This window comes from Berghia stephanieae, chromosome 5, assembly GCF_034508935.2.
Source record: "Berghia stephanieae isolate SIO BIC M18660-M18661 chromosome 5, UCSD_Bste_1.3, whole genome shotgun sequence".
Classification (NCBI taxonomy): domain Eukaryota; kingdom Metazoa; phylum Mollusca; class Gastropoda; order Nudibranchia; family Aeolidiidae; genus Berghia; species Berghia stephanieae.
The window spans coordinates 56,187,177-56,254,676 of NC_088364.1; the positions used below are offsets into that span (position 1 = coordinate 56,187,177).

General features: G+C 35.7%; 2 protein-coding genes across 4 annotated transcripts in view; both read left to right on the forward strand.

Moving 5' to 3' along the window:
• The first annotated feature begins 3,424 nt into the window (after window positions 1-3,424).
• LOC144973261 (polycomb protein suz12-like) lies at window positions 3,425-39,344 on the forward strand. 2 transcript variants are annotated; one of them, XM_078915505.1, is made up of 15 exons: window positions 3,425-3,599; window positions 6,014-6,060; window positions 7,779-7,843; window positions 9,805-9,879; window positions 11,411-11,463; window positions 12,240-12,307; window positions 13,403-13,634; window positions 20,200-20,402; window positions 21,728-21,917; window positions 22,497-22,753; window positions 25,952-26,109; window positions 26,731-26,820; window positions 28,904-29,009; window positions 31,134-31,213; window positions 36,934-39,344. In XM_078915505.1, exons 1-15 carry the CDS (start codon window positions 3,494-3,496, stop codon window positions 37,151-37,153), a joined length of 1,950 nt encoding a protein of 649 aa, XP_078771631.1. In that variant the 5' UTR covers window positions 3,425-3,493; the 3' UTR covers window positions 37,154-39,344. The 2 variants fall into 2 exon arrangements, with proteins under 2 accessions (XP_078771631.1, XP_078771632.1); XM_078915506.1 differs by having other exon boundaries at window positions 21,728-21,911; window positions 36,934-39,336.
• An 8,935-nt stretch (window positions 39,345-48,279) lies between these two features.
• The window catches only part of LOC144973258 (PDZ and LIM domain protein 3-like), a 32,891-nt gene continuing 13,670 nt past the window's right edge, over window positions 48,280-67,500 (forward strand). The window contains exons 1-2 of one of the 2 annotated variants that reach the window (XM_078915487.1): window positions 48,280-48,652; window positions 64,888-65,039. In XM_078915487.1, the coding sequence (XP_078771613.1) occupies window positions 48,524-48,652; window positions 64,888-65,039 (281 nt within the window). In that variant the 5' untranslated portion in view covers window positions 48,280-48,523. The remainder of the gene's footprint in view (window positions 48,653-64,887; window positions 65,040-67,500) is intronic. The other variant, XM_078915488.1, reaches the window with a different exon arrangement.

Sequence of the window (67,500 nt, forward strand, 5' to 3'; positions counted from 1 at the left end):
GATGATGAGAAGAAGGAGGATGAGGAGGAGGTAGTTGTGTTATTTGTGGCGGTGGTGGCTTTCTTATGTCATCTCCTCTACTGCGATCACCATCATGACCTCTCATCCTCTGTCAAAAAACCGTTACATTACATTACATACCGATCAGGCCAGGAGCTATTAAGTATAAAGGTCATCATGCAATCACATACAAATAAGAAAGAAAACGAAACCTCAATTAGCTAGCTTGTCATTCTATATTATATAATTCTGCCGTGTATAAACATTACATTTTAAAAACTATTATTGATTCCAGAAAGTATTTTTTAAAACTTGAGCTTTAAAAAATAACAACCAAAAAAAAAAAAAAAGAAACTTGAAATTTTATACAGCGCAATATCCACTAAACGTGCTCAAAGCGCTTTACACGGAGTCCCTGACCAACAGCAACACGTGATACTCAGAACGAGACATGACGCCTATTAGGCGATATTACAATTTTTTTGACGACAGAGACAACGTTGTTGACGGCCAGGTACTCATTTTACACCTGAGTACGTCGAGAGACTCAACTATGCGCCGAGCGAGGCTCGAACCCAGGGCCTTCACATCCGAAAGCGAGTGTCATACCACTAGACCACATAGCCGCAGTAAAGCTTTTTACTTCATACCTTTATTTCATATATTTAGACAACCACTAGCTTATCTGAAAAAAAAAAAAGAGTCTTTGATATATCAGGTTTTAAAACGTTTGGCATAACAAGTTGAGGGTCATTTTAAATCTCAATTTACAGATACAGTAGGAAGTTAAAGTTGAAAAAAAAAGCGTTTTATGAGTGGAGGACAGAGATTATCGTAATTTCATAAACATACAAGCCATCAGTGATAGCAACACCACTCAACTATCACAAAATTATAAGAGTTGGTTGGGGGGGGGGGGGGGGGGTTAAGGGACTTTTTGAAGCTGGCAACGAGTTACGATTATTTCGACAAGAGTTAACCGCACCCCCCCCCCCCACCAAAAAAACAAAAAACAAAAACAAACAACAAAACAAAACAATAAAAAAAACTCAACAAATAACAAAAACAAAGCATATAGATAGATGACGTGAAAGTCAAAAGATTCAAGATCCAAAATCTTGAAAAATTCTAGATGCGCTAGAAAGATACCCAAAAAAGAATGAAGAAAAGGGACTATTAAAACCTGAGCAATACTATCTTTTAACTTAGTCTGCTAAGAAAATACACCGACACAACAAAAAATGCACCTAACAATTATGCTAACACAATAGACTACATAACAATAATAAATAATATAGAACAGGTAGACGATTTACAAGAGTGGGTGGCCGGGGGGGGGGGGGACTCCAAAAATAGGAGACCATGCAGATGATGTCACCTATGGCTAATGACCACAGTCACGCTATAGCGTAGACAAGTTTCTAATTCTAGGTAGACAGAAAGTAACACGTTGGGAGGGGGCTACAAGAGTGGGAACATATGACCGCCCCACTCGGCCAATCATTGGCACATAACACATGTGTTATAAAGAATAGACGAGGAAGGTTGAGTTGACGCATTCTGTTATTTCATATATCTTTACACTCACTCGTGCAAACATAGACTAGCAAGAATGCTGAAAATATTAAAAACGATGAAGCTTTTATATTGAAAGCGTTCGAAAACAAGTTGAAGATGAAAAGCGCACAATAATCTCTGCCTACATGTACATACAAGAGGACATTTATCAACTATTACAGAAATAAATTTAGAACGAATCAGTAAACCCAGACCATTTCAACACTCCCATAAAAAAAGAAGTGCGACCGAATGTAACAGATTGAACACGAGAATCATCAAGTGAAGACGCATTGGGGGAGGGGGGGGGGGGGGGGGGGGGGGGATTCTCAAGTTAGACCTTCATCATTGACGAGCAATCGCTAAGGACTTTGAGCTGCAACGAGTTACGATTATTTCGACAAGAGTTAACCGCACCCCCCCCCCCCCCAACCAAAAAAACAAAAAACAAAAACAAACAACAAAACAAAACAATAAAAAAACTCAACAAATAACAAAAACAAAGCATATAGATAGATGACGTGAAAGTCAAAAGATTCAAGATCCAAAATCTTGAAAAATTCTAGATGCGCTAGAAAGATACCCAAAAAAGAATGAAGAAAAGGGACTAGTTAAAACCTGAGCAATACTATCCTTATTATCTTAGTCTGCTAAGAAAAATACACCGACACAACAAGAAAATGCACCCTAACAATTATGCTAACACAATAGACTACATAACAATAATGAAATATATTATAGAAACAGGTAGACGATTTACAAGAGTGGGATGGCCGGGGGGGGGGGGGGGGGGAGCTCCCAAAAATAGGAGACCATGCAGATGACTGTCACCCTATGGGCTAATGACCACAGTCACGCATATAGCGTAGACAAGTTATCTAATTCTAGGTTTAGAACAGAAAGTAACACGATTGGGAGGGGGCTGACAAGAGGGGAACATATGACACGGCACCTCCTCGGCCAATCATTGGGACATAACACATGTGTTATAAAGAATTAGACGAGGCAGGTTGAGTTGACGCATTTCTGTTATTTCATATACTCTTTACACTCACTCGTGCAAAACATAGACTAGGCAAGCAATGCTAGTAAAATATTAAAAACGATGAAGCTTCTTAATTGAAAGCCGTTCGAAAACCCAAAGGTTGAAGATGAAAAGCGCACAATAATCTCTGGCCTACATGTACATACAAGAGACAGTATCAACCTATTACAGAAATAAATTTAGGAACGAATCAGTAAACCCCAGACCATTCAACACTCCCATAACTAAAAAAGAAGTGCGACCGAATGTAAATAGATTGAACACCGAGAGATCATCAAGTGAAGACGGCATTGGGGGAGGGGGGGGGGGATTTCTCAAGTATAGACCTTCATCACTTGACGAGCAAATCGCAGAACTTTCAACAAATCATTTGAGACGCATGAAATCCGGGGCATTAACAAAGGGTTACTCGTAGCACTACCAAAACCAGGGAAGCCCAAAGATCCAATCAATTATCTGATTCGCATATGGTGCCTCACCTATAGACACAACAAATGGGCAGAGTTTTGTCACCCATTTTGTCACTGACCATGCACAATATCGCTTCAGAGGCAGTACCGCTGAGCCATCGACATCACAGTTTGTCACTCGGCCTGGATTATCCCACATGTAATTTTTCGACAGACCAATAACTGAAAAAGCTCACATGAAGGCCCATACAGACGGTTAAAAAAAAGGAGAAGAAAATAAAAGATAACAATAAAATAATAATTTAAATATACACACAGGTAAGCAAACAAAATTTAATATTTACAACTGGTAGCCTAGTGAACGACATTTTCGACAGCGATAGCTTGAACATCAACTTCGGACTTCATTCACTTCATTCGATTGTCGATTCTCTGTTGTGTTCGCGCGGATATTCACAACAGAGATTGACCGACTTGAACAATGGGACCAAAACGAAAATTACCCGAAACAAATGGGGTAACGAAAGATCAAAAACGAGAAAATAATCAAGAAGCAGATCATGAATTGTTCCTTCAAGCTTTTGAGAGTAAGTTTTTCCATTTATAATGTGTAAAACATACCAACACAGCTTGGAGAGGCATGGCCTATTATCGATAGCGGAGAATATTTCGAGAGTCGACTTTCAATCTCTTTCTTCTTTGATTGTCTGCACTTAGAAATGAATACCAAATTCTGTTATTTTTGACGTATAAATTATTATTTCACTTCCTATAGCAAAAAAGGAATATGATGAGTTGCTATGCTAAGTCTTGGTAACGTCAACAAAGTCAATTATGCCAAGGACCAAGACTAAGACGAAGACCAAGCCAAGGACCTATTGAATTTGAACTTGAACTTACTGACATTTTGACAAATGGTCAATTGCCAAGGAGTGATGTTATCAATATTAAATACTCGGGAGGCCTTCCGAAAGCTCCTACATCCCCAGTATTTTTGTTTTATAGTATGTTCTAGTTGGTTTGGGAGAGGGGAGACTAATAAAAAAAAAAAAAAGGTTCCCCCCTCCCAAACCCCCTACTCTAGTACTAGAACATTATATATATATAATATATATATAAAAAAAAAAGAATTCTGTGGATGTAGGAGCTTTCGGAAGGCCTCTGAGGGAGGCCTTCCGAAAGCTCCTACATCCCCAGTCATTTTCTCTTTGACTTTGGCTGTCGTTATTGCCAGACAGCCTAACGTCAATTTGGCACTCCAGTCGTGAGCTGATATAAATGGTCTAGTGACCCGATTTTTTTAACTTTTGATTTTGAGTGATGGGTCTCAGTCTCAGAAAAAGTTCCATAGATTTTTTTGTTTATGGGTGAATTTTAATGATTTATCAAATTTATGTCTTATTTTCTTCAGGAGGAATTACCCTGTTGTTTGGTGTTGTTTACCTATGTAGGCACTTTGTAAAATTTTCAAACTCAAAATATCTTAATTTGACCCAGTCAGGGGGGTGGGACTTGAAAGAACGTAAAATTTGATACCTTATTTGTTTCTCTCCGACTAACGGTTCCAGAGTTTTTTATATTTTTCTGTTGAAATTTTTTGTCAATTTTACAGAGAGAATCTGTGATATCACTGCTGCCTCAAAACCAGCATCTCGCGGCGATCGGGAAAGTTTGAGTTTTGCAGTCAACATGGCCCATTTATTGTTTTCAGTAATTTTGTTTCAATTAAAAAATAAATGCAAGTGTTGGGTATAATTTTAAAGGTCAGAAAATAAGCTTTATTTTCATATAAATCATTTTCAGGTATGGAAAGTATGGGAAAAATTAAGGTTAAATGAAAATGGAAAAAAATATGAGGTTCTTGTCCTAAAAAGTGGGGTTGATGGCGGGTAAAATAAAATAATGAGCGAGTGTATCAATTTTGATGAAGTTTGGCAGAGATATTCTTCAAATTTAAAAAGTTCTTGTAATTCAAAAATTGATAATTTTTTATTTTATTAGCTTTCTGAGAAATACAATCAGTAATTAAGAATGAAATACACCGTTAGAAAGCTTGTTTTGTGCCCTTTAAAATGATACTTAAATTAGTCACATAGGTGACCAAAACAGTAAAGGGCCAAAAATAAAGTTCCAAAAAACGAGTTTCACCTTACAGTGAGCCTATCGGCGGCCACTGGACTGGAATTATCAAAGTGCCTAGTTTATGTTTAAATCAATATCAATTAAGTATATCTTTTGATTGTGGATGAAATAGGTATAATTTAGCTTTTGATAATTAAAAAATTAGAAATTTGTAATAAAAATTTTAGTGACAGCATGTGATTTAAATTCAGGGCAAAGTTGTAGCAATTGCTTGCTGTCCTCTGGATAATACGTTAGTCTATCTCAAAATACTTTCCACCAAATCTAACAAACTCAGCTACCCATTCACTGCTGGGTGGACAGAGGGGTCCGAAAAAATCTCGACTGCACCTGGATCGATCTTGGTCCCTTTGCGTGTGAAGCGAGTGATCTACCAACCATTAAAAATTTCACTACCTATCTACCTGTTAACATTAATTATTGATCTTCCTTTGTTTCTATAATTTGTTCATGCTGACCTCAATATATGCATTTTAAGTTACACAGATGTCGGTGTGGATAGACAGCTCAGTGGGTTGAACCACGTTATTTTGTTCCTTTTTGTTGCACTGGTTAGAATCCGCTCACTCCCTCCTTTTTTTTTCTTCTTCTTCTTTATTTCTTTCTTTTTCTTTCTTTTTTTAACATCCCAAATGATGTTTGCATTCCTTTTTGTTGTTTTTATACTGAGCAGGAGTTTTTAAATTATTATTTTTTTTTATTTCTCCGATAATTGTTTAATTGTAGTTCATTATATATTTTGCTCTAATTATTTGTTCTGTTCTGTTTTTTTTTTCTTGTTTTTTTTCAATATTATTATTATTTTTGTTAATATTGATAATGCTATAGATTTTTATATTTATATTTTATCTTTCATCAGAGCCCACACAGATTTACCGTTATCTCAGGACAAGAAGTGTTGTTTTGGTAAGTGTCAATAACGTATCATCTTTCAGGCATTTCTGTTCCTGTTTTCAAGTGATTTTGTTTGATTTCCATTTTTGTTGAATTTCAGAAAATTAAGAAATAACGAAATAAATGTGCTTACAATATAGTGCATTTCTACAATTACACCGTGTTTAGCATATTTTGCAATGCTTTATTTATTCCCTTATTAAGCCATTACAGGCTAAATTTTAATTTTAATTTTAAGGCATTCTTTTAGCACTCTTTCAATATCCACTGCTGATCTAGGTATTCCTTCACTTCTGAGCCAACAGAAGAATATAATTCAGGTCAAATGTCAAATGTTTTATTTTTATTATCACTAGCCTAGTTCTGACTGTACTCAAACATTCACAAAATGAGACTTGGTCACTGATGTCAAAATCATTAATTTACAGAGTAAAAATGCTCCTTAATCTTTCTTCTTCTTCTTCTTCTTCTTCTTCTTCTTCTTCTTCTTCTTCTTCTTCTTCTTCTTCTTCTTCTTCTTCTTCTTCTTCTTCTTCTTCTTCTTCTTCTTATTTTATTATTATTATTATTATTATTATTACAGTGGTCTCCCTTTATAAGCATGATCCTCGGGAATCAAACAGATTGCATATAAAGGGATTCAGAATTTTTGTTGCTAAATCTGCGTTCAGTTCTCATATTACAGTATTTTAAAAAAAATCCTCTGAGTTTCAAAATAAAGGTATGCATGCTTGGAATTGCCATTGGCCCATTAAAATTCTTTTTGTTTGTAAAAGAATTTTTCGAATGTTTTTTTTTTTTAGGGTACACAAATCCTTTATCTGCCAAAATATGCTGTAACATTACGTCATAGGTTAGGAATGAAGGGTAAAGAAGCTTGTGATTGTTGCTTGTTTGTATCTGGATTCGATGCATCTATTTATGCCATCCTCTATTTCAAGGAACTGGTTCAGACTCTTGACTCTGTTCTCGGCAAGTAAGTCTGGTTTTAAATGCTTATTTAACCCCTGGTGTTATTGGTGCAGACTGCAGATATGTGACAAAAAATAGACTTGTCAACCGAGACATGCATGAAATCTAGAAAGTCGCAAAGGTTTGAACCTTGTCTTCATACCTTGTATCGTAGGAACACTCTACAAACAATAGTCATCAAAAAGACTGTCATGATCAATGATTAATTAATTATGACCACATCAGGTGACAGTCTGAACCCTGCTACCAGCACCATGTCAACGTCACTACAATTCGACAATGTTTCAATGAGTTTCAGAGCATGCCTACTGTTATCACTCATGATTTTAAGACAGGCGTGCATTTCTCGTTTCATCACTAAGGTGTTAATTGTTTTGTGCAATGATTGAACACAGACATACGCCACGTAAACTTCATTTGATGGATTCTGTTAACCGTCATTGCCAATTTTTTGTATCTACAAAATCATGGTATTTTCTTTTTCTTTCTTTTGATATTTTCTTATGTTTTATCATTTTAGAATAATGGTCAGAAAAGTGATCATGCTTATAAGCGGAGCCCTTTACGATTAGCGTGCCTATAAGTATAAGGGGTATATAGTAAAAATTCTGTTTCATGCATACTTTATAGACAGATTGTGCTTATAAACAGAGACTACTGTCTTGATATTACAGGGGTAGACAGGGATATAATGCTGAATTATAATTTTGATAACTATATAAATAATAAAATATTCTTTCTGCTGACATCTTTTTCAGCCTATTTTCCTACCCAGAACCTTGTCCTATATGAAACAGAGACGATCTGTGTCCAACAGTAAACGGTAATGAATTACATCTTTTCCGAGCAGTATAAAATTGCGTACAATTTTGTCCAAAATACATTTATATGGGTAAATTCACAAAGTTATGATGATTTGAAATTGTGCAAAATGTGGCATCAGATATCGACATTGTCTGGATTTCTGGATAGGGGAAATTAATTTTTTTGTAGCGGCATAACAGGTCTTGAACTGTCCAATGGCATCTTATCTTCAAGCTAACATGTTCCTGTCTTCAAAGTTGTGATAGTGCCTGGAAATTTATCTGGGTTTTTGTTTTTTGTTTTAAATTGAAATTGCCCTGTTCTGCTGTAAAAATGAAATAATGCAAAGGTTTTAGTTTTCAAATCTATGAAAACCATCGGCTCTCAGTTTCTCTTTCTTATCTTTTCTCTGACAATTGTTACAAACCCAGAAGGTTAAGATGTCTCATGGATTCTATTTTTGTGTTTTTAAAAAAATCAAGTGCATGACCAAACCCATTTTGCCTTCCATATTCTTGGAATATAAGAATAGTTTATTTAAAGAGTTGAAAATACATTCAGATTTATGATGATACTAACCGACAGTTGATTTGTGTTTTATTAGACCTGTAAATTCTCAGTCAATTAACTGAAATCAGTCAATTTGTCAAATTCAAATATTTAAAAAAAAGGAAAGAAAGAAAGAAGTGAAGAAAGAAAGAATTCACAAATCGTAGTCGAATGACCGTAAATTAATTAGGAGTGTTCCATAACGCTACGCATAGCTCATGGGAGCCGTTAATATTAACGATGGATTTATTGCCAAGGCTAAGCAGCGCTTTTTAGAATTGTCGTGACTGAACACATCCCAGTGTAATTTCACACAGCCTTCGTTAAATTATTTTTTCACTTTCCAACCTGTCGTGATCCCAACTGAGCCGCCGAGCGATAAATTTCACTGTTTCGTCTAAGCCAAAATTGACCACAATTACAAGCTGGGTTTTAAAAGTATAAAAAAAAAAAAATGCGAATGCCTGAAGTAACATCTCTAGTTGATGATGGAGACACCTTTAAATCGAAAGTTAGATTAGGATAGATTGCTAACAAGCACATTTCGATTGCCTCACATTGTAAACAAACTGGTTGACCGTTTCTTCACTGATTGAGTACCTGATTATAAGGAACAATGGTAAGTAGCCTAATTAATTCCCGTGCAAATCAGGACGTTTTCTGCCATTGTTTTGCTCAAGCCCAAGCGAGCTTGCTGTTTTGTGGCGATTTACCTTCATTTCGATTCTTTGAATTTTTCCGCTACGCCTGCCGAAGTTTCTTCTTGATAATTCACTTCTACTTAATAATTCAGTGTATTGGCCAGAAGTCATATTTATTTAAGTTTTTTTTTCTTTGTCATTTACTGATTGAAAATCAAGTTTGCTCATTGCTACTTATTCTAATGTTCTCACAATGGCTGAGCTGTTCGTGGATCGCAATTCAGACTTGTCGAGCATCGATAAAGTTAAAGATGTGAGTGTGAGGAATAAATTCAATTGGTCATGGCTAGAAGTTAATGGTGATTATTTTTCTATGTCAAAAAAAATTCCAGAGGCAGGAATATGACTTTGATGAAGTCATCTTTACCTATATGAATGACATGCTTATTTTGCATTCCTTCTACATCAAATTATGGCAGTCATACTTCCAGTAAGAAATAACACCCACTATTTTAATGTATTGTATTTATCACCCCTCCTCTCCAATGATGCCCTTATTTTTTTTTAAATAATTGAATCTTCAGTTTGTCGAAGAGTTTCAGTCAATTTTTATAGAGCTCATTTACAGGTCTATTTAATATCTCTTCTATTTTTAGTTTACTACTTTAATCTTTTTGTCTTAAATAAATTTAAAAAAACAACTTTATATTACAAACTGAATCATTTTCATTACCAATATTTTATTTTTAAGATTTAAAATTTTTCTTATTTAATTTTTCTTATTTTACAGCAAAACATTTCAAGTCGACTCTATTCTTCCAGGGCTTCAGTCTAAATGTGACAAAAATCAGGCATCTAAAAGCAAGTAAGATTGTCTTTTTAAGAGAGCTGTTTGATGTTATTGATTTGTAATTCATGTTTAGAAAAAGAAATACATTGTATTGATCTTGCCTAAAAAAAAAAAGATGATCAATTTTAATAATTAGAGAGGTTCTGGAATTGTTTGAATTGTTTTATCACAATGATAATTCCAGCATATTAAACTTTTATTATTATTTTAAAAAAATGAAAAGCTGCTGAAAGTAAATTTTTACCTTGAAAATAAACTTGAAAATTATATGGCATTTTCCTAATTAATTCTAAAGGCACTCATTCTTTGAATTGATCCTTTGCTTTGTCCTCTTCAGGGTAGAGGGGTACGATATGAAGAATGAACAGGTTTTCCTCAATAGGATGTCAAATCTATTTGTTCCATTTAATGAGAACAAGCGACAACTCAATTCAATTAAATAAACTATTTTGATTTCCTAGGTCATAAATTTTGTTTCAAGGTCTTAAATTTGACTCTGAAATTTTGCTGGTCACCCTGATCATCACTACCACCACCACCACATTATCATCACTATCACTACAACTGCAACCATCACCACAACATTTCACATCATCATCACTACCACTGCTATTAAAACAACCACCACCACCTATTACTACAACTACAATCACTACACTACAACTATCATCATCACTACCACTACAACCACCACCACTACATCATTATCACTACCACTAACACATCATTATCACTTCCAATTTCACAACCACCACCAACACCACATCATCATCACTACCACTACTACTACAACCACCACCACCACCACGTCATCATCACTACTACTACAACCACCATCTCACATTGTATCACTACCACTACTTCTACGTGCCATCTTCACTACCACCACCACTAAATTGTGCGGCTATGTGGTCTTGTGGTATGACACTCACTTTCAAATCAGAAGGTCCTGGGTTCGAGCCTTGCTCGACTCATAGTTTGAGTCCTTGGAAAAGGCTCTTTACTCACATTCTCTCACCGTACTCAGGTGTAAAATGAGTACCTGGACGTTAACAGCATTGTCTCTGTCCGAAAAAAATTGCAATATTGCCTACAGGCGTCATGTCCCGTCCTACATGTTAAATGTTGTTGTTGGTCAGGGACCCTTGTAAAGTGCTTTGAGCAGGTTTAGTGGATATATAAAAGCTCATTTTGAGAATCACAATCATTATTTTTTGGACTTTGGGGTGGATTTTTGGCATCGTGTTTAGATATCATAATATAGTTCTAATTTGTTATCTATTAAGATCTACACAATAGGTAATCACAATGCCAAATTCCATTAGATTGCTCTTTCGGCATTGAAATTCCTCTGAATGGTGTCTGAAATTCCTGTGAGCCAAATTTTAAGTTGACGTTTCTGTGACTTAGAGTCTCTCCCACCATCAAATCTGTACTCTATTGTTTAATTTATTATTAATAAATTTAAATCAAATGGAGCATAGATTTCATATGAATCGTGTATATTGCTTGTTACAGTCACCTAATTTCTTTTTATTTTACCCAGATTCCGCCATGAGACATTGAGGCTAACATTTTCAGGATTTCATATAGCAGAATGTAAGTTGTCTTTTTCTGTTGATTGTTGTAAATTTGCTTTTATACTGAATGAAAAGGGAAAAATTATATGTATATATTCTCTTTGCTCAAATATATTCATGCAGGTTAGGTACTTTTGCTTTTACCCAGTAGTGATACAGTAGCTAGATGGCACAGAGGCATATTTAGTGCAATCTTTCTTGGTGTCCCAGTGTTGTAGATGAAAGAATTTTTTAGCGCCCAGTCCATGCTCTGAACTGTTTATTGTGCGAAACCTTCACATAGGGTGAACTTCCAAATTGTGCCACTTTGTCGACCATGGTAATTGCCAACAATCTCAAAAAGTTTGTGAAAATTACCAACCCACCCTCCCTGTTGGATGTTATTATGAGTCATTTGGTCATTTGACTCTCAAGCAAATGAGGATCATTTTCAATTTGGTGTAGTCTGGCTGTTTTCTTATCCTCTATGGATACATTGTAAATAAGTATTAGCAGCATGAGACTTTCCTGAAGCAAATTAATTTGGATTACAGATGTGAAGCCTTACAAAAGGTGTTAGATTCTAACTTAGTAAAATTATAAAAATTGCTCTGATCAGCAGTGTAGTGAATCATTTTATTCTAACATTGCTAGTATAATTTTAGGATTGTTCTTTTTAATAGCGTCTTGGGTCCCTTTTATAGTTTCTTGAATAATATTTAAGCTATTTTAATTAATCAAAAGTGTCTCAAATTTTATGTATGAGTTTTTGTGCAGTTCACATTATTTTAAGAAAATTTATCATCTCCATTTCAGTTGCCACAGAGGCAGAATATGCGGATGTTGAAATTCAGCTGCTCAGAATATGCCAGAAAAAAAGGAAAGTAAGTAATCATTATTTCTTTCTACCTCAGTTTTGCTTTTGGAATTTACCAGGTATTTGAAAAGTTATTTTCATAAAATATGTTTCAAAGGCTTTGACGCATGGATTGAACTCTGACTCCCCTTGAGATAAAGTTATGAAGTGGCTCATGGGGTCTGAAACAATGCCAAAGGAAAAATTGCTCATGATTGAGTCAGAAAGCTCTTATACTATCTCATTTGTTTTCCTAAAATGCTAGAGTTGAGAAAAAGGTGAGAGTGGTAGAACGACTTTTAAAAAGATGGCCAATGAAGGTGTCAAAGGAGGGGATCAGGAATAAAGTAAGTTTCATGATGGCCGTCAAAAGGTGGGGATGATAGGACATGTCATAATAATGTCAAACAACCGCCTCCTATATATGGCACTAACTTTGGAACCCGATAGAGAAAGAGAGGGACCCAGAGAAACATAGAGGATTGTTTAGAAGGAAGGAAATAAAGGTTTTCATCCTGGAGGGAGGCCTTTACTGCTGCAGCTGATAGGACAACCGGAGATGTGTTCACGACCCAAATCACATCGATGAGGGACGGGAATAAGTAAAATAACAAAGGAGCAACTCTAAAATTACTGGTTCAATATGATTGTAGTGAAGCTTAAAATCCTAAATGCAACACCGTGTGTTTCTTTTCCTTCTGATTTATTTTTTACCCTTTTTCTGTTGGTCTACACTATCACCTAAATTATACTCCCTTTTTTAGGTTCCCATCAAATTTTTTAAATTTCCGAAACATTTTACAGTTGATGGTCATCGTATGCTACTGTGGTTCTTGTTTACAAGTACCAACTATTCCTCACTTACTGGGTGGGGTTCCCGACCTCCCATAGTGGGAGGGAAGTACTTGCTGTCTCTTCTATCCCCCTGTATCTGTTTTCAATTACTGTCTTTGTCTTGGAACGAGATTACTTAGTTTTGTCCTGGCTGGGGTCCTTGGCTCGGGGGGGGGGGGGGGGGGGGGGGGGATGGAAACAGTCAAATATATAGTTATAAGCGCCATAAAACCCAGATTTTTTGTGAGAAAAGGTTTTGAATTCCTTTTTCTTTTCTTTCCTTACATAGGATTCCCCAGTGCCAATAGTTCCGGTGTTCCTCAAGAAAATCAAAGTGCCGGTCAATCCCAAGGCTAGGGCTGTGTACAAGACAGAGTCTCTGGAGATTCCAAGCTCCACTTTTCTGTACCAGAATGGTCATGTGGTTAGGTCACATGTACTTACATTCCGAGTCAACTGTGCCACTCTAAGAGAATCTGATGCTACCACTGGTGGGGTGTGTGGGGAGATTTACTCACCGAGTAAGTTATTGTGCCAGTGTATGTTTGTGTTTGTCTACCCAGTTCTGCTATCATCTCTTTCAGTACTCGAGGAAGTTTGCACTGTAAGTGGGACATTTATTTACCATGTAATGCTGTTTAGGAGATGAGGTTTTAAGTGAGAAAACAATTTGAATTTGCATTAGTTGGCACCCTTCGCTTGGCTTAGAAAGTGAAAACTTGGAGGGGGGGGGGGAATCAGTTATAATTCAGTTATCTTTTACCCACAAAAATTTAAAAAATAATAATTGAGATGACAACAAACAACAATGGAGTCGCTGGTTGATTTTGTGCCCTTGAAAGGTCCGATTTTGAAATTTAGGACATTTCACTTAATTTGGCCTTAATAAGTCCTTTATTATAATCTGTTTTGAAAGCCTGGGATCGTTTTGTAGACCTTGTCATTAACACTGGCATTGATGTTAAATAAAGAAGCATCCGTCAGGATGTTCTGCAAAGCAGCATAGGGCAGGGTCTTGATAGTTGCTGTTGTGGCATGGTTTTAAATTGGTGAAATATCCTAATCCGACTGTCACATTGGTAACCTCAAGGTTCTAATTAATGACATTGTAGTCCTCAGGCATCGTGTCAAGTGGCAGGATGGCCTCTCAAAAAGGATTTCAAGCTCTGACATTGTGGCTTGCGTTGTGCAGGACACGGCGTCTAAACTGCACTATAAATCTGACCGTTTAGTTTCCCGCTGATAAAACCTCCAAATAACGACATCATTTTGGCGATTTTCGGCAGTTTTCATAGATATCTGATACTAAAAATACCGAGTATGAGTACTCAAAGTTTGTACTGTACTTGTAATTACCTCAGGATTATAAAAAGACTTTCCTATAAATTTCAAATTTTTTTGGTGTGATTCCCAAGGCACAAGTTTTATTACGAAATGAGGTAAGTTTCATTTAGTCTTCAGTTTTCATTATTTTGTAACGATTATTTTTCCGCGGAAGGTCAGGTAATAATGATATTACTTCTTTAGTCTTGTTCTTGAAACGTAATATTTCGCTGCGGTTTTATTGTTAAGTATATTTTTTTTCTATTTTTTTCAATGGTGAGTTAATTTGATTTTTAAATTGCATAATTTGAATTATCTTGCTAATGTTTAATTTTAACTGACATAGTGTGTTGGGCCTCAACTTAGCTCAACTGCTTGAGCATTAGACTTACGTGTAAATGATCCAAGTTCAATTTCAAAATATGTTAGAATTTTCCTGCTCCCCCTTTCTTTCACCAAATTGGGTGAAGTATTCGGTTTTTCTTGTTCCAAATTTTATGTACGATGTTATGTATGCATGGATATGAGAAGTAATACAGAGTGTTTTAAAACTCATTTTATTCATCAATTCACTATATCATTGCTTACATCGCTCAGTTAATTTTGAATTTTCTCTTACAGCATGGACCACACAATTGCAAGTCATAACCAAGCAGTGAATTCATTATGTAGGACATGTGGTATGATTTGTTTAACACAGAAATAGAAACGTGCCGCAAGAAACCATTTAAATGTTCAAATTATTCTAATGACATTGTTTTAGTCTATGGGACTGACACGGCATTGGCCAAGCAAGGAACACACTCATAATTTATGTGTAAAAAGTACACATTATATAGCATATTGAACACACGACTCATTAGCTTCTTTGTATTTGCTCATTGCCAAGATGCTAATAATAAATAAATCAACCTTGAAACGGGTTGCACTTGCATGTTTGATATCGACAGAGTAGAATATAACAACAAACTCCAAAACGCAGGAGAGACTTTCAAATCTCATGCACGAGCCACTCACCCTCAGGGATGGTCCTATTGCCTCTGAATTGGACAGAATACCGCATTACACCACGGGCTTACCACAGCAGGTCATTCATTGGCAACCACTGTCACAAATATTTACAAGGAAAAGTCTACACGCAACTCACACATACAATTATCCAACAAACAAAGGACTGCACCCACGACCCACTCATCATTGACGACGCTTGCAGTATTGGATTCATTTTCGACAATATAAACAAGGCCTATAGCAGACCTGCCAACCTTCTCACCAGCAAACCTGGGACCTGTGAGGCCACAAACTGGGATTTTACAGGCAAAACTGGGATTTTAATTTTCAAACCGAAAAAACTACCTTTTACAGCAAAATACATAATTTATACTCACCAAAATACGAAGAATCCTATGTACATATTTACAAGCTGCATCACAGATGCAGCATTATTTCTGCAGGGAATCAGAGGTAGCACTCCTGATCTTTTTCAAGAGTGTATCCTCCATGCCGACAGAGAAACACTTCCAGTCTTGAGCAAGCAGTTGAGTTTTCATCACCATCAATGATGAGAGAGTCTCTGTTGACATTGCTGACCTAAACTCAGTATGGTTTTTGTGAACCATTGAAAAATTCGCTCACTGTCTGCATTTGAGTGGGGGATTGAAAGTACAGCCTCAGCCAATTTACATAGTAATGGAAATTTCTGCTCCCTGTCCATGGTCTCTAGCTGGCTGATACCATGCCACTGTCTGTCCACTGTTTTCTCCTCTGTTACATCCTCATCAAACTTTGTTATCCTGAATTTTGCAAATTCGCACAACAATTGATCTGTGTGTTCTAGAGGCACGATTCCAAACTTATCATTTAGAAATGAAACACTAGCCTCAGGAATTTTTGATTTTTCTCTAATGTTTAGCAACTGAGCATGCTTCAAAACGTCGTCGTCTAAAGGAAATTTAGAGACAATGTATTTTAAAGAAGAGCTATAGATATTTCTGACATCTTTAACAAACTCATCTTCATCCGACTTATCTATATTCTTCTCTGCCTTAAGAGTACACAAATAAGCCCTAGCATCACTGCCAATTTTCAGTTCCTCCCTCGGTACTTGGTTTTTTTCGAAGCCAGTGCTCAATCTGAAAAATGTTTGACTCACTTTCAATTGCTGATGTCTTCACAAATCGAATTAATAGCTCTGTGAACAGGTCATGAAGACGTTGCATCATTACATGGATTTGAGGAGAGTCCTGTTGAAAAGCAAGGTTGCATGATGTGAACAGTGGCAAGGCATCCCGCAGAAAGAGGCAATAGAGACGAGAAGTTGGACTGGTGAAAAATCTATTAACTCTTCTGATCCTGTCATTTTTACTGCTTTTTTGTTGTGAATCGCTCAATGCATTAAATTCTGCAGTAAAGTAAAGTTTAAGCGGTTCCCATTGTTCAATTAGGCGAGTAACACAGGTATGCAGTGAGAGCCAACGGGTCACTCCGTGCTTTAAAATCTTATGCAGATTAACACCACAGTCGATCTGAAATCTCCTGAATTCCTTTTGTCTCTTGGTGCTTTTATCTAAGAAATAATATATGTCAATCAAAGTACCTTCAATGTCTTTCCGTAATTCTTTACTTCCAGCTTTGGCTGCAAGGTGAAGTAGATGGCATGCACAACCATTCACATATACTCCTGGTTGAAGATCCTTGATGAACTTCACAACACCTTTATGAACACCCATCATCACTGAAGCATTGTCACTGCAGAATGAAATAACATTCTTCCAAGGAATAGAGAATTTTGTTAGAACCTTATTAAGCATCAGAAAAATATTCTCCCAGTTGAATTCCCATTACATTCCACAACACTGAGCAATTGAGTCACGACAGCTCCTTTGACTCTGTCATAGAATCTCACAACAACAGGGTAGATCTGTGAAGACCCTCCATCATGGCTTCCATCTGTCGCAAGACTGAATGGCTGTGTCTGTAGAGTAGTGACGAGGTTGGCAGAGTAATGCTGAGCTAAAGATTTTGTCAGTGCAGTAGCTTTTGTCCGTGCACAAGTGAACGACTGGGCAATTTTGGAATCAGGGAACATAGTTTTAAACAATGGACCTGCGTGGTCAGAAATGGCTAACGGCATATTGTGTTCAATAAGAAAAAAAAACAAAAAGAAGCTCTGCACGTGTGACCTGCTTTTTAAACAAATCTTCCTCTGAGTTTCTTGAAAAGAATGATGAAATAGGAGCTGACTTTGTAGATGATGCAGCTTCTGTATGTTTCTTGGTTGAAACATGGTTGGTCACATCATTTCTTCCTCCATGTGAAATGAGAAAGTCCGTTTTGCATGCCGTGCAATGCGCATGATGTTCACTCTTTTTCGACGAAATGATCGATGGAAATTCCATAGTGAAATCACTCCTGAATTTACACATGTTCTTTGGTTTTTTAGCTGGAGGTGCCATGATAGTTAAATAGAAATTGAAGCCACAAAAAAAATAAAAAGAACTTAAATATAAATCCACAATCGAAAATGAGTAGTGATAATGCCGAAATGGAACTGAAGTGAAATGGCGATGTCAAGACAAGAAAATGAGACTCAATTCACTTCTGGCGCTATTTATATTCTGTTCCGAAGACAGTCGAGCAGTTCAAAATATAGTATCAAAATGGAATAATCGATATCGCGAGAATCAATATTCGCATAAGATTTATTAACAAAAATTGTACCGATACGGTATCGATTCCGTTATCAATAATCGATAAATTTGTAAATGCTCGTTGATTCGGAAAATAAAAAATTCGTTAAAAAAATATTATATCAAGTACCGATACCCATCCATAAATCGGGACTTTAAAACCATACACGGGACAGCGGGATTTGACCTTAAAAAACGGGATGATCCCGGTTTTACCGGGACCATTGGCAGGTCTGCTATAGTCATGTGTACAACTTTATTTCACACACAAAATCGATCAAAGCAGACACAATCCAATATATTCAAAGTGCAATAAAACATTACACGGATACATACAGAAAATATTTTCTAAACAAAATAATCCCAAAACACACCTCCTTGAGTACCACTGCATACCACACATCACTCAATATAAATTTGGACTTAGACTTCTTGGAGAACAAGGCACAGAGAGCTGTCACCAAACAACAGCACAATTGGAAAAAAGAGCATCTGGCATTATCAATGATATGAATAAAATGCGATTTGTCATCAACACAATGCAGTTAAAGACCAGCCCCAAACTACACTGACGAGTTTGAATGCTCGTAGCGGATATATTTTTGTTGAGGACAAATACGTTTTTTGTGAGGAGAAGTATTTACATCTTGTCTTTATAATACATAAAATTCAGACAAATCCATAGCGTTTTTTTTCCTCTAATTTTTTTAATGTTGCACCCACTATATTTTTTGTGTAATTTGTTACCGTTCATTGATAATTTATATTGAGAAATCTAGTAATACTATGAAAAGATAAAAAAACACAGTAAAAGTAGAAAATATAAACTTTTATACCAAGTAGTGATATTTCAACTCATTCAATATGGGTGTCTTACAGACAATAAAACAAAACATTGTTAAATTGAGTGAAACGACAATCCCCGTTAGGTAAATTCCTCTCGGTGATTGACCGCTCACCGTGACTGGGTCAGCAGGTGTCAGGAACTGGATACCGTCTCAACTAAACTGTTATTGTTATGTATGCTGTGAGGAGGCTGGGTTGCTCCTTCTGTCTTGTTGAAGCCTGCGTGATGAAGTTATAATCCAAGCCTCATAGGACGGGGATGTGTCAAGTGGCACTGGGTTGCTCAAAGTCGTATTCTTGTATTTTTAAAGACTAATTATTCCCGATATTGATATATCGCTATTTCGATACAACCCTCTTCTGGTAAATTTGATGTTGATATTTATATAGCAGCAACAAAAAAAGCAGATTTTTTAATGGGACTTTGGTGTCATGTTGATCAATATCTAAGTATTGTCAATATAGATAGTATGCGCTTGGCTAAGAAGCTCACAAAATTGCCATCTGGAAGTATAACGGACAACCACACAAAACTTTGTGTTACCTTGAACGTTTATAGTCTAGTTAATACAGTTTAGTGAGAATTACTCATAAACATGGATGGCAAAAAACAATAACAAAGACCCAAGTGACGTCAACTTCGTACTATCTATATCCGCTTGAGATGTGATGGTTAATTTAAATTTTTTTAATACCCCTTTCATTTTTTAATTTAAGAAAATAATGTTTTGTTTGGGGTAAAATATAAACTAAAGCATGATGGTTGAAGAGCTGCCAATTCTTGAGTTCCACCAGGACTTTTCCTCTTTTTAAGAAGTCTTAACAAAATCCTTGAAATCCTGGTTGTTTTTTTTTTTTGTGTGATTTAAAAAAAAATGTCCTTGGTTTATTGTCATGGATGATTGAGTGCGGATTGCACAATTAATATGCCTCACCAGAGAGCCTTATGAGGTTTTTTTTTTTTTAAATAACAATTTTCTATTTGATTTCATAGCAAAGACATTTCATTTCCTAATGTCTCATATTAGTGTATCAAGCCGGATGCAAGAATATTTTAAAGGAATGATACCACTATTTCAACATTCTGATTCACTGGTGTTATTGGTTGGTAGTTCGATTCCATTGATTGGAAATTCAACACTGGGTCAATTACCTACATGTACAACTTTCTTTCTTTGTATCATTTATACATATATGTATATATAAATATATAATTTTAAAATTTAAGGTGAGCCGCCAATTAAAAGACGTAGAAATGGGCGCATTTCCTCTTTGGAAGAGGAGACATTGACTCTCAGCAGAGAACTGGTTGTGTATGACAAAGCAAAGACATGTCTGCTGGTCCCTGGTGAATATGAACTAGGGGTGGAGGCAGCGGATGGTTCAGAAAAGAAAAAGCTGTTGAAAACATGGGAGTCTTTCTCTGGCAAAGTGAGTACTGGCTCATTCTTAGTCAAGTAAAAATTTCTGGTTTCTGGTAGATCAATCAAATGAATCAGGGGTGCGTGAAGTCCATTCATCTCAAGATAATTGTTTAGACCAATGGTATTGACGGAGGAGGAGTTAATTGTACTAACTAGCATTTAACAGATCTTATAGACTCAATTACCCTTAATTGTAACAGCTGGGTGGACAGAGATGGGATCTTTTGACCATGGTGGGCAGGAGGTCACTTTCTGCGTCTTCTATCCCCCTATACCTATTTTCTGAGTTGCTTTCTCCCTTTAACTTGGAATGGGATTATTTCATTTTGTCTTGACCCTTGTCAGAGTCCTCGGCTGAGGGGGAAACAGTCAAATGTATAGCGCTAGTTAATGAAGGTGATATTTTTATCCTTGTAAATCACCTCTCTGTTATGTACTGATCATTCTATTATTTAAAATATTTTTTTTTGTAATGAGCATATCTTGGTAAACATTTGAGTGTATTCCTCTTAGTGGGATCATGTGCTTGTGTCTGGATGAGACTTTTAGGTGATCTCAAACTAAGTGCAACGATGGTATCCTCTTTGAATCTACATCTGTTCCATATTTGAAACAATTTCCTATTTTCCTACTTTTTCTTGGATGCTTTAATTGTAAGTCTAAAATTCTTTGACTATCCCATTTTCTTCCTTTTTGCTAGTATTTATATGACCTAAGTGTGTCGCAAGTGTCGTAAAGACCTTAAAAACAATGAAAATAACAAGAGCACTCAGAAATAAAACTTTGAGTGATCCTTGATTATCCATTTGCTTCAGCTTGTTAGTACTATACTTTAACTACTAACTACTAAGTTATCCTGCCTCTAATCCCATCACACAGCTCAGGAGAAATATTTGATTCTAAGTTCTTATCTGGGTACCAAGGTATTACTAGTGTTAAGAAATAAAACGGTTTTTGTTTTTGTTTTATATTCTGTTTTTAAAAGCGAAAAATGTTGTCATCTTTTGTTCATGTATTATTTTGAATATTAGATCATATCCTGTCTGTCTGAGATCCTGTGCTTATGTCTTCTTGGTGGAACTATTCATGTAGTCTCAAAATATACACGTATTTGGATAAATTTAGGGTCCAAATCTGTTTAGATGTCTTATTTTATTAATTTTTTAAGGGCAAATTTACTCATATTCTTTCAAACTCTCCCACCTAAGTTAATAAGTAATCTAAATGTTATGAAAGCAGTATTGGTTTGCAATTGACAAATTGGTATGATATTATATTTTATATAATAAAGACATGTGAGTTTGTGAAAATGGTAATTATCTCTGTCCTCAGAATGTTGGTCCTTTAGAATTGTTTACAGACTATCCTACTTTGAAGTTTACCCTCGATTGGTTGGACAACAATCATTGTATCAAGAAGACTGACCCAGACGAATCGTATTTGAATAACTCATCATCTCGTATACCCCATCCACGCTGTGATCTCAAAAACACTTCTGATTTCCTTCTGGCTTTTGGTAAATGTAAGATTTTTAAATGACATGGAATGACATTGTCACATATTTGATTTAAATTATTAGCTTTTTTGGATTAAACAAAATCATATCAATCATTTTACTTTTAACCCTTTGAAACAACATCACAAAATTCTAAAACCTCTTGTATCTAAAAAAATGTTTTCATTTTTTCTTTTTAATTAAGAAAATTTTTTTGGGGTGACAAATATAGATTCTATCCCATTTAGATTTCTTTTCCTCCTGAAGAGAAAAATCATCAATTTATTTATTGCAATCACCAGTGGCACTGTATATGTGTTGGACTACCAAAAATAATTATTTTGATTTCTTAAAAGTTGGATATGAGAGAGGCTGAGTTTGAGTGCTGCCATTTTAATACTAAAGTAATTTTCTGATTGCCATCCAATGACTTAGTTTTTTTCCTTTGTTATCTATCAATAGCTATGAAGAGTCCAGATAATTTTCTATGTCATCAAATATGTGACTTGTCCCATTTAAGACAGATGAACCAATTGTATGTTAAAGTTAAAAAAGATTTGCCAAACATGTTATATATAGCTTACCGTTCAGTTCCTCTATCTTCAGGGGCCAAATCAGAATACCAACATCCAAGGACCAGAGACAAAGGCCAGCATCACCATCAACACCAACAGCAAGTAACCTCAACGCAGCGTAAACGCCTACGTGTGTTTTACCAATTTACTCACAACAACTCAACACAGCAGGAAACAGAGGCCAGAGATGATCTACGTTGCCCCTGGTGCTCCCTCTCCTGTATGCAATTGTACAGTCTGCTCAAACATCTACGATTATGTCACGGTCGATTTAACTTCATTTACATCGTAAGTGATCATTTTCCTGCTAAGGTTGGGATGGATGAGGCAACCTGCCAGGCTAAAAATTTGGTAGTTTAGAATGGCCTTAAAGTTTTTCAAATGCTGTTTGACTTATAAAAGCTAAATTGAGTCAGGATAGAAATATTATTCTCTCATTGTGAAAGTCACCGGGCACTGAAAATCGTGCTGAAACTGAACATGTAGCAAAAAGCCCCGGTTTCTGTGATCTAGCCTGAACGATGGTACCGCTTGCTGATTGCAAGAGATAAAGTTGTCACTGAGTAATTAATTACACCTGCAGGCGATTGAGTAAGGGGAGATCATCGACTAGGAAAATTATGCATAAAACATGCATTTAAAAATTACTCTGTGACTAAATGTTGTGACTAAAATATGAGTCGGTTTTTCTTCAGTTTACTTAAAGATCCATCTTTCTTCTTTTAAATTGCTTTTAAATGAAGAAATTTAATCCAAAAATGATTTATTACGTTATGAAATAAAAAGGCATTAAAAAGTACATTGAATAAAATATTAATTGTATTAAAATGTCACAGTACAAATTTGATTTTTTAATGATATGTGACAGTTCACATGTTCTATTTTATCATAGTGAAAACAGAATTTCCAGTTAAGCGACAGTTATTGAGTTATGGTCATTTGAAGTGAAATCGGCTCAAATCCTTGAAAGTGATGAGTTACTGTCAAAGTTAATCATTTGAATTATGTCTTTATATTGTTATGTGTAATCCGTAGCAGTCTTTTAAAACCATAAATATCATAAAGCCAATGTTTATCACAGGTTCTCTATCATTTAAAGGACACCAACAATTGCTTCTTAATCTTTAGATAGGACTCCGGTATATATCTCAAGTAATATCTGATCAAACAATACCAGCTATCAAATCCTGCTCTTTACTGCACCCACTTTAAATATTGGTACTTATATTTGTAAGCTTAACACTCTTTATCCACGTTAATAATAGTCGAATTCCACATTGATATTTCCAATCGTCCTGTTGACATTTTTCTATACTATATGCATTACTGGTAATGTGGAGATTATTTCTGGCCCAAACCCTCAAACCCTGCACCACCGATAGTGTCCGATCCAGAGGGTAACTAGTGATTTCTACCGTAATACTACAGAAACAAGGACTCATGGACTTAGTGGCTCTTAGTGACTTCTATTTGTCTATGTAAATCGAAAAGAAACTCGAATCTCTCGGGTGCTAAAGTAATATATGGAAAGAATGTCAAATGTAAAACGCTTCTCAAAGACAAGCATTGCATCATAATGACCGACACTAACACGGGAATGATTTTAAAAAGGAGTAAAAGATTATATTTAACGGTAATCTTTATGAAACTGTTCATCAGTAATATTGTTTATTTATAATCAAATAAACATTGAATTTTAAATACAGCCGAAACTGCAATATCTGACGACATTGCTGGTCGAAAGCATTGAGTCAGTCATGCCTCTATACTTTGCACAGTGTTAAGAGTATTAAAAAGCAACTCTCTTAACAAACTATTTTGGATTCAATGATCATTTACTATTGATATGAGCTAATACTACACTCTACTTGCACTGGTAGGTTCGTGAAGAATGGATATTATTCAACTTTACAAGCATGTAACTTGGCTTTGGTGATCAAGAAATTTGTTGCTCTATAATCTGTATTCTCTTGTCTTTCTTTTAAGCCAAAACCATTTTTGGTCTAGGGTGACATTATTTAAATACTTCACTTAACAAAACCTAAATTTTTAAGGTCTTCTTACAATTTTTGTCTAAACTTGTCTATGGTTTAACTATCAACGGCGAAAATGATTGTTATGAGTTTGGTGTCATAGTATTTGATTTTATCTCATTTTGTTCACACCTAAAACAATTCATTAACATAACATAATCTTAAAGTGTGCGTGATTAAAAACACCAATAAAATTGACACTTCGTTGAAAAAAATGGTCAGTCAGAAGTGCTCGTACAGGTAGCACAATGAGGTCAGTCAAGGGTCAGATAGTCGTCGAGGATGGAGATTAACAACTTTTGGATTATCAGCTAAATGTTCGTTCGTTCGGTGTTTGGTCAACACTTTGAGAATAAACAACCTTGGCAATAGGAACACAATTTTATATTGTCATTAAAAATAATTTTTTTTCGTGAGCTTTTATATAGCGCAATATCCACTAAACGTGCTCAAAGTGCTTTACAGAGGGTCCCTGATCAACAGCAACATGTAATGCCTGCTAGGCGATATTATAATTTTTTCTGACAGAGACAACGCTGTTAGAGGTCAGGTACTCATTTTACACCCGAGTATGGTGAGAGAATATGAGTAAAGAGCCTTTTCCAAGGACTCAACTATGCACTGAGCGAGGCTCGAACCCAGGATCTTCCGATCCGAAAGTGAGTGTTACACCACAAAACCACATAGCCTATTTCAGATTGTCATAGCACATTGTAGGTCATGTGACAACTAAAGAGTAAAAGATTTTAATTTGTTTTTAAAGCTTTTTAATGACTTTGGGGTCTCTACAGCTCATAGAGCACATTACTCACAAGCAAATATTGATATTGGTCATGTGTCCGATAAACATTTTTTTTTATTTCTGAAACTTCCTGTCCACCCATCAGTGTTAAGATATCTTTGTATTTGAAATCAGATCTTGCTGACAGTTCTTTGTGATGTTTGTCCTGTTCAAAATCTAACATGCAATTGTTGCTGTATGCTTAACGCTACTGAAACTGGGCATAACTGCTTCATGGATCTTTTGGCTGGATGGAAAGGTCACGTTTATACATCATGTATTACCATTATCTTGTATAAACATCTTGCTCTCACAGGAAAGATAGGATGTAAAAAGAGTAAAGTTAGACCAAGAAAAACATATTTGATAGTTTGAACAGCTGGGTGACAAAGAAAGAGGAGAGTAATATTTAATTTTTTGAGATTATCTGATCAGAGAGATGATTGGTGTACTATGATCATCTATATCTGGCACAGACTTGGTACTTGAAGAAGAAGAATTACCATTGTCTTTGCACTTTTCTGTTAGTAAAAGTTTCTCAGATTTTAAAAACGTTGACAAATTGGGAGTTGTTTTTAATTCATTGATATTTGAATTAATTTTTTTTTTTTTTTGGCCACAATTGAAAAAAAAATGTTGAAAAGACATGTTTATTTCCTTTCTTTTCTCTAGCCCCATCCCAAAGGAGCCCGTATTGACGTATCCATTAATGAAAGATATGATGGTTCTTATGTAGGCAATCCCCAAGACATACATTCCCATGTTGGATATGCTTTTAGTCGCAGCAGTCCTATCCGACGCACCCCTATCACACATGTTTTAGTTTACAGGTAATATGCAAGGAAATATGTTCTTTTAAATAATAAATTTTGTGGTCTCGAAACAAAGGGATACCGAGAAGATTGCTAACACTTTTGGCTCTGAATGCAATGCTTCTAAAAATTTTGAAAATTAGTTTTATTATTTTTTTAAGATGTCTCATCAAGTCGTACCACAATTAAGAAAAAAGTTTGCTTTAGTTTTCCTTGTGGTAATAAATTTCATGATGTCAGTTACACATCATAACAAGACTTTATGTAGTGCAATATCTACGAAACATGCTCAAAGTGCTTTACAAGGGGTCCCTATCCAACGGCAACACATGACATGGACGAGTTGGGAATATAGAATGAGCTTGTATATTTTGAATACAAATGGAATTATAATCCAGTTTTGCCTTACATGTCAGCCCCATTTCATTTATAGAATTCCTTTGGGCTTCTATTCTGATGAAGTTTGCTCATTACTTCCTTTTAAAAAAAATATATATAATTTGTAATCACTCCTAAGAACAAGATGTGTTGGATTTCTTTTTTAACTAAAAAACGGCAGAGAACCACCTTTTTTTAATGGCTCAGCCATTGCATGTTTTCTGTCATATTTTCAAATCATATTTCTCTGCTGTTTCCCAGGCCAAAACGTCCCCCTCCATCTCTAGCAGAGTTTCAGGAGCTGGAGTCAGACACCGGTTTCACCAGACAGCTAGTACAGGGTCACAATCGGTCAGTGATTAAAAAATTTTTCCTTATGTTACTTTGTTCAATTGGAGGTTTTCATAGTCATTTATTGGATCTTTTTAAAAAAATTTTTATTTCAATTGAGAGGAGGGAGGTATGAGATTCTAACTGTAAATTTCTCACTGTAATGTTTTGTTTTTGAAATTGTGATTTCGGGGAGAAGAGTAATTCATGAATCCTCAAATTCACACCAAAAAAAACCTACTTTAGTTGTATTTTCTGTCGTCGTATGTCACCATGAGTGGGATTTATCATACGAAATAGGTTTTTCTTTTGTTTTGATAAATTTGATATCTGCCTCAATCTAGCGATATATATAAAACTTTAGGCATTTTTTTCTTTATTTTTGAAAAATGATATAGTCATTATAATTATTCCGTCTACTTTAATGCTGATAGGAGCCACTTGGAGGAAGCGCTGCGTCACGTGATCACTTTTTAGCGTTGCTTTAGCGTTGATCACTGGAGCCCACCAACTTCAATTTGATTTAAATTCTATATTATTATTATTCTATATTTTCAAACGGAATTGTGTTCAATTTATATGTTGTGAATTCATTCATCTGGATAGTGTATATATTCGTAAAACTTGTGCAATTTTAAACAATAGTTTAACACCTATTTATCGCCTGCCATCTCGGTCCCTTTGTTTACAAACAATGAACGCCATTTTTGGTTCCGAGTCAGTGATGGAGAAAGAAACAATCGAGAGTAGCCGAGCGGACGATAAGAAAGGGAAAGGAGGTGGTGAAGTGAAAGACGGGGCGAGCGAGAAGGAATGTGTTGGGAAAGGAAGTGTAAGAGGTGTGAAGGGGAAAGGTAAAGGAAAGAAAACGGAGGGGAGCAGTTACGGTGCTGGTAGTAGTAGTAGTAGCGTTGGTAGCAGTGAACTGGACTTTAATGAAATAAAACAGCAACTCAGTGTGTTGATGGGATTGGTGCCAGTGGTGAGCCAAATGAAGGAGGCCTTTGACCGTTTTAATGAAATGGAGGAGGAAGATGCTAATGTCAATATTGGCCTTTCGCGGCCAATATGTAATGATGACATTGAGTCTGATCTTTCGCGATCAGGCAGTAAAGATGTAAGTAATGCTGACCTTTCGCGGTCAGGCAGTAAAGATGTAGAATGTAATGCTGACCTTTCGCGGTCAGTTGATATGGTGCCAGGCAGTAGTAGAGATGCAGGGATGATGGAGCAGGCATTCTCATATTTCGAGAATGTGGTAGGCAGGACAGAAGTGAAAGGGAAGGTGCTGGCAGAGAATGTTTCAACTGGTGTTACACAGGTTTTATGTGACGGTCTGCCCAAGGATACGATTACTGCTCTCTCTGAAAAATATCCAGTGCCAGCAAATTGCTCTAGACTAGAGGTTGTCCAATGCAATGAGGAGGTTTTTAAACAGATATCCCCTGCCTCTAGAATGAGGGACGCATCCTTGCAGAAAGTGCAGGTATTGCTTATGAAAGGCATTACTGCTGTTTGCAGGGCTATGGAGATGGTGAAAGGAGATAACAAAGAAGTACTGGAAAATATTTCGGATGGAGTCGCTTTGCTCACCAATGCCTCTCATAGTTTGGATATTTATAGAAGACAGTCACTTCGCGGTGAAATTAGAGATGACCTCAACGCTCTCTGTACCGCTTCCTATCCTGTTAGTGACAAGTTATTTGGGAGCAACATTAAAGATAAGATTAAAGACATGAACGATTCTATTCGAGTGGCAAAAACCACAAGGAGATTTTCCCCGTACCCGTCCCATGGCCAGAAAAGGTTTCCTTTTTTAGGCAAAGGTCAACCATGGAAAGGTCAAGGAGGGGGGACAAACACCTTTCGGGGGAATACAAGGACATGGAACAACCACAAACAACACCACAAGCAACACACATTCAAAAGGAGGAATTAAAGGATAAGGTAACCCATTTGCATGGGGGCAGAACTAAATTATTTATATCTACTTGGAAAATGTATACCTCTGATCCTTTTATTATTCAATATATTTCTGTAATTATAATGTAATAATATATATTTCTGCAGCATTATTTATGTTGTTTGTGGTCTCTCCCCACAGTTTATATTTCCACACCATCACATGCCAGCCTGTTAGGCCTCAGGAATTGGACAATGAAGGGAAAGAAGAGACACCCCCACATTGGCTGAAGGAAAAGACAACCATGGTGAGAATATGAGAAATTTTCAGATGTTATTGAAAAACATGTCATGTGGTGTATACTAGGAGTAATTGGGCCCAAAGGTTTATGAGTTTTATAAATTAGGTACATTTTAAATACGTCTACTTTTTGCATTAGTGGTTCCAACAGCTCAACTCGCCTCACAAAGAACAGGGACCATTTTTTATCCTGGTTTGTCCTAAGATTTTTTTTATTTGTTTACACCACTGTTCGTCCAGCAAGGATTGTTTAATCAGGTCTATTAGATATGACAGAACGTAGATAGAAAAGGCTGACCTCCTTTTGAACATATGGCTATTGCTGCTCTAGATCTGTGTCACAATGTGCGTTCACAACTCGCAATGGATGCAAAGGCCGCTTATGACCTTACAGTGTGGAGAGGAAGACATGGATTGTTACAATCATCAACAGAACAGTGTATCTGACAACGAGCCATAGCTATTTATTCGTAATAAAAGAAAGGGGAACAGCTCATAGATATGAGCAAAATAGAATAACATTGAATATATGGACAGGAAAAATCAAAAATATATACAAAGAAGCAGCAGTATCGCAGTGTCAAATTTTGAATTTAGATTAGAACTTTTCAAAAATTATAGATACCTCACTCAGGTTGCAACCATCACAGTCATACAGGTGACTAATAATTAACAAACTAATTATTATCCAGAAGTGGACGAGAAACCAAAGAATGTTGTTGAGATTCAACACACAATAAACTTGTAAAGCATAATGTTAGTTTGTCTCTTCTTGATATTGTTCTATGATTTCACAGTATTCACAAACAGATCAAATGTTTTGATACTTATAGCAAATTGTTCTTCACTGGTAGTTCAGTCATAAGTTCAGTTTCTATAGTTGTCTAGCTATGAGAGCATAGCCTAAATTTAGCTTATTTAAGCCCAGCCTCCAATGGCTCACAAAAGAAAGAAAATGATTTTGTTTTGGATATAACATGAATATAACTATCTATTTGTGAACTTTTTTTACTTAATATTAAATCAATTTATTAATATTGCTTTGCGGGTGGTTGGATGGGAGCATCACCCTTGAATCATATACCTATGATGTTCGCATGGGTGTACGATCCAATAGTGATGTCGTTTCTTCTTCTCTTTACTAGCCTATCCTGCTTCTTTGGTTTGTGATTGTATTTTTGACAGGGGATATTTTTTTTTCTGTAAATCTTCTGCCTGTTTGTTCTTGGTTATTTATAATTTAGCTTATGATATCTTTAGGTTATGATTTTGATTTACATTTGTACTATTTTTGTTAGATTGCTTGTTTTTTTGTTTCAGCGGTCTCTCATATAACCTCAATTGTGTTGGAAGAGACCTAAAGCAACAAACAAAAAAAAATAAAAAATAATAATATTGCTTTATAACAAGAAACACTTATTTTCTTTATTTCAATTTCAAGAAATATATTACACAATTAATTAAAACATCTGATTAATTAATTGAGACTCAAAACTTAATTTGATATTATAATATCCATTTCAGAACACAATCATTATTGTAAACACAACATAATTATTCACAAATCTCACCAGAGCCGATCAGATTATAAAACGGTTCCTTGCAGCCTAAGCATGTAGTGAGAAAATCTAAGTCTACACGACCTCAGTTAAACTCTACACAGTTTAAACAAAACTTTATTCAGCTTAAACTTTGAGCACCACAAAGTCTACACGACTTTAATCAAACTCTACACTAGAGTTATAAAACAATGAGCCTAAAAGACTCCGCTGTGAATATCGCTTCTAGACTATGAGCCTAAAAGACGCCGCTGACTGCCAGTTGGACATCGACACACGCCATTACAGAGGACAAGGTATCTAAAGGTATCTTGATTGATGTTAAGATTAATGATGGTGGCTTAACACTGATGCAACATGATAACCCTTCGTTCTTTCATAGCATTCATGGTGTACACCACCCACGGTGAATACAAGGGAGTCTCTTTACCAAACCCATCCTATACTCACAAATTACTTAATTATAAGGGTTGGATGCATCCACAATGTGAAGGAAGATAAGATCTTTTGATTTGCCCAATAATTTGTTTGCAAACACGTGACTTAATGATTTCTTGATATTTATTTCACAGATGATAGATGAATTCACAGATGTAAATGAAGGAGAAAAGGAATTGATGAAAATGTGGAATCTTCACATCATGGAGAAAGAGTAAGAATTGTCTTTTTGTTGTGTTTTATTTTATATTTTATTTATTTATTTATTTTTTTGTTTTCTTTATTTTTTGTTGATGATGTAATGTCTTTAACAATGTCGCTGTATATAAATATTTGTATATTGCACAGCCGTTTATTACACTAGAAATCTTTCACTTTAGTTTACTACCGCCTCACCCCCAATGGGAACAACCCACCGTCGATGACGGGGAGACCACCGTGTGGTTACGTCATAACAGATGTCCAGAACGTGAAAACTGGCCTATATTTATCCCTGCAGGTAGAATGCACCGCTTGGATTTCATTGTCAGTCAGGCTATAGGACAGATTTCGTAAAATCGTTCATTTTTACACTGCAATTGCTGACCATACACTTCTTCTATATTTTTCTATTTTATATGGATACAACGGCCACATTTTCATCTTCAAGACGCAATTATTTTCATTGATATCAAGAAATGGTGAGTATACTTTATTCTTTCTTGAAAAATGTATATTTTTCTATTTAAAATTAACCTGAAAAATATTTTTAATTGTTTAAAAAATTCAAATTGATGTTATCTGAGTTTTGTTACCCTAACACATGGTAGTAAGTACAAGAGTAATAATCTACTTTTAATATAGCATTTATTTCACCGATTTGTAATGACAGGTTTCTGCACAATGAATGTGTAAACACACCTTGTCTAATTCTTTGTTGGCTAACAAAATAGTCCCGTATTCAGACAAACTCCAGAGACATAAGAACACGAGTCCAATGGTGATGATAACGTTGTTGTTGTTGTTTTATGGTGGTGATGATGATGATGTTGATGATGATAGCGCAGTAATAGTAGTAATCGTAGTAGCAGCAGCAGCAGCAGTAGTAGTAGTAGTAGTAGTAGTAGTAGTAGTAGTAGTAGTAGTAGTAGTAGTAGTAGTAGTAGTAGTAGTACACACACACACACGAGAGAGAGAGAGAGTGTGTGTGTGTGTGTGTGTGTGTATAAAACTCATGTACGCACATTTTTAGCACGGAACGATTTTTATTGCATTGAACTTTGAACCTATAACTTTCACACCGATTTGCAATTCCGTCTTCACGATTCGCACCTTCCCTCGATATTCTTCTACATCGCCCGTTGATACAGTCAACGGGCGTGAGAAAAGAGGGTAGATAGATATATTATGACATCATCAAAAAGCGATGTAATCAAAGGTGGCGGATGATTGTGTAACCTCCAAAGGCCCGGTGGACTGCGCTACAATGCCGAGCATTCGAGGGGATATGTGATTTGAGTGGGAGGGGCTTATTTGACTTTGCCGATGACCGACTGGTGGACGATTGAAATTATAATTGTCCTTTTTCAGCAGCCAGTTGGAAATTGGTAATTGTAAACATCTGATTGGCACTCCATGGATAGAAAGCAGTTTGGATGTCATGGGATGAAATTTCTGGAGAGGTGGAGTATGAAATGAATTGAAATTAATTTGGGGCGTTGTCTAGGTGTCAAATAAGACTCTCGCAGACCGGTGATAAATCAATTTTTTGGCCGCAAATGCTACAGTAAACTTCTTTCTCTATCTTATTTTTGCTTTCCATTTTCAATAACGGGCATTTAGAACTATATTTTAAAGGAAAATTATTACGTTATTATTATTAGCAGGCATCTAGGCGATCACTATCGTATTATTACTAACAATCAATAATATTATTATAACTCTTATTATTACAATTCTTCTTCCTCTTATTATTATTATTATCATCATCATCATCATCATCATCATCAACATCACCACCATCATCATCATCATCATCAATATCAATAATAACTAATGATTTTTTTTTCTTTACTCAGATGAATGGTCATACTGTAAACAAGCATTGTCTCAATGCAAATGGACTCTGCCGAATAAGCTGTGAAAGGGCTCAAATGAGATATGTGGTTAAAAAACATTTCATGCAAACTGCTCCAGAATTAGCAAGTGAAGTTCCACCGGTGAAAAAAAAAGAAAACAGAACGTTGGTTGATTAATTAGATGCTGTTCCTTAAAATAATCGTGAGGTTTTACGTATGTTAATAAAAAGTATAAAAATATGTTAAGATCTATACAAAGTCAGAGGAATACTTATAACTTATTTTTACCTATGATTGTCAATTTATTTTAAAATAACAGTTCATTTTGATTATCTGATCATTAATCCTCCCCCCCCCCCTCCCCCCCTTCCGTCCTTTTCAATGCGTTTATCACGATTTTTTATTGTCAAAAAATGGATATTATTTATTTTTTACTACTACTATTATTATTATTATTATTATTATTATTATTATTATTATTATCATTATTATATATTATTATTATTATTATTATTATTATTAACAATAATAATAATATTGTTATTATTACAGTGGTGATCAAGAGTAAGATAAATACACTGATATTTTATGATTATTACTAGTATTAGTATTACATCGATATCACGTGTTTCAACTGATTCACAATGATCATTTCTGTTATCCACGATGCTTTGGTTGTTCAATAAGCAGACCATTTTCAACAAATTTCCATTTTAAATAGTATTAGCTATCTGGTCGGCGTCCTTTTTTTTTTGTCGCAGCACTGGAGAAAAAGAGAGAGAGAGAGAGAGAGAGAGAGAGAGAGAGAGAGAGAGAGAGAGAGAGAGAGAGAGAGAGAGAGTAAGTGTGTGTGTGTGTGTGTTTGTGTACATAACATAAAACTAATTTATGCAACGTTTTACCACGAACTAATTTTCATTTTACCACCTCAGTTTGATCTCTTATCAGTTCTCTCTGACAATTGAACTTTGAACCTATAACTTTAACACAGCTACGTCATTCCATCTTCACGATTCGCACCTCACCGCGACATTCTTTTATGTTTACTCGTGGTACAGTCAACGGGGTTGAGAGAAGATAGATAGATATTGAGTGACATCATCAAAAGCGATGTGATCAAAGCTGGCGGATGGTTGTGTAACATCAAAGACCAGTGACTGGTTTACAAGGCCTATCATATTTGTGGGTATGTGTGATTTGAGTAGGAGGAGCTTTCTTGACTTTGCTGATGACCGAGTGGTGGACAATTGAAATTAGAATTGTCCTTATTCAGCAGCCAATTGGAAATGGGCAATTGTAAAAAGCTGATTGGACGCTCCATGGAAAGAAAGCGGTTTGAGGGACATGGAAGGAAAGTGCCGGAGAGCGTGGAGTGGGGAGGAGTAAATTTTATTGAATGAATGATAGTAATTTGGGGGTTGGGAAGTTAAATAAAACTCTCGGAGGCGATGAGTCAATTCTTTGGCCGCAAATGATTCAGTAAAATTCTTTATTCTTTCTTTCTTTCTATTTTTAATTCCTTTCTGTCAGGGGGGCATATTATAGGCGAATTCCATTTGTTTTTTAACGGGCATTTCGAAAGCTATTTTAAAGAGAAATTAATGCGTTTTTCCAAAATTAGCAGGCGTTTAGGTGATAGCCACTATATTATTTTCATGAAAATGATCATCATCATCATCATCATCATCATCATCATCATCATATATTATTATTATTATTATTATTATTATTATTATTATTATTATTATTATTATTATTATTATATTGTTATCCTTATTATTATTGTAATTATTATCGTCATCATCATCATCATTATTATTATTATTATTATTATTATTATTATTATTATTATTATTATTATTATTATTATTATTATTATTATTATATAGTTTACATCTATACAAACGTCAAAGGAATGCATATTACATATCTTTTCCTAAGAATTGTCAATTGCCATTACTAAAACCAGTTCGTTTTGATCATTTGATCAACAAACCCCTACAATTCGGTGATCACGAATTTTTTTTATTGCTGTCAAAAAAGGATATTGCTGTACAGGTGAGCGGATATCTAACAATGCTTCATTACAAAACGACTTTGATTATATATTTCTACTCTGTGAATATTGATGATTATTGCAGTATTTCTCATTTATTTGTATAAACTCAGATAACTATGTAATTTTTGATTATATCGTTTGAAGTAATTAAAATTTCTGACCCATTGTTATGGTTATTTCCTATAAAATCTAATCCCAAATGATCTACTAAAATTATATCAAATAAAAGTATGTAAATCACTTGTTATGACTCTAAAATATCTTATTGCTACATCTAATAGCATCTTTACTACGCTACTTTGAACTTGAGAAAAAAATCATCAAAATAGGAAAAATTGCTCAGTCTCCCTTTCGGCACAGGCCGTGACTCGCCATCTGTTATGAACTAGCGTCCGGCAAAATTTACCTGTCGAACTAAAGTGAAAGCAGTAAACGGCTGTGATTGTGTGGCTTGGTGCCAAAGATTGTTAATGATGTAAATTATGTGCTGTTCATTAAAAATTTGTAAAATGTCCTGGGTGGTAATATTTCTTAATATTTCAGAATTGTCATCCTTTTATTACCTTAGGATAATAATAAAGATAATAGATATTGTCCATAAATAGGTAAATTTGTTATTTCTTTACACTTGATATGAAATTACATAACAAAAAGATATGCATAATTCTCTCTCTCTCTCTCTCTCTCTCTCTTCTCTCTCTCTCTCTCTCTCTCTCTCTCTCTCTCTCTCTCTCTCTCTCTCTCTCTCTCTCTCTCTCTCTCTCTCTCTCTCTCTCTCTCTCTCTCTCTCAATGTTTATGTTACTCATCGATTAATAACCTAATTTTCTTTAAACTCAGGACCTGTGCTTGTGTCTGGATGAGACATTTCGGTACACTGATATTGTGCTCTTGAAATCTACATCTGTACCGTATTTGAACTAATTTCCCTTTGTCTTGCTTATTCTTGGGTGGTTTAATTGTAATTCTAGAACTTTTTACTATCCTATTTTCTTTCTTTTTACTGGTGCTAATATGACCTAATTATGTTGCAAATGCTGTAAAATCCTTAAAAACAACACAAGCAGCATTTCTATTGTTATAATCACTACCTCCACAATAGCGTTATTATCTCAACAACATCCAGCACAGCATCATCACTTTTTCAACCAGCGGGTGGTTGGATGGGAGCATCACCCTTGAATCATATACCTATGATGTTCGCATGGGTGTACGATCCGATAGTGATGTCGTTTCTTCTTCTCTTTACTAGCCTATCCTGCTTCTTTGGTTTGTGATTGTATTTTTGACAGGGGATATTTTTTTCTGTAAATCTTCTGCCTGTTTGTTCTTGGTTATTTATAATTTAGCTTATGATATCTTTAGGTTATGATTTTGATTTACATTTGTACTATTTTTGTTAGATTGCTTGTTTTTTTGTTTCAGCGGTCTCTCATATAACCTCAATTGTGTTGGAAGAGACCTAAAGCAACAAACAAACTTTTTCAACCACATGAGCATATTTCATCTTTCTCTCTGATATGTTGAGCAGTGTATACACTAAAACTGGGCGGGGTTCCTGATCTCCCATAGTGACATTGATGGTATTCTCTTGGAATCTACATCTGTTCCCTATTTGAACCTATTCCCCTTTGTCTTGCTTTTTCTTTGGTGCTTTTATTGTATTTCTATAACTTTTTTACCATCCCATTTTTTTCTTTTTTACTGGCGCTGATATGATCTGAATGTGTTGCAATTATTGAATTTAACTTTTTATTTTTTAAAACTCTGAGCTCTTTAACTCTCATGGGTATTTTCCCCCCTGATTTTTTGTTAACAGATACATTGGAGATGTCATGGTTCCAAGAGCTTGTGTAACATTTGTAGAAGACTACGGAAGAAAATTGGTGGAGAAGGATCTTTGTCAAAACTTTTTACTTCATCTGGTCAACTTGTATGATTTTGGACTTCTTCGACCTGAAATGGTGGAAAGAACATATGCCATGCTGAAGAACCTTCATCATCAAATATCACAGGCACATAATTACAATAGGTTATGATTAATAAAAATAATGATTCTTGTCTAATATTTTATCATGGTGGGTCTTTTCTTTCTTTTCTTTTTCCAAGTGCTTGTAGTAGAAAAAACTTGTATTGATAGTCTCTTGCCCTTTATAGAACACGAAGACATCAGATGCTTATTGCAGAATAGTCTTTGAGGATTCTTTTGTTTAGCCTATATTAAAAATGATGCCTACTTTTTCTCCTTTAGGTAAATGAGTGAGACATCTTATTAAGAATTGTCATGGTCTCTTAAGGGTATTATGTGGGATTGAATAAGATGCCAAAAAGGGATTATACAGTGAAAGTGACCAGAAATATGACACAGTATAGTATCTGTCACTGTAAGGAACTATATTTATTCTCCTCATTAATACTTGTACCCAGACCTGCCCACTATTACGAAAATTCCATAGAATTACGATCAGAAAACTTCATAAGCATCTCTAATCTAAGTCATTAAAACTTTTTGAAAATGAAAGTAAATGCCAGATTACATAATTTTTAGGATCTGGAAGTGTTATTTAATTAGTTTGAGGGCAAATTGTTGATTTTTTGATTTAATTATGGCGGCTACAATTTTCATCTCCTAACTGTTACGAATTTTAAGAATTTCCAGTAGGTTGGCCTGATTTACCTTAGCCAAGTGAATTTTTGTCTGAATGCGAATTTTATGTTTAACATATCAGACCTGTCTACTATGAACAAATTCGTAGAATTACGAAGTTTTGGCTCCAATTTTGCAACTTCATGAGCATCTCTAAGCCATTACATCCCATTGATAATAAAGGTTGATGCCAGATTTCACAATTTTAAGGCTTTTGAAGTGGGTTTTTTTTTCATTATGAGGACAAATTGTAGATCTATAAAGTTAACTAAATCGACTTCAATTTTTATTTCCTAAAACTACACATTTTCAAGTAGGCAGGTCTGGTATATACAACACCTCAACATAATACTGTATTGAGGTGGCAGGCCACAATTAGAATCTTAGACTGCTTTGTCCGACCAGCAGTTGCTAGGTCTTGTTATAACTGGTGGAATAGTCTAGTGTTGTCCAAAGGATTTCAAGAAAAATAGTGCCATTTATTGGCAATGTGGGATCTTTAAATATTTTTTTTTTAGGTAAGTAAATTGAAATGATGCACAATCTATGGCACTTCTGTATTTAGTGCTTATTCCCTCCAAATGTAAAGTTATTTATGTATTTGCAATAGAATGTCATTTTATTTTAGTTCAGTCCTATAGGTATATCTGCAGGGTACCTGACTTATAAGCAAATGGACCTGCCCAAAGCAGATTATCGGGGGACCAAATTTGGCCAAGTTCGAATTTTTTTTTTTCCTAATCAGATCAAAAATTTTAAAGGAAAATTGCAGAAAAATGGCTATTTGCTCAGAGATAGATATCTGACCAACTTGAATTCCACGACATACACGATTTATGTTTATTTTTTTTTTTTAAATAATCACATTTTGATATCTGATTAAAAAAAAAAATGATGGTCTGTGTTTAGATAGGTACAGTAAGTTTTTTTTAAATGTCAAAATGATAGTTGGCTTCATGTATTGAGGCTAGTCAGACAAATTAAAAATTAGTATACAGTATTTTTCAATGTTGGGTACAATTTCAATTAAGGAAAGAATTATCTTTGCTTTAGTGCATGGTTTGTCATTCCAAATTCAGCATTATATAACGGAGTGAGAGGCAAAACTTCACTTTAGTGAGAATGTGTAGTATGGTACCGAAGTTTGCTTGAATTCTCAAAGAAAAAGTCATTTATCATTGGTCACACTCCAGAGAATAAATTAAGCCACATTTACCGATTTATTCTTAAGTTGGGGTTGAGTCTTTTGACTTCGCAATGTTAGCAGAGAGATCACTTTTGCTGTGTCTTCTATCTCTCTATATCAATTTTCCCTTTCCATGTTTCTCTCCTCTATTTGTGTTCCTGGATTGAGATTGCTCAGTTTTTTCCAGGTTCTTACAAAAATCCTCAGCTGAAAGGTACTTAAGCAGTTTTTTCTTTCTTTCTTTTTTTTTTTTTTTTTCGATGAGATACTTTTTTCCACTTCGAAATCATCTCTCTATTAGATATGTGCCATCATAGTTTTAAGTTTTGAATATATTGTACTTTGTAAACACTCGAGTGCTGGGTGGGGTCTTTTGACTTCCCATATATATATATATTTTATTTTTAAAAAATATTTTTTAACATTTATTTATTTTTATTTTTTTGATAATGGTTTGTAAACATTTGAGTGTTTTCCTCTTAGTGGGATCCTGTGCTTGTGTCGATGAGACTTTTAGGTTATCTCAGACTAAGTACACCGAAAGTATGTTCTTGGAATCTACTTCTGCTCCTTATTTAAGCAATTCCCCCTTTGTCTTACTTCATCTTGTGTGCTTTCAATTGTAAATCTAGAATTTTTTCTCATTTTCTTCATTTTCACTGGCGCTGAAATAACCTAAATGTGTCGCAAGCCCCATAAAACCCTTTAAAATAAAAACAAAAACAAACTCTTTTTTTTTGAGTGTATCCCTCATAGCGGGATCATTTGCTTGTACCTGGATTTGACTTTTAGCTATTGTCAAAATAGTGCCCTATTTAAATCAGTCCCCGTTGTCTTACTTTTTTCTATAGTGTTTAGAATTTTAAATCTACAACTTTTCCATCTCCCTCTTTACCTCTTTTTAAATGACTTAAATTGTTGCAAGCGTGGAAAACCCACAAAGACCAAAAGATTTAATCACAATATTTTTAGAGCCAAATTTGATCAAATTCAGTTTTGTTTTTGTTTTTTAGAAACAAATTGGTTCAAAAGTTTTGTTTTTTAGGGGAGTAATGAATGTCATTGTATTACACTGCATCAAATCTAAAGCATTTTAAATTGATCTTTTGTAGATATATAGTTGTTCATAAAAATTATTGACGGAAAATCTTGCATTTTGGGTTTATACTAAATAGATTTTTAAAACAGGAAATAGATTATCTTTCCAAAATTATATAAGCCTTTTGTATGCCTGTGGTAGATCTGCATATGTTACTGTTTAACACAAAGCCATGCTACTTCATTAGAGTTAAATTTATAAATCTCACTGATATTCATATTAATAACCCTCATAACTGATGAACCATTTTGGCAGTTATGAAAATAGGTACCAAGGCTGTTTGAAAATTAATTTGTGGGGTGATGTGACTTTGATTTGCCCACACCCTAACCAAGGACCTCTCTTAGAGATTAGTCTGATACAAGTGAGTTTGTTTTTTGTGTGAGAGATATTGGGATAGTTCTTTAAGCTAGACTAGCAAACCCTTCCCATACACAATTTTTTTGACCAAGTTTTTCATCACCAGTCTCAGAATTGGATTGCTTATAAGTTGTTCCTGGTGGGGAACTTGACTCCAATTAGCAAGGCAAAGAGTTTCAATGTGTGACATAGTTTTTGAAGCCTATGCAGTTTTCAATCAAATGTTTTTGTATTTGTTTATAGATTACTTGTGTTTTTTCCTGGCCCTGAGCATTATTGTGACTGTTGAAGTTGAAATAGATCATAACTGTTATAGATTTATATTTGGGACGAATTTTTTTACTTTTTAAATTTCTGTGTATGAAACATTTGGTTATGTTTTATTATGTATTATTGTATAGTTTTATGAACATATTAAAGGTTATTACCTTTAGTACTGTCTTGGATTCTGAGAGACTTTTGGTGTCTCTTTTAAGTACTCTGAAGTGTCTTTTGGATCTACAATCTAGTTTTTGTAAGCATATTCCTTTGTCTGTCTGTTCTTCTTGATTTATATTTGTTTCTTGAACTTTTTACGATCCCATTTTTTCCCTTTTTACTGGCGCTGATATGACCTCAATGTGTTGCAAGCGCCGTAAAACCCTTAAAAACAAAAACAAAAACAGCTTATAAGTTGTCGACCTAATCTGAGGGAAACTTGAGTCGAATTAAGTCAAAAATTGCAAAGATTTCAAATAGTGTGCACATGAAGTTTTGTGAAAGCAATTTGCAGTGTTGAACTAAAAATGTTATTTGATATTTTTTTTTTCCAAGTTGTGTTTACTTCTCACTGTGCCTGTAGCATTTAATTGTGATTTTTAAATGTTTGAAATTGAAATCTATATACATATTAATAAAATTTTATAATTACTCCGTGGCACAATTTTTTTACATGTTGTTATAATATGGCAATGTGTAGAAAAACGATTTGGTTGTCTGTATGCGTGATTGGTATCTGATGTATATATTGTATAGTTATTAATGAGGAAAGTGGAGGTTGAAGCGTTAGTTAAAACAATTTTTATATTTTGATTCATGTAAAAAGGTTTTGGTGTCCTTCTTTTATCGTCCTCTGAAGGTTCTTTTTTATGCTGACAAATGCTATGTTTTGATGTATATGCTATTTATTTGATTTTCTGTCTGTTCTTCTCTATTTCATATTTGTTTTGTACATTTGTCTTTTTAAGTTTTTTTGTTCCTTGCTATTATTTCTTGTTTTGATTTTTAAAATTATTATATGTTGTCTTTTATGATAGATAATTATTCTCATGTATTTTCTTTTTAATTGAACCATTTATGAAGACCATAATTGCCAAAGTTCATAATTTGTATTTATATTGATGGTTTTGCTCCACAGTGGTGCAGGTTTAGGGGTCCTTGAACTGTCATTGAATCGAAAGTTAATATTTGCTGTCACTTTTATTCCTCTAGACCTGTTTTATCCTAACACGCTGCTTTCTGACCTTTTCCTGGAATGAAACTGCATAGTTACCATTTGCTCTGGCTGTTCCTTTTCTTTTTCTGTGCGTAAGGAAGGAATATATTGTCAAAGTGGATGACTGCAAGGAAGGCACACGGGTGAATTTTTGCCTGGGATAGGTCCTACTTTAGTCTCTTTCTCTTCTTGAACTTGTTCTCTTTCTCTTTCAGATACCAGTGGGCAGGGAGGTACTTACTGTGTCTTCTATCCCCTTATATCTGTTTTCCAACTTGCTTTCTGTCTTTGTCTTGGTGTGAGATTGCTCGGTTTTGTCCCGACCCTGGCCGGAGTCTAGCTGGGAGGGAAACAGTCTAATGCATAGTTATTGTTTTGGAGATGTATTTTTTTCCTTGTAATATCTCTCTGTTATTGTTTTTATTATTTTGTTTTTTTAAGGTATAATGCAAGCATTTAGTGTATTTCTTCTTTGTTGATTTTGAGCATTGTGTTCATGATGAGACTTATAGGTTTATCTCCCAAAATAGGTGCATTGGTGGTCTTGCTTTGGAATCTACATCTGATCCCTATTTGTTCCCAGTTCCCTATGTCTTACTTTTTCTTGGTGCTTTAATTGTAATGCTAGAACTTTTTACTATCCATTTTCTTCTTTTTACTGGCGCTGATATAACCTAAATGTGTTGCAAGCGCCGTAAAACCCTTAAAAACAAACAAAACAAAACAAACTTTCAGATACCTGTAGCCTAAAAGTGCTGTGCAGTAGAGGGCTTCTGCAGGGCTTTTATAATCCGATATTTGCTATCCCTTATTGGTGGCTTTCCATCCTTGTTATTGACTCAAATGACATGATTTTGTACAAACCCTTGCTGACCCTTTTAAATGAAGATAGCAGTCAGATGGGAGTATGGAGCATGTGTATTACTTAGAGAATAAATTCTGTTGTTGTAAATCGTCTTATACGTGTGTATGTGAATTCATCTTATTGTCTCCACTTTCGTCCGCATCCAGTTCTGTCATCTTTGACTGGCTAGTCCCCTTCCTGTTTTCCCTGGTGTTTAAAAGACCTCAAAGTGTCGCATGCGTTGTGATACACCAACAAACAAGATACAATAAGGATTTTGATAATTTATTAAGATGCCGTTGATTATGTATGAGGCAGCATTAGTTATTACTTATAATGTCAGTGAAGTGTATTTATTATCGTGACTGTTGTTGTTGTTATTATTATTATTATTATTATTATTATTATTATTATTATTATTATTATTATTATTATTATTTGCAACATTTGTGATGACAATTGTTCATTGTGTTTGTTAAGAGTTTAAAAATGAAGAAAAAAAAATATTGATGATATGATGCCTTCATCCGTTTGTCATGTTGTTTTATTTTCGATTAAGATTCAAGGTCTACCTCCTGGGTTGTTCTGCCTTTGCTGTAAAATGAAAGTAAAGGATTTTTGTAATAGTGTGGGCAGGGGCAGTTTACTCTGTCTTTCCACGGTGGGATCCTATGCTTTTTTTTTTTTATGGATGGGACTTTAGGATGATCTCAAACGAAGAATGGGTGGAGTTCCTGACCTCCAATAGTGGGCAGAGAGGCACTTACTATGTCTTCTATCCCCCTCTATCTATTTTCCAACATGCTGTCTGTCTTTGTCTTAGAATGAGATTACTTGGGTTTTGTCCTGGCCCTGGTGGAAACCCGAGCTGGGAGGGAAAGTCAAATGTATAGTAAGAGTTTTGGGAGATGATATTTTTTGTCTTGTAAATTATATCTCTGTTATGCACTGTATTATGTTTTGTTTACATATACATAAATGATTTGTAAACATTTGAGTATATTCCTCTTCCTGTGATTTTGTCTAGATGAGACTTTTAGGTGATCTCAAACTAAATACCCTAATAGTGTGCTCTCGGAATCTACATCTGTTTACTTTTCGAACCCTAATTCCCCTGTCTTGGGTGCTTTAATTGTAATTCTAGAACTTTTTACAGTCCCCTCCGGATAATCGCAACATCTTGGGATCTGTGAAAATGTTGCAATTAACCGAAGTTGAGTTTCCTGTCCACTATTGCTACGTTTTACACAAATTTGGTAACTCGAACCAGTGGTTGTAAACATTGATGTAAGTCTACATCTTTTTGGATTGGATTAACTTTCACTCTTGTTCTCAACATTTGTAAGAGTCAAAGAGATTAGCCGTGATGAGAGACAGTAAGCTCTCTCCAACCTCGTTGGTCACAATGCACAGTTGTCAATCCCAAAACAAAGGATATCGCTCAGTCTCTCTTCACAATTTTCATGTCTGCCTGTTGTCAAGGCTATGCCCAGCCCCCTCCTGGGTGGGGATCCTGACCTCCCATAGCGGGCAGGGAGGTACATACTGTGTCTTCTATCCCCTTATATCTGTTTTCCAACTTGCTTTCTGTCTTTGTCTTGGAGTGAGATTGCTTGGTTTTGCCCTAACCTTGGTCGGAGTCCTTGGTTGAGAGGGAAACAGTCGAATGTATAGTTATTGCTTTGGGAGATGATATTTTTTTCCTTGTAAATCATCTCTATGTTATGTACTGTATTATGTTTTATTTACATGTTATATTTGATTTGTTAACATTTGAGTGTATTCCTCTTAGTGGAGACCTGTGCTTGTGTCTGGATGAGACTTTTAGGTGATCTCAACCTAAGTACTTTGATGGTGTGCTCTTGGAATCTACATCTGTTTCCTATTTGAACAAATTACCCTTTGTCTTACCTTTTCTTGGTTGCTTTAATTGAATTCTATAACTTTTTACTATCCCATTTCTTCCTTTTTACTGGCGTTGATATGACCTTAATGTGTTGCAAGCGCCATAAAACCCTCAAAAACAAACAAACAAACAACCAGCCCCCTCGCCTCCTATTTAAATTTAATGGCTCAGATGACATCACAAACCCATCTCGCCTTCTTTTGTCTCTAATAGAATGGTGACGCACTTTTGTAGCATTAAATCACGCTCACTCTCGATTCTTCAACCTGTCACGATTACATCCATGGTGAAATTTAATCTTATTTTGTTTGATTGATTTCTTGAATTGACACTTTTTGAGGGTGAAAATTTGTTGCGATTAACCGAATTTTGTTGCAATTAACCAGTGACTTTTTATATAGAATTAATTCTGTTTCTTGGGAAATGTTGCGATTATCTGGAGGTAACTGTACTATCCCGTTTTCTTCCTTTTTACTAGCGCTGATATGACCTTGTGTGTGGTTGCAAGTGCCGTAAAACTCTTTAAAACAATCAAACGAAGCAAATTGATACTTTGCTTTTAATTTGAAATCTACCTCTGTACCATTTTCTTGGGTCCTTTTTTTAAAACCATAAATCTAGCTTTTTTTTTCTTTTCTATTCTTTTTTTTTATTCTTGCTATCCCCCAACTTCTTCCATGTACTTGCGCTGTAATGACCATAAAGGATTTGAAGCGCTGTAAAACTCTTTAAAACCAAAGAAAGCAAGTTGATGTGGAACTAATTGGATGCAGACTAGCTGCAGGGATGTATTGCTCTTCTGATCTCTGTTGAACTAGTCTCCTTCTGACTAAAGAAAGGTGATGTGGTGCTCAATTAATTCTTTCCAAACAACAGATCTTTAAACACTCGCACACATGAAAAAAAGCACTACTTTGACCAAGCTGCTAGGTGTTTTGTTATTTTTTGTTCTGCTACATATAGTGGGCAGAGGGGTCACTTGCTGTCTTCTATCCCTCAATATTTGTTTTCTAATTTGCTTTCTCTCTTTGTCTTGGAATGAGATTACTACTACTTAGTTTTGTCCTGGCCCTGACATAGGTCCTTTGCAGGGAGGGAAGCAGTCAATAGTTTGGGAGTTATTTGTAAATCAACTGTTCACCCGACCGCTGTCTAAGAGTCCTTTGCTGAGATGAAGCAGATGGGTTAATTTTTTTTTGTTTGTTTCCGTTGAGAGGTGATGCTTTTGCTTTGCAAATCATTTCTTAATTTATTATTATTAGTTTTCATGAGCGTTTAAATTAAAAAAGATAAAACATGCCAGAGAACCCATCTTGGCGGGCTTATTTGTGTGGCTATAATATGGTCTAGTGGTATGACACTCGCTTTCGCATTGGAAGGTCCTGGGTTCGAGCCTTGCGCATAGTCGAGTCCTTGGAAAAGGCTCTTTACTCACATTCTCTCACCACGGTGTAAATGTACCGGCGTTAACAGGTGTCTTTGTCCGAAAAATTGTAATATCGCCTAACAGGCGTCATGTCCTGTCCTACATGTTAAATGTTGCTGTTGACCAGGGACCCCTTGTAAAGACCTTTGAGCACATTTAGTGGATATTGCGCTATATAAAGCTCAATCTTTTTTTTGAAACTAGACACACATTCCAATTAAATTTAAACTGATCCCATGTCTTACCTTATTTGGACGCTTAGCTTATTGGGTGGGGTCTTTGACCTTCCATGGTGGGAGGAAGTCACGCTTTATCTTCTATCCCCTGTATTTGTTTTCCGAGTTGCTTTCTGTCTTTGTCTTGGAATGGGATCACTTAGTTTTGTCCTAGCCCTGGCCGGAGTCCTCGACTGTGAAGGAAACAGTCAAATATATGGTAATAGTTTTGGGAGATGATTTTTTTTTCATTGTAAATCATCTCTCCGTTACATTTTTTTGGTTTCAAATATATAATGGTTTGTAAACATTTGAGCGTATTGCTTTTAGTGGGGACCTGTACTTATTTCTCGATAAGACTTTTAGATGATCAGAAACTCCCTACACTCAATAACACAATAATGGAGAAAGTCACCACATAATTGTATAAACTGCAGTGATGGGCAATCTTTTGCAGATAAAGACGTTGAACTTGAACTTGATAGTGCGCCCTTGGAATCTACATCCGTTCCCTATTTTAACCTTTTCTTTGTCTTACTTTTTCTTGTGTGTCTTCAATTGTAAATCTTTAACTTTTTCGACAACCCCATTTTCTTCCTTTTTACGGGCGCTGAAAGGACCTAAACGTGTACAAACTCCGTAAAACCCTAAAAAAAAAAAAACCCAAAAAACAAACTTAGGCTTAGTTCTAAGATATTTATTATTAAAATTTGACATTATCTTCCTCTTTTACTGACGCTGAAATGACACAAAAGTGTTGTACCCGTCGTAAAATTCATTTTAAAAAAACAATCATAGGTGGCATTCTGACATTTTCACGGAATTAGACGAATCGGCTTTCAATTTTATGACATAAACGTGTCCCAAGCGACGTAAAATCTTTTAGACAGACCCTGACTGGAGTTATTTTATTTGAAAAGACCAATCAGATGTGAGCGTTTTTCTGTGAGAGTGAGCGTGTAACTTTAGTCCCCTTTCATCATCCATCGTGGCTTGTACTCTTGAACACAATGCCGGTCAGCTGTCTCCACGCATGTCCGAGAAACCGTAACTGCCTCTTTCTGATGGTATCTATCAGCATTCTTCCCTTTCTCACTTTCGCCAACACTTCCTCGTTCGTATACTTATCTGTCCATGATAACATCAACATTCTTCTATACTTCCACATAACAAATACCTCTAACCTCCTAGTACATTCTTTGTCAAGCGTCCACCTTTCACAACCATATAAAAGGGTAGGATTGTAGGATAACATATCTTCAACTTTAGTCCCCTAAGTATCATTTTTTAAAAATAGTGTGTAATTGAAATCAGAATGTCTCTATTATAGGAGGATTCCTACCGGTGTTTGAACTGAGCACATGGTTAGATTGCTGATGAGTGACAGATAAGCTTTGTCTTGAGTTTTCTTTGGTGCCTATGACATAAAAGTACAGATTGCATGCACTGGACTATGTGTGTGTGCTATGTACTATGTACCTACCATCTTTTCTTCTTCTACTACTACTACTATTATTATTATTATTATTATTATTATTATTATTATTATTATTATTATTATTATTATTTGTAAGGGCGCGCTAGAACTTCTAACCGTGAATCTTCGCATGTATTTCAAAACGGTTATTTCCCTTGTATCAGAATTCATCACGTTGAAAGCGATTTTTCTTCTGTTTCCTCATTTTCTTTCGGAACTGTTGATCGTTTGATATGATGTAGCGATATGAATGTACAGAGGTATTATGGAACGGTTAACAATGGATTTGATATTTCGTAAAAGTCACCATGAAAGGACCCAAAACAATAATATGTTGACCTGGCCAGACTAGGTCACACACCTTAATAAATGGCACGCAAGAGCCAAAAATAGATAGGCTGCATTTTTCGGGCAACCCCTTTGAGCTAACACATCAGTATCGTGTGCAAAGATTGAAAATAAACAGAGAAGGTAGCCCGTCTCGTGTTTCTCGTCGTCCGCGAAGCTTCCGACAGGGCAGCACACAGTGGCACATTAGCACACAATCTACAAATACCTACACTCTCTACTATACAAACACACCTTCTCCTCTTCATGTTGAGTTGTTGAGTGTTGAATGCCGAGTGACTGGCGAATGAGTCAGGTCATCAAATTCTTTTCTCAGATTTAACGGATATCCCAATCTGTCTTCAAATAGCATATACGCTACAATAATACTAAAGACACTTTTTGTATTATACATAACGTCTGTGATTATATTGTGTATTATTTCAAAATGAGCAACGTGGAATTCAAACCAGGTGAAAAACTACAGATTCATTTGATGCGACCGGGCCAGAACACACCTTGGGGGTTCCGACTTCAAGGAGGAATTGACTTTAGTACACCACTCTCAATCCAGACGGTAAGTGCGAATCGTTAATTACAACCTTGAAACCAGGGAATCAAACTGATTGCATTTAAAATTCGATAATTAAAAGTACTAATTAAATCTCATCAATGGGCTACACACACACACACACACACACACACACACAGAGAGAGAGAGAGAGAGAGAGAGAGAGAGAGAGAGAGAGAGAGAGAGAGAGAGAGAGAGAGAGAGAGAGAGAGAGAGAGAAATAACGTGAAACTGTGCGCTTATGGTTTGACAACTCTATGTGTGTATGACGCATTTTATATATAATTTTATTGAAGACCTGAAAAGCATGTAGGACAGTACCAGGCAGAGCAAAGGGAAGAGGACGAAGACATACTTTGATAATTTAGGAGGTAATCAGGAGGTCTGAGGTTCGATCCCCAGTCAAGGCAGCTGATTTTTTGGGGATTGTTTTTTCTTTTATTTTTTCTGCTTTGTCTGGCACTGTTTAATACATACTCTTTCAGATTTTTGTCTTACACCAGTGCCTGTTCCCTAATTTGTCACTAAATTTTATTGGCATTTCTGTGTTTTCGTGTTGATGAATGCGCACAAACGAAATATTTATTTTTACCGCCCTCCCCTAAACAGAAAATAGAGGGCCTGATCTGTTTTCCCCTCTGCCCCTTCTCCCATATTACTTGTCCTAATAATTACAACACCCCACCAGCGCTTTGTCATTGGTTAAACGAGACATATGAAGCATAGTCCAAGAAATACTGGAAAAGACTAACAACGCGATAAATTTAAATAGATAAATGGAACGTTCCTCAAATCTTACTTAATTCATCCAATAGCGCTCGAATTTCAAATTGGTGTCAAATTTTCAGTATTAACTACACTGTGCTTAAAATGGCCGCTACTTTTTTTTTCTTTGGGCAAGATTACTTATTAATAATATTTTTACCCTATTGGCAGGCTCACTTTCTTTCATACCAGAGTCCAGTGCGTTGTTATAAGTAACGTGCCTTAGCCAAGATCCAAGGACACCATCCTACCAAATTGAGCCTCTTACTATTTCTAACAACAGCCTCTGTGCAAAACAATGGTTCCACTCACGTTCATTCATTCACCCCTCTCCCCCTGCATTCTCAAATTTTCTAAACCCCCCCCCCCCCTTTCTCTCTCTCTCTCTCTACCTCTCTCTCTCTCTCTCTCTCTCTCTCTCTATCTATCTATCTATCTTTCTTCCCTTCTGTCATGCTATCTCACTCCTATTCCGACTTCCTTTCTATACTCATCTTTATGTCTCCCTCTGTGTGTATGTTCGTGTGCGTATGTTTGCACGTGCATGTTTGTATACCCTCATATCTCTCTCACTCTCTCTCTCTCTCTTTCTCTCTCTCTCCTCTCTCTCTCTCTCTCTCTCTCTCTCTCTCTCTCTCACACACACACACATACAACGTAACCAACCAATCGACTTTATAGATGTCGCTGAACCAACTCCATTCCTCCTTTCTCAAGCTTATGTTTTTTTAACCCTTTCCCTCTCCCCCGCTCATCGACATTTTTGTAATGTAAACATTATGTAATGTGTAACATCGGGTGCATGGGTGAAAGTTCGCCGGAAAAATCCGGCATGGCCGGATTTTTATTTTTGAAAAAGAGGTCTCGCCGTTTTTTTTTTTTTGTCTGGCCGGAATTCGAAAATGAAAAAAACCGGCAACTGTATAATAATATAATTAACTGCACTTCTGTTTTTTCCTCTTATTGGTAGTTGCAGGATTTTTTTTTCTGAGCACCTGCCTTTGCAGGATTAATATCATTGAGTAACTTTCACCCATGATCGGGTGTTATATTGCACATATTACTCATCCATTGTGAAGACCTAGTTAAAGCCACACCTTTCTAATAATACTGCTCAGAGGAAGAGATAAAAGAAAAGGCAAAACAGATTAGAGTGCCTAGTTTGTGGCTTTCCAACTTTTTATGGGCGGCTTAATATTCAAATTACACAAAACACTGTCATAATATTAAACATTTTTTATTATATATATATATATAATACATATATATATATATATATATATATATATATATATATATATATATATATATATATATATATATAAATATAATATATATATATAATATATATATATATATATATATATATATAATATATATATATATATGTGTGTGTGTGTGTGTGTGTAGTCTGAACTACTCCTCGTCTTCATTAAAACATCATTCTCGTTATTATGACCATCACATCATCATCGTCATCATCATCATCATCTTAGTCGTCATTTTTTGTCCTATCACGTTAAGCACAGCATCACAACGTTCCATTTCCATCATCGTCATTCCATTTTCATGGTTCATTCAATTCGATTCGGGGCCTTTCACACTAACAACCTACATATTATTTATCATTTAAACATTTGGTCAGAAAACGTTCACTTCAAATATCGGTTGGTTAAAATGAAACCCAATTTTTTTTTTTCACTGACTTTCCGGGAGAAACGATTATAGTAAAGTGTTTAGTCCACGAAACCCTGTGATACAAAATATACAAATTATTTCTTGCTTACTCCTTGAAATATAACAGGCGAAAACATAAGTACATGTCTCGTGTCAGCGACCTCTCCCCTTATATTTGTGTCACGATGTAACCGTGCTGGTGTCAACTTGACCTGATTTGATTTTAAAAAAAATAAATACACAATAAATTCAGTTTCAGAATAAGTACAAGACCCTTGGAACAGGAGTTTATCTCAGTTTTTGTATCGTTAAACCGACCGTAATGATTGCTTTTTACCTTTGGAATCGTGTCAACCCAGGGTCGGATAATTAAGTCAGTGTGCCACTTTCAAATCTCATGTACGTTTAATGCTATTTAGTAAAAATAGCAAGATAGAAGTTTATTTTTTTATATAGTTTTTTTTTTTATTGCAGTCTGTTGAGTACGGTTTACTTGAAGATCAAACTTGGCAATTATCATCATTAGTTCATAGCATTTGTTTATGTGTCATAGTCATAATGATGCTGGGCCTTACAACCTTCCCGATCTTGAGCGATGTTCACAACTGGGCACGATGCTCGGTGTTGTTCAATAAATTAAATTTTATGCATCGCTGCAGAGTTTCAAAGTTTGCGATAAGGAACTAAAAAATGGAAGGTACTTATGCGATGGTGATGATAGCACACACACAACCTGTTACCTACATGCATTACAATCGGGTAAACACACTTGTATGCTGGCATTCGTATTTTAAACTTGACTTTATCCCAGGCATGCTGATGCATGTGTCTGAGCAAGTTATAGGCCTATTGTGAATATCGACAACAGCTTCTAATGGTGTCATACTACTATGTTATGATGATCCGTGACGCAAACTCATCGCCGCAGTCGTATACGGTCGCGAACCTGCCCGGAAGCTTCGTCACAGCGCAATGTTCAACTCGATGCTCTGCGGTTTCGAGCTCTTGACCACAACGGTTCTCGACATAAGTCGATTCGCTGCCACCATTGCTGCCACCCAATGACTCCTCTTGCTCGTGGAGAAGCCTGGCAACTTCTCCCCCAGTTTCGAGGAGTCAATGTCACCGTCCCTCGAGGGATTAAATTCGTCCAAACCGACTTCCATCTAGTGCGGGTCGCAGAAAATAAACAAAAATAAAATAAAATTCCATTTGTTCATCTTATAGGGGAAATTCGTCTGTTGGGAAGACTGGACTAACCCAGGCGTCAGCAGCAGTGCAGCGCCACAAATTGAGGTAGGGCGAGGTGACTTGCTCAAGGCCACACAGTGCAGCGGCGGGTGATCGAACTCGGTACCTTTCGGGTACGAAGCAAAGACCATACCGCTGAGCCACGCTGCTCCTCAACTATTGTAATATACATATAGATTTATAATAGTTGAGCATACGACCCATGTCTATGCAGCTCTGTCCGAAGTCAGGGAAGCTACCTACAAGGGTTGCCGTGACTTATTTCGGCTCTACACAGAGGGGTATCGTTCGAGAGGGGTATCCCCCATTCCCTCTCTTTTTGATTATTGAATATCGGCATCGCCTTGTCCACAAAATTGTGCCAAAAGGGAAATAATTTTCAGACTGAGGGCCTGTCTTGCCAACTCGGGCTTTTTGTGTGGAATGATACTGCTGTTCACTGACAGAACATTTTACCTTTTTGGTCGGAACAGTTTTTCTTCTACTATCGATCAATTTAAATGACCGAGTCCCAAATTTGCCAAAAAGCTACAACTTTAGACCCCATTGAAGGCTCTGGTTTGAAACTTTTTGACCAGTCGAGGGTTTCTTTAGCCTCTTGATTTTTGATGAAAATGTTTACTGGTCAAGATGAAAACAAAATATAGTATTTCGCCAGTGTACAGCATAGTACTTCCGTATGACCCTGAGAGCCATAAGGGTCATAGAAAAAAAAATAGAGTCTGAGTTAATCTCAACCATACACAGTTAAAATTACTCGCTACCCTTTGGATAGTCAATCGAAAAGTACTTTTGGGCAGATCTTCTATCAGACCCAAATACCTAATCATTGATGGCTAGAATAAAACAGCCAGGAGGCAGCGGAACAAGAATAAAAGAAGCACCAGAAAACGTGAACAAAAACAAAATGTTGTCTCAACTTGTGATCTTAACTTTTTACATTAAAAAAAAATTGTTTGCCTGTGAACAAGTGCTTTAACCATTTAGCTACCGTGATCCCCTTTTGGTAATGTGAGCGATGAAAACTTATCGACTATCCACCTATTGATCTGATCGACGATTATTGCGTTGTCGGAGTGGCAGCTCTGTTTTGTTTACATTTAATTTTAACTGTACAAGACAGCCTTGATTCAATGGTTGAACGTGTCAATGACACCAGTGAACAGTGAGGTGGAAGAATGTGTGCTTTAGGCCAGGGCAGGGCTCTTTCGTATTCGATTGTGTGTCAATAGCTCAAAATCAACCTGCATTAAATGATACTCAGTAACATTGGCATAACAAAATAATAATAATAATAATAATAATAATAATAATAATAATAATAATAATAATAATAATAACATAATAATAATAATAATAATATATACTAATATATAATAATAATAATAATAATAATAATAATAATAATAATAATAATAATAATAATAATAATAATAATATAATAATAATTAATAATAATAATAATAATAATAATAATAATAATAATAATAATAATAATAATAATAATAATAATATATAATAGATATATATATATATAGTAGTAGTAATAATAAGTATATATATATATAGTATATAGATATATAGTATATATATATGAGAGATGATAGTAGTAGTATAGTAGTATAATAGTATAGATAATATATATATATATATAAGTATATATGATATATAGATATATATAATAATAAGTGTAGAGTATGTAGTTAGTAGTAGTGTAGTAGTATATAGTATATAGATAATATAATAATAAGTAATATATAGTATATATATAATAGTAGTATAGATAGTATGATAGTAGTAGTAGTAGTAGTAGTAAGTAATATAATATATATATATAATAGTAATATATAAGTATATTTAATAATATATATATATAATATAATATATATAATAATATAATATATATATAATAATAGTAATAATATATTAAGTTAATTATATATTATATAATTATATATATAATATAATATTATTATTAATTATTATATTATTATTATTATTATTATTATTATTATTATTATTATTTATTATTTATTATTATTATTATTATTATTTATTATAAAGAAATATAATTATTAATTATAATTATTTAATAAGCACATGCTTATTGAGATTAAGACATCTGATTATTTTTTATTGTCCGGACGTTGACACAATAAATGACACCACCGATATCAAGATAAACTTGGGACTACGCGGACATTCCAAAGCTATTTCTCTCTTAGAAAATCAGCAACAGTAAATAGCAGTAGTCTACGTTGTGATTGTTGGACTGCATCGTGCGATCATGATTTAGTTGTCGTTTTTAGACAGAAGAAATCAGCGCTGTTATAGACTGAGGGTAGGATGGCCGCATGAAACACGCTTTCTTCGGGTTATCTCTTGTCAAAGCTACTACATATTATGAAGTAAAGCAAGAAGTTTGGATAATAACCCAAAGACTGGATGAATCAGTCAGCCTTGGCCGTCCCACATGACTCACAATTTCACGGTTGATTTACACCATGGAAGGCGATGACGTCAAAGAGTTTCTTCATTCTTTTGTCCTATAGTGATGAATTATGATGATGATGATAATAATGATAATAATAATAATAATGATAATAATAATGATAATAATAATAATAATAATAATAATAATAATAATAATAATAATAATAATAATAATGATAACGCTAATAATAATAATAATAATAATAATAATAATAATAATAATAATAATAATAATAATAATAATAATGATGATAACGCTAATAATAATAATGATAACGCTAATAATAATGCTAATAATAAGAATACTTATGATGATGATGATGATGATGATAATAATAATAGTAATATTGGTGATGATATGGTTATTATCATGTCGTCGTCATCGTTTATGACCCATTAAGGTAGTGATTTATTTAATGTTTCCTTGTAAAGCGTTTAGTACTTGACAGTTAATATTTTGGAATCAAAAATAAAATTTAAAAAATTATTTATATATTTATTTTTGTTGTTGTTGTTAAAACCTTGAGGGTCATCTTAATGAAATTAAATTTGAAGCAAGATGTCTTGGCCATAATGAGAAAGCGTTTTGTCGTGAGGCAAGGCAGCACAGTATGTTGCATGTCTCTGGTCTTGAGAGATAAGAGAACTCGGCGTCGTTTGCATTAATCCACAATAAGAACACACCGCTTGTGTATGTATTTTGGTTGGTTCAGCGTGGCACCAGATTAATTTTGGGTGGATGCACCAGAAAAACGCCTATTCATCCGGACATTGGAATTGTCCAACTGCAACAAAAAAAAAAAAAAAAATGTTTGGACTGCTATAGGATATTATAAGATCAGGAAAGCGTCATAACAAATGCTTTAGTGCGAGATAATTTGATTAGAACATATTCGATTTAGGATACATATAATAAACAGTCTCATAAACATACAGTCATCATTTTAATAAACTACCGACCTGGTGATTGAAATTAAAGCAGCAGTTAACATATTTCCCGATTCCGAGGGAAACTGCAATTTGCAACCTAAACAATGAAATTTGGTTAATCCAAATAGAACATCAAAATTTCCAACACAATTCTTATTCAGCCAACAACAAATTGTTCGAGAATTAAAATTTTCGATATTGCTGTTGTTATTGTTGTTGTTGTGTGTGTGTTTTTTGTTTGTTTTTTTTTTGTTTGTTTGTTTGGTTTTTTTTTTTTTGTGTTTTTTTTTGGTGTGATTGATATTGTTGTTCCCCATGCCGGTCCATCACTCCGGGGGTTATTTTTTATCACATGTTTTTGATTGTTTTATTTTTATACAATTGTTTTTGTTGTTGTCACTGATGTTGCTATATTTGTTTATGTTTTATGTTTTTGATGCTGCTATTGTTGTATAATCCAAAAATCCTTCAGGAAGAAGGGATAAGATCAGATTCGGCAGGACGGAGTGGGTGGCCGGTGGGGAAGGAAGTAAATAGACAGAAGGCCGTGCATAAAATTAGTTCCCCACACTCCTTTGCTCGAAACATCGGAAAAGAAAACAAATATAAGAAAGAACGCATTCAAGTTTGCCCTGAAACTCGTTTCAATATCTCGATTAAACTGACTTCATTCAAAACTCCTGGATCCGATCGTATTGGGATGAGTTTTATAATCAAAATTTTAAATACATGTTTTTTTTTTTTTTGTTTTGTTTTTTTTTTTTGGTTTGTTTTGTTTTTGTTTTTGCTTTTGTTTAGAGTACGACAGAGCATACCCTACGGACCGTGTCAGTAATGCCACGGATATTTTCAGGTTCAGGGCTTTAGATAGGTCTAATTCTATATAGCTAACAGGCTATCAATAAACCAATGTCCAATTTTGAAGCAGCTGTTCGTGTCAACCAGGAAAGGAACTCTGGGTGGGGATCCTGACCTCCCATAGCGGGCAGGGAGGTACATACTGTGTCTTCTATCCCCTTATATCTGTTTTCCAACATGCTTTCTGTCTTTGTCTTGGAATGAGATTACTTGGTTTTGTCCTGGCTCTGGCCGGAGTCCTAGCTGGGAGGGAAACAGTCAAATGCATAGTTATTGTTTTGGGAGATGATATTTTTTCCTTGTAAATCATCTCTCTGTTATGTATTATTATTTTTATTTTGAATGTATAATGTAAGCATTTGAGTGTATTCCTCTTTGTTGGATTTTGTGCTTGTGTCTGGATGAGACTTGTAGGTGATTTCAAACTAAGTACATTGGTGGTATGCTCTTGGAATCTACATCTGATCCCTATTTGTTCTCAGATACCCTTTGTCTTACTTTTTCTTGGGTACTTTAATTGTAATTCTAGAACTTTTTACTATCCCATTTTCTTCCTTTTTACTGGCGCTAATATAACCTAAATGTGTTGCAAGCGCCGTAAAACCCTTAAAAACAAACAAAACAAACAAGGAAAGGAACTAGACCCCATTAGATAAAACTAACCAAACAAAACTTGAACTTGTATGTATGTATATATATATATATATATATATATATATATATATATTATATATATATATATATATATACATTAACAACGCCATTATCACATATTATCTCAGTCGTCTATAGTGCATCATTCATCCTGTTTTGTTGATAAAGGGGAAGCCCGAAACGTCCTCATCTGTTTTCGTTCATTTAATCGAGACTTACATTCAATTTCACATTGTTATTTATTCCATACAAAAAATAGGAAGGAAGTGTCGGTCAATATTAACAGTATTTATTATTGTAAGTAATTTTCCACGATAGCCTTCCCCTTTGCTTATTTTACCACAGGTTCCAAGACGGTACAAAATGGGGCGTAGATTAAACCTTGCTCTTGGTGTCCTTTACCTGCGAGTTACCCACCGACTTATCTAAGGTTATTTATTTACTGAATGCACCGATTATATTTATATTATGCTCTTTAATGCATGTGTATCACAAAACACACACACACACACACACACACAAACACACACACACACAGATACATACTCTCTCCTCTCTCTCTCTGTCTCTCTCTTCTCTCTCTCTCTTTCTCTCTCTCTCTCTCACTCTCTCTTTCTCTCTCTCACACAGAGCGAGGGAGTCGGAAAGCGAGAAAGAGTGTTCATCTCTCTCTCTCTCTCTCTCTCTCTCTCTCTCTCGCTCTCTCTCTCTCTCTCCCTTCACTCTCTGTGTTTATGTGTGTGTGTGCGCGTGTGTGTGCGTGACTGTGTGTATGTGCTTGTGTGTGCATATGTGTGATTGCTGTATATTTTTTAAGTAGTAGGTCCGTGTCTTAATGTATATTTGTGAATGCTGGTGTGTGTATGTGTGTTTGTGTGTGTGTATGTATGTATGTGTGTTTGTGGTTGCGTGTACTTGATGGTAATTAGGTGCATGTACTTATCCAAATGTTTTGAGCCAGCTAAATTGTCTTCAAAAGTCGTGACGTCATCCCGCGCAGCAACGCATGGTAACGAACCGACTGGCTCTAAACAGTCGAGAAAAATGGCGACACTAACTTTATTTCCATCTCCGCCCTTATGAAATACTTCTCCAATGAGCATAAAAGTGTCTCGCGAGGTGAAAATCATCATCAGTCAGGTCATGTTTTGACTTTCACTTACTCAGATGGCATGATGTTCGCAAAGTTCAAGCCAGCACGAAGAATAAAGAGTATTCTGTGAAGGTTAGTCATTTCGTCTTCTGACTCTCACTCTCAAAATCTCACATCCCCGTAAAACTACTGTTGGATAATAATCAGTTTACTTTGAGTTTAAGTTGATTTAGTATATCCAATGGAAAGATTTTACTGTTTACGTTCGATTTTGGTTAGAGAGAGAGAGAGAGAGAGAGAGAGAGAGAGAGAGAGAGAGAGAGAGAGAGAGAGAGAGAGAGAGAGAGAGAGAGAGAGAGAGAGAGAGAGTCATTGAATCATTGTGTTTTTATCTTATGGACCACGGACTTTGAGTCTTTGACTTTGAGGTCTTGCTTCGCTAATTTTCGTTGCAATTGACTATAGTCTACGACATACTATTTAGTATCGTATTGTAACCTTTATTATAATACTCATATGAGTATGAGCATCACAATCACCAATCACGCTGGACATTTTATTATACTTCATGTGGTAGGCATAGGGGCAGCGTGGATCAGCGGTACGGTCTTTGCTTCGTACCCGAAAGGTACCGAGTTCGTTCACCCGCCGCTGCGCTGTGTGGCCTTGAGCAAGTCACCTCGCCCTAGCTCAATTTGCGGCGCTGCACCGCGGTTATTCCAGTCTTCCCTGGGAATAGACCCTAGAGACAAATTTCCTCTATGGGATGAATAAAGGGAATTTTATTTATTTATTTAGACCAGTGTTAGTCACGGTAAACTAAACTTCCTATTGGGTTAAGGTGTAATGTAAATGTTGCTGCTTGAAACTCGAAGAGATCAATAACATTGTGAAATTGAATGTGAACTTCAATTTAATATACGAAAACAGATAAAATGGAGGTTTCGGATTTCCCCTTCATCAACAAAGCAAGATGAATGAAAGAACCACTTAATTTTTTTTTAATTGAGCTTTTATATAGCATAATATCGACTAAATGTGCTCAAAGTGCTTTACAAGAGGTCCCTGGCCAACAGCAACATTTAACATGTAAGACGGGACATGATGCCTGTTAGGCGATATTACAATTTTTTCGGACAGAGACAACGCTGACAAGGGCCAGGTACTCATTTGACACCTGAGTACGGTGAGAGATTGTGAGTAAAGAGCCTTCTCCAAGGACTCAACTATGCGCCGAGCGAGGCCCAAACCCAGGACCTTCTGATCTAAAAGCGAGTGTCATACCACAAGACCACAACAGACGTTTTATTAGTTTGTTTGTTTTTTGTCTATTGAGCATGGTCGCAGCTCTAAATTTGAATCTTTTATTCTTTTACTTCCACAGATCTATCTTGATGATGCCTTGGGTTGATTCAGTCCAAAACTAATTTGTCATATTTTATTTAACAATGTTAATGACATTGAACATACATCGATACAACAATGCCATAATTTGTCATGTTTATCATGTAAAATCATGTATGGGTGACCTACAAAACCATTATTTTGAATGGTGATTTGATGATGATGAACAAAATATGTGTGTTGTACAAAATAAATGGCAAAGCTAACAAAATGCAGTCTCCTTAACAAGAAGAGACTGGAGATTGACAAGTGCTGCAACTAATTGAAAAATAATATCAGATGTTTCTCTTAACATGGTTGGAATATATGAGAGGATGTTAACATTTTTCAGTCTTCCATTAGCCCTCTCAACATGAATTCTACATGAAGCAATTTCTTTTGTTAATAAAATCTCATTTTCAGTAAATTTATTATGTAAAAAGGGAGGGATATTTACATTACTCCTTGAGGTAAAATATCTTGAATCAGGAAACCTTTATCTGCTAAAATTAAATCTCCAGGGCTTAAAATTAAAAGTTTTAGTAATCCACAATTTTGTACAATGACCTTATCCGAGACAGACCCTGGATAAAAGTTTAGAAACAAAATTTATCACACCATTTGGACTCACACCAACAAGAGCTTTAACAGAATTCATGGACCTATAAGAAGAATAAGTTAACCGGTGTTTTATCCATTTCTTTAGGAATAGCAATTTGGTCATCTGTACAATCAATGATCATTCTGCAATTTAGAAATCTTAAAAATGATGATGGAGCTGATAGTTTATTTTTATCTCTAGAAGGGCATGTAACCTTCATAACGTTTTCAAAGAGAAGCTTATGCCTTATGTAAAACATGAATAAAAGTTTGTATAATATTTGTTATAGTACTTTCACTAACGCTAAACAATTGTGAAATATGAAGGTTAGTGTAGTTCTGTCTAAGTTTCATAAGTGTAATGAAAATTTTATCTTTTAATGCCACGGTCTCTTCCTGAACTTCCCATCCACTATAATAAATAATGTTACCTCTAAAGCACTCAACTTATTGAACAATAATATTAAATATTTTAAAAGAATGTACACCTGTCTCCATTCGAAGAACTTTTTCTGTAAGGCTTGAAACAGTGTAAGTGCATTGAATCTAACTAAGTTTGTTTTTTTTAAAGCTAGCTATTCCCTTATGTTTGTCTGTAATTTCTTGTTCTTGAATTAAATTTATTGTTCTATTTAAAATATCCTCACTTGTTCTACAATCTGTTTTTTTTAAAGATGGAATCCTGTGATGATGGTGACGAGAGTTGAGATGATGATGAGGGAGAAGATAATGATGATGAGGATGATGATGAGGAGGAAAATAATGATGATGAGGAATCTGGTTTTTTTTAAAGGTGGGACTTTGTGATGATGATGAAGAGAGTTGAGCTGATGATGATGATGATGATGATGATGATGATGATGATGATGATGATGATGATGATGATGATGATGATGGTGATGATGATGATGATGATCATCATCATGATGATGATGATGGTGGCGGTGGTGGTGGTGGTGGTCTTCTTGATGTTGGTGCCAATTGAGATGGGGTGGGAATTCCTTGTGTCACTTTTCTTTTCTTTCTTTCTGGCTCTGATGGAAATAATTTATTTTTATTTCTGTCAAACAATTCAGGGAGGTTGGCTTTGTCACCATCTCTGAAGTGACAAGAACACACTCTTGATGATGATGTTGGATCTTTTGTCCTTTCTCCTGAAAAGAAAAGATTAAAAAAAAAACAGTAATTCTGTTGGGCATATTGATATTATTTAATTTGATAAGTACTTTGTTTTAGACTATCTTGTTTGACACCAGCTCAATGCATGATAAATCAAAGGTGTGCAAGAGACTAGGTTACTGGTGGGTCTCTCGCCTGTCTTTTATGAAATCGCACATTCAGCAAAATGTCGCCCTTCCTCATTACTTCTTTTGATGATTTTGACTAGGTATATAAAAATATGAATTCTTAAATTTACACATTTAAAGTTGATCTTGGGATTGAGTGGGGCAAGACTGGCGTTTTCTATTTATTTCAGTCAGTACTGTACTGGCCAGTGCGGTGATGAAAACGTTGGAGTGTCAACAATCGGGCATTGGTAAAGGAGAGAGGTCCCTGCCGCCATCTTGCTTTGTTCACACAGAGTTGCCACCTCGGCTGTCGGGGAGGGGAGGCATGGCAGAGAATCAGAGAAACTTTCCAAAAAAGAGGAAAGTGAGAGAGAGAGAGAGAGAGAGAGAGAGAGAGAGAGAGAGAGAGAGAGAGAGAGAGAGAGAGAAATATCTGCGTGAGGGGGGGGGGGGGGGGGGGGGGGGGGGGAAGGTTCCGTTGTTTTATTTATTTATTTTCATTTTGCCATAAAGGTATCGAGTTTAAAGTAAGATTTTAACAAATATTTTCTTCTCTTTCTTCTATTTTTCTCCTTTTAAAAAAATTATCACTTATCAGTAGAACTGAACTCTCATTCAGTTCATAGTTTATCTATCAGCCTCAGCATCAAAACGTGTAGATTGAGATATCATTTTTGCTTCAACTTCAATAAAAACCTAGTTTGGAATGTATTTTTATTTATAAAATATACACTTTAATCATAAAATATAGGTCTACGTAAGCTAGAACTTGACCTAGATCTAGACTACGAACTCTATCAAATGTTCGACGAGGCGTGCGTGCTTACCTGACTAAAGTGATCCACTTTTTCCTCAATTTGTTGTCTGCCTCTCCATTTGGAAATCTGTAAAACTTGCAGGAGTGACTCTCTGACTGGTGCAGACAATCTGGTACAAAACACTGGACCATATTTAAGATAAAAATTGTTTTTTGAGCGATTTTCCAATTATTCCTTTCCCGGACCAAGCACGGATTTTTTTGTTTAGAGCCAGCCGGTTCGTTGCTAGGCGGACGTGACGTCAGACTGTGGAATCCTATTATGTGAATTCGTTCTTTCCTTGTCTACATAATATCATCGTTATCTCATTTACCACTTTCATTAGAAAATGGGATAAAGAAATATGATCATGGTAATGATGGTGATGATGATGATCATGATCATGGTCATGATGATGACGAAGAAGAAGAAGAAGAAGAAGAAGAAGAAGAAGAAGAAGAAGAAGAAGAGGAAGAAGAATCATCATATATTCCGGTTTCTATAGCGATAAACAGATGATAACAATTGCTTACTCTTCTTATGATAGAACGCTTGTCTACAGCAAATTACTTGCAGCTAGAACCAAACACCCAATCACTGTTGGATGGACGGAGTGTCCAAAAAAAACAAACAAAAAAAATCTCGACTGCACCCCGGATCGATCTCGATCGCTTTGCGCGGGAACTGAGTGCTCTACCTACTGAGACATCTCTACCCACCCCCGCCACTCCAAACTCTCCGATGGCGAGACTGAATTTCTTTTATGTTATTGCTCCCTGTCAAAACAGATGGGTTTTTGAGGTAATGTCAGGGTAATCGATGGGAGAAGTTTTGATGTAAAAAAAAAAATTGAAATTGAGACGACCCGGGCTTTGTTGTAGTTGGAGTGGCATCGCTGTTGGTATAAACAGTTAAAATATTATCGTCGAGTTGGATATATATATATTTTTTTAATGAAACCAAAACGTTTAACTTAACACACATTAATTCCTCGTTCATTTCTCACCTCACCCACCACCTACACAACTACCACAATTACTTAAGTATGTCCTACTTAATTACACGCACTTCTCACCGCTGTCCGTTCCCACATTAATTACCGCTGTCATCTCTAATGTAATATATCGTACTTGCTCACAGCCCGTGACAGAGCTAAGATCGTCATAGCTCCTACGATGAACGTTGAACGCTCTTTTAGTTTGTCTCTGCTACAAGCGACACATAGCGATTTTCTCTTCAAAATTGACTTTGCGTTTAAGTATTATACTCACTAATTTTGTCCGCCAGATCAATAGCACCAGCACTCATAATTGTGTGCACGCTTAAACATTTATAGTCTCATTGAGAAAATGGTGAGAACTAATTCCCCTAATCTTCGCTCAGAAAACAACAAGACAATGGCATTTATTATATTTAAATGTAATACAAATTATTCTGAGTAGATTTGATCAAAATCATAATTTCTCGATGATTGTTAACAATATAAAATTGTATTCACATAACTGGACTGGTCCGTGTCTCTTAAACATTAACATTTCATTTAAAACGGTCCCTTGTAAGCCTGCGTCACTGTTTATTGTTCACTATGTGTGTGTGCGCGCGCGCTCACACGTGTCGTCTTTGTATGTGCGCGCGTATGTATGTATGTATATATATATATATATACATACATATATATATATATATATATGTGTGTGTGTGTGTGTGTGTGTGTGTGTGATTGTTTGTGTGTGTTACCCGTCAGACGAACCGAACAGAGAACTGTTTGACCAGAAGACCACCTCTGCTACAATACAGTAGAAAATACTTGCCCAATTGATGATGCAATGGCTGGCAGATTGCATTCTCTTTCTATTTCTTAACTGATCCACTCGGCCTCCCATAGTGGGCAGGGAGGCACTTACAGTGTCTTCTATCCCCCTATATCTGTTTTCCAACATGCTCTCTGCTTTTGTCTTGGGGTGAGATTACTTGGTTTTGTCCTGGCCCTGGCCGGATACCCTAGCTGAGAGGGAAACAGTCGAATGTACAGTTACAGTTTTGGGAGATGATTTTATTTTGGTCTTGTAAATCATTATTATTATTATTATTATTATTATTATTATTATTATTATTATTATTATTATTATTATTATTATTATTATTATTATTATTATTATTTTGAGTATGAATGTGCTGTTGTGATGATAAAATAATGTGACTGTAATTTTTTTTTAATATTGTAGTTTATAAGTGTGCCATGTCTTTAGACGCGATTTTCTCCGTTTTTTAAATATTTTTTTTACCTCCCTCCCTTCAAATGTGAATAACTTCGGCGCTAAATAAGATAATAACAAAATTCAAGCTGCATTTTGTACAGAAATGTTACCTCTATTCGAATATCTAATAATTTTTTGACAGCTTCTGTCGGATCACCACACATTCACATACATTTTTGAATTTCTTCACCAGGTCAATCCTAATTCTGTGTCAGAGCATTGTGGTCTCAAGCCAGGAGACGCCATTTTGAAAATCAATGACGCCAACTCTGATCAAATGACCCATGACGAGGCCAAGGGGGAAATAATCCGGTCCGGAAACCAAATTGTCATGCTTATTGACAGGTCAGTACTAAAGTGTTCGACAATTCAAGCTATGTTAGCAACATGGAGTCATGGTTAGCAACGATATTTTGAATACCAGAGAAAAAGGGATAGACCGAATGCCGATGACGTCTCGAGTATATCATCCCCGGTTCCTTCCCTTGAGTCGAGCACCACCACCACATAACCATCGCTACCAGCACTACTGCTACAACCACCACATCACCATCCCTACCACCACTACTACAACCACCACCACCACATCACTATCCCCATCACCACTACTACAACCACCATCACATCACCATCCCTACCACCACTACTACAACCACCACCACCACATCACTATCCCCATCACCACTACTACAACCACCATCACATCACCATCCCTACCACCACTACTACAACAACGACCACCACATCACCATCTCTACCAACATTACTACTACAATAACCACTACCGCATCACCATCCTTACAACCACTACTACAACCACCGCCACATCACCATGCCTACGACCAATACTACAAAGCTATCACATCACCATCCCTACCACCACTACTACAACAACCCCCACCACATCACCATCCCTCCCACCACAGTTCTACTACAACAACCACAACCACTTAATCCCTACCACCACTCCTTCTTCAAAAACCACCACCACATCACCATCCTTACCACCACTACTACTACATCAACCACCATCACATCACCATCCCTAACATCACTACAACTACAAATACAACCAAATCATCATCATCCCTGCCCTACCACCACTACTACAACAACCACAACTACAACCACCATCACCACATCACCAAACCGACCACTACTACTACAACCACAACCACCACATCATCATCCCTACCACCTCAACTACAACCACCACCATCACATCACCATCCCCATGACCACTACTACAACCACCATTACATCACCATCCCTACCATCACTACTACCACTACAACAACCACCACCACCACTACAACAACCACCACCACGTTGCCTTCACAACCATCACTACTACAACCACCACCACATCACCATGCGTACCACCACTACTACAACAACCTCTGCCACAGCACCATCCTTACCAACACTACTACTACAATACCCTCTATCGCATAACCATCCCTACCACCACTACTACAACCAGCACAACATCACCATCCCTACCACCACAACTACAACCACTACCATATCACCATCCCTATCACCACTACTACAACCACCATCACATCACCATCCCTACCACCACTACTACAACCACCATCATATCACCATCCCTACCACCACTACTACAACCACCATCACCTCACCATCCCTACCACCACCACTACTACAACCACTATCACATCACAATCTCTACCACCACTACTACAACAACAACTACATCACCATCCCTAATGCTACTACTACATACACCACATCACCATTTCAGATCTTGAAAAAAAAAATAGCTGACAAAATGACAGCAAAGGCAGAGTATTAGAATACCATGAATTTTATCATTCAATCAAATGCATTGATATCTTTAGCTATGTTGACGGAAAGTGAACTTGAGGCCCTTACACTGCCGTGGAAGCAGCAGTTAAGAAATTGAAGTGTCCTCTTTAGCAGAGAAACTAAAGCGTCCAAGGGATAATTCGTTGTTTTTATCCTTGAATTAAAAAAAAATCACCTTGAAAACTCCTTGAATTTCAAAATGGAATTGCTGTAGGAACCCTGTTCTACTTCTTTATTACTTCCACCCTCTGCCCACATACGGTGCCTCTCCCCACTCCCCCCATATTTTGCGCACGTATATTGGTGGAGTTAGAGTCCGAATAGCCACGGGAGACTGTTCAGACACGAAACAAAAAATGAAGAAAATAATAAGAACAAGAACAATGATAAATAAACAAATCAACAAATGAGCTTCAAAAGATAAAGGAATAAAAAAAAATTAGTACCAGTAAAAAAAACAGATAAAACGAAGTTAAAAAAAGAATTAATATTGAAAAATAAGATATCCCATTGGGATTTGAACCCAGGACCTTCCAATCAAGAGTCAAACAGCTTAACCACTACTCACTACCGTGCAGGTCCGCCCAACTTGTGGAGATATTTAATAATGTTTATCTAGAAGAAATTTTTCATAATATGAATTATGCTATTTCTGTTTTGATATTTTAAAATGTAAATTACATACTAGCAGAAAAACCCCCAGGGTATACTGTTGTTTTCCTTTTTTAGTGATTCTGTTTTTGCGATTAACAAAATGTTGAAGCGATATCTACTGTTACATAGTCACTCTATCAGAGCAATATCTAATGTTGCGTTAGGTGTTGCTCTATTAGGGAGATATCTAGTCACTGTCTTTCAAAACATAATTATTTTACCTCCGGACAGGGGTATAGAAACAGAAAGAAGGGGCATTTTTAAGGGGATCTATAGGTCAAAATTTGGAAATATCGATATAATTTTTAGCATTTTTAGT

Excerpts from the sequence above, each read along its gene's own strand:
- LOC144973261 (XM_078915505.1), top strand. The coding sequence starts at position 3,494 with ATGGGACCAAAACGAAAATTACCCGAAACAAATGGGGTAACGAAAGAT. Across the intron at positions 3,600-6,013 it reads GTTCCTTCAAGCTTTTGAGA|AGCCCACACAGATTTACCGT; the intron begins GTAAGTTTTTCC and ends ATCTTTCATCAG. Across the intron at positions 7,844-9,804 it reads TCTGTGTCCAACAGTAAACG|CAAAACATTTCAAGTCGACT; the intron begins GTAATGAATTAC and ends CTTATTTTACAG.